At 40.1% G+C, this 72,089-nt stretch overlaps 2 protein-coding genes across 7 annotated transcripts in view; both read right to left on the reverse strand.

Moving 5' to 3' along the window:
- Window positions 1-2,769: 2,769 nt before the first annotated feature.
- fmnl2a (formin-like 2a) lies at window positions 2,770-52,339 on the reverse strand. 4 transcript variants are annotated; one of them, XM_083536701.1, is made up of 27 exons: window positions 51,656-52,339; window positions 32,583-32,666; window positions 30,898-30,978; window positions 28,284-28,360; window positions 23,452-23,535; window positions 22,773-22,925; window positions 18,186-18,294; window positions 17,923-17,999; window positions 17,395-17,488; window positions 17,067-17,141; window positions 15,654-15,764; window positions 15,338-15,487; window positions 14,500-14,601; window positions 14,015-14,342; window positions 12,965-13,144; window positions 9,641-9,765; window positions 9,277-9,479; window positions 8,290-8,524; window positions 8,022-8,090; window positions 7,853-7,933; window positions 7,647-7,776; window positions 7,347-7,510; window positions 7,141-7,242; window positions 6,933-7,028; window positions 6,169-6,292; window positions 3,849-3,948; window positions 2,770-3,427 (listed from the first exon to the last, which is right to left on the reverse strand). In XM_083536701.1, coding segments are annotated over exons 1-27 (3,249 nt in total). In that variant the 5' UTR covers window positions 51,770-52,339; the 3' UTR covers window positions 2,770-3,426. The 4 variants fall into 4 exon arrangements, 3 of the variants coding, with proteins under 3 accessions (XP_083392827.1, XP_083392828.1, XP_083392826.1); XM_083536702.1 differs by lacking the exon at window positions 3,849-3,948 and adding an exon at window positions 5,316-5,417 and having other exon boundaries at window positions 51,656-52,274; XR_014532710.1 differs by lacking the exon at window positions 3,849-3,948 and having other exon boundaries at window positions 6,169-6,579; window positions 6,661-7,028; window positions 51,656-52,233.
- Window positions 52,340-60,840: 8,501 nt separating this feature from the next.
- Window positions 60,841-72,089, reverse strand: part of mylka (myosin, light chain kinase a) — a 54,295-nt gene continuing 43,046 nt past the window's right edge. For all 3 annotated transcript variants that reach the window (XM_083536671.1, XM_083536673.1, XM_083536672.1), the window contains 12 exons: window positions 70,088-70,244; window positions 67,545-67,856; window positions 67,421-67,453; window positions 67,216-67,306; window positions 66,887-67,090; window positions 66,279-66,496; window positions 65,659-65,782; window positions 64,687-64,839; window positions 63,910-64,033; window positions 62,839-62,929; window positions 61,984-62,109; window positions 60,841-61,673 (listed from right to left, as the gene is read on the reverse strand). In XM_083536671.1, coding sequence (XP_083392797.1) covers window positions 61,426-61,673; window positions 61,984-62,109; window positions 62,839-62,929; window positions 63,910-64,033; window positions 64,687-64,839; window positions 65,659-65,782; window positions 66,279-66,496; window positions 66,887-67,090; window positions 67,216-67,306; window positions 67,421-67,453; window positions 67,545-67,856; window positions 70,088-70,244 — 1,881 coding nt within the window. In that variant the 3' untranslated portion in view covers window positions 60,841-61,425. The remainder of the gene's footprint in view (window positions 61,674-61,983; window positions 62,110-62,838; window positions 62,930-63,909; window positions 64,034-64,686; window positions 64,840-65,658; window positions 65,783-66,278; window positions 66,497-66,886; window positions 67,091-67,215; window positions 67,307-67,420; window positions 67,454-67,544; window positions 67,857-70,087; window positions 70,245-72,089) is intronic.

A 72,089-nucleotide genomic window follows, 5' to 3' on the forward strand; every position in this document is an offset into this window, starting at 1 on the left:
GGTTATTTATACACATTTTTGTTTACTTCCTAATACCACACATGTTCTTTCATAGTTGTCTTCAGTATTAATGCACAATAATAAAAAGAAAAAAACACAGAAGGAAAACATGTATCTACTTTTAACAGAATCTGTACCACTGTTTTTGGAACGGGGAAGAGAATGATCTCTGTGTCAGTTTAATTCTTCTCTGAAGTTTTTTTCTCAGGCAATTACCGTCTTTGTTTATTCCTGTTTGCAATATTTTCTGACGTGTTTTTTAATCATTCAGTTTCCCAAAATGTAAAGAAATTAGTGGGCTAATTGAAACCCTGACCTTCTTAAACACTAGTCTGGTTAAAGATAAATCATCCTACACGGAGCACAAAACCCCTGAAGAGCGACTGCATCAGCCACCAGCACAGTACAGTAACAGCTACAAACCACTGAACCTGTGTTTGGAACTGTATTATACAGTAGAATATGTTCTATAATAAAGATAATAATAATAATAATGTACGACGGTAGCTGAATTGTGAGTGAGAACTCATCTAATGACCAAATTCTTCAGAATAGAGGTTCACACTGCTTGAACTATCAGGGCTGTTATTACCCTCATCTCAGGGTCCGTTCTTCTGGCACTAGTCATCTGCACCACCACCTGCCTAAACACACTCAAGATCATTAGCACAGTCAGCAATATCTAAATGCTCAGGATCACAAATATCTGCTACTATTTGCCCTAAAAGCCAGTAGAAGGACTACTGTAATGATTATATTTTGAACTTCTATTAGATACATGTCCTGTCATATTTTTACATATCTGTTAATAACCACTCAATAAAAAATCTGTCTTTTTAGACACTTGTTTGTTTATTCTGTGTCCTTCTAAAGCACAAATATTTACTTTCGTTTATTTGATGCTCAGAATGAGAGTTAATTAACATTGTCTCCTATCTGATATGGTTTTATCCCTTGTGTTGCTGCACAAAGTGGTGGTCAGTTAAACGGTCATGAGCCGCACACCTCCAGTTAGTGGGAGTCACTTATACTGCATGATGTTCTTGCAAAGCAAAAGTCCTCCAGCATTTCCCACAGTTCCTCGTTCAGCTGTTTAGAATAAATGAGCTGTAATGCAGTGGTTATAGTTTTGGAAATAGTTTATTCAATCATTGACATTGAAAAACTTCGTCTCCCAAACATTGTGTTATAAAAATCAAACTGCGCTATAACGATACAACGCTCTGATTAGAGGACAAGAAGAGATGCCAGTTTAATCCAGTTTTACAGAAGGAATGGTATGTAGTAATGTCATGAGATGGCAGCAGAGAGAGAGAGAGAGAGAGAGAAAGAGTGTGAGAGAGTGTGTGTGAGAGAGAGAGAGAGAGAGAGAGAGAGAGAGAGAGAGAAAGAGTGTGAGAGAGTGTGTGTGAGAGAGAGAGAGCGAGAGAGAGAGAGAGAAAGAGTGTGAGAGAGTGTGTGTGAGAGAGAGAGAGAGAGAGAGAGAAAGAGTGTGAGAGAGTGTGTGTGAGAAAGAGAGAGAGAGAGAGAGAGAGAGAAAGAAAGAGTGTGAGAGTGTGTGTGTGTGAGAGAGAGAGAAAGAGAGTGTGAGAGAGTGTGTGTGTGTGAGAGAGAGAAAGAGAGAGAGAGAGAGAGAGAGAAAGTGTGTGAGAGAGAAAGAGAGAGAGAGAGAGAGAAAGAGATTGTGAGAGAGTGTGTGTGTGTGTGTGTGAGAGAGAGAAAGAGAGAGAGAGAGAGAGAGAGAGAGAGAGAGAGAGAGAGAGAGAAAGAGAGTGTGTGAGAGAGAAAGAGAGAGAGAGTGAGAGAGAGAGAGAAAGAGAGTGTGAGAGAGAGTGTGTGTGTGTGAGAGAGAAAGAGAGTGTGAGAGAGAGTGTGTGTGTGTGTGAGAGAGAGAGAGAGAGAGAGAGAGAGAGAGAGAGGTCAGTATTACTGGTGTTATACAGAGTGAGATTATTCTATGCTTTAATACTGCCTGGCACGTGTAAAATTGAAGCCTCTGCTACGCACTTAGACACAACAAATTCTTGTTTAATTAAATATACAAAAAAAACCTATAAGTTAAAATAACATTCAAATGGAGTAACAGGATGAAATCAATATGTACAATATTAACCTCATGCTAATGAAGGTTAAGGTGGTGGTTTTTTTTTTTGTTTTTTGTTTTTTTTAAATGCAACCTTTTGTAGCAAAATATCTTTACAATTAAAAAGCATTTCTGGGCTTATTTTTCTCACAGAGTTAGAAGCTGAAAAAAGAAGTGGTTTGCATAAAGCTACCTGGAGAAACACCGGCTTAAGTGGTTGAATAATCGAGTTGAAATGTGTAAGTGGAGACATGGCACGAGAGCCTCTGCATTATTTATCAGCACTTTTTGAAGAATGTTCACTAAAGTCGAAGCAGGTGTCTCATGTGCTGTTCTTTTTTTTTTTCTTCTTCTTTGGCTTGTACAGTAATTGAAATAAACAGGTGTGAATATTGGATCCAGTTGATCTGCTACAGCTTTTGTATCTTCCTACTGAAGGTGAGCTGCTCAGGAACAGATGTGTGGCTCTCGGCACAGCTGTATTACTCGCTTTACTGTCATATTGCTCAGAGTCCATCAATTGCAGGGCATGAAAAGGTATTTCTGAGCTGTAATTCTGAGCCGAGTGGATTTTGATCTGCTAACACTGATGTTTACGTTATATACATTTCACATTAAACTGGAACCATCTACTTTACACAACCTTTCACCGTTTCCATTAATACTTCTCCATAAACCCTCTAGCATTTTTCTTTTTTTAAACTAAGATCGGTTTTTATAAAACCTGCCATGCCCACATTCAAAAATGCTACATAGACTTTTCATTTTTTTTTGATTTGCTATAAGCTCAACATGCCTGTAATCTTTAGGGACACACCCAGCCCTTGTCCAAACCTAGGACAAAATGTGTTTTTGGACAACATTGTGCAGTAAAAGCGATGTGCTAATTACCAGTGGAATGTATGAGTTCATCAGGGATATTCATACTAGTGTATTTCTATTTGTATGGAAATGTTTATATCCAGTTTTACAAGGTGGTAAATGAGCAAATGGTCCTATTGCTTGATAAAAAATATATGATACATAATAAAAGTAAAAAAAAAAAAAAAAAAAACAACATCGCACAAATGTTAAATTCAGGCACTTGGTCAAAAAGTAGCTTCAGCTTTTGGCCTTTAATATGAACTTCTCCATTCCTTTCAATCCTTTATCAGTCCTTGTCACACAGAGAGGCTGGAAAAAAAAACCCTCTCATTCGCTCCCACCTCAACCAATCGCATCCGCTTTGCCTTCGTTACATCACCAGCTCTGAGTTGTTGATTGGCCGTAAGCTCTGATCATCAAAACGTCTCCGGACACTCCTCCTCACCGCATCAGCGCGCCTGTAAGGCTGGTTTCTTAGATCTGATGGAGAAAAAAGATGTGTCGGTAATCATGTCTGGATATTCTTATAAATGCTGGGTGTGCTGGCAATCAGACAAAGCAGCTTGAGTTTAACAGAAAATTCTTTTTAAACAATCAAGATCAATTAAGAACTGGGAGTGTCCTCTCACTAAAAGTCCTCTCTCTGTAATAAAAACACTGCTGATCACACTCTGTCCCTTAGCGCTTATTAACAGACCACACAAGGTTTATATCGACTCTATTCATATGTACATTAAAAGGTACTAGCAGGGCAGTTCACTGTATGTACTTTAATCTTGATTAGCCCTGAAATGTTTTAAACCTATCAACAGGATGAAATGATGGGAAAGAGAACACTGTAATCAGAACAGAGTGGTTGAGGTTAGGTAAAATAATGGGATAAATAGAAAGAGATGCTTGCCAGGTTGGAGTACCATCCATCACCACTGGGGTGCTAGTGGACGAGTTCCTTACCCTCGAGTGCACATTTGGAAATTTAGTAATATTATTCTTCTTTAAGGCTGAGAGAAGAAGGAGACAAAAACTGAGGTTAAAATAAAGAAGGGGTGACCGAAGAAAGAAAGGTCGCCAAGCACACCGAGTCAAGCTGCCCAGGGGTAAGAGAGCAGAGGGTAAAGTTGCAAGACAGTCTTTAGCTGTGTGAAGAAGCACTCTGTGCCTATAGAGAGAGCGCAAGCCATCACGGAGCATGAATTAGCAGAATTACTTTAACTGTCAACACTCAAACTGCTTTGCACGTTGACCTCCAGCAACACGCCATTGAGCAAATACCAAAATACGCATGAAAAGCCCTCTGATAAAGAAACATAAATAAATGCATAGTAGGGTTATTTGAGGTGCGTATCTGTATTTAAGATGAAAAAAAATGACCATGCAAACATAAAAAAAAAAACATTCAAAGAAAAGCAAACCACAGAGCAGTTAAGAGGCAAAGCATGAAAAGAATACAAATAAAAATATTCGTTTCATGCAGCAGGCAATGAACATGACACAGAAGGAGCTAGCTGGAACAGGAAATTACACAAGCACTTCCTGTTAGTCCAAGCTCAACTAGAATGTAAAGAAAAATGAGATGAAGCAAGTCAGTATCATGCAAACAATGCAAACACAACAACAATGATATAATACACACATTATGATGAACTGATGAAACAACTCAAGCAAGTCATAAAGCCACAGAAGAAGCCAAAATGCCTGGAGATGCATACAAACTTTTTTTTATTTATTTTTTTTTTTTTTACATATGTATTTAATTAATTTTTTTATAATAACTAGATTTGATTGCCTATAAAGCAGCCCATAGATGATAGCTGACAGCAGAGGGCGCTCTAAGCACAGCACTTTAACACACCCAAACTGAATCGAACCTTCTACTTAGAGTGCAAATGTCAAGGCAGAACGTGACATTCCAATCTTTTAAATCTCAAGCACAATATCGAGTTCTCCGGCATTATTGACTTATCGTGCCATTTGCTTTGCTCGGATTGGAGATGATGGTTTTGCCACAATGATGAATATGAATTTGTAATGAAACACTCCATGCAGAGGAAGTTGTGATGGGATCACTCTCACCCCCCCAAAACCACCCGCCTTCATGCAGGGTATTGGAGTGAAGAAAATGATTGACATGGTGATTACAGAAACACCCAGAAGACATAACACACACACACACACACACACACACACACATATATATAACCTTGGACCATATCCAAAAGAGTGAGGGAGTGAGAGTGAGTGAGTGAGTAAACCCAAATGGAGAACAAAAACCTGACCTCCCACCTTGAATGTAAAACGTGTGAGGTGTGAAAAGAGCACACAGTGGATTAAAAAGAGAAAGAGAAAAAAGCATGCTATTTCTAGCGACCTTGAAGAGAGAGAGAGTGTAAACTTTAACAATGGAGTTCCTCATTGAAGAAGCGTGAACCCCGTTTGGCCGTGCGCGCCGTAAACGGGACGGTCTTCAGCACTGCGTTTCGGACAAAACAGTCGCACGCACACACAATGACGCGCACACACACACACACACACACACACACACACACACACACACACACACAACAGAAACAGTTAACCAGCCAGCACAGCAGCTAGGATGTTAGCACAGCTACTGCATGTTCAGCAGCACGGCACAAATAACAATCTCATGGGTTAATAACAGGTTCTATCTGTCAGCTAATTCGAAAATAAAATAAGAAAGATATGAAAGATCTTATTGGACAGCATGAGAGCCAACATTCCACTTTGATTCATTAAATACACAAGCTTGTCAGGTCAAGCCCTGCTCCGCTATTGAGGAATGTTTCTAAGTGAAAGAGATCAATGACGGGGAAACCACCTAAAGTGACCTTCTACACATCTGATTTTTATTTATTTTTTTCTTTTATTGAATCTTTATCTGATCGGATTAGTTATCCAGCTATTGTGCAACAGGGCAGTGACACTAAGAGCTATAGCTCAGTTATTAAATGTTAGTGCTTTAAGGTTGCCATGTTAAGTTTGAACACTATTACAAAGCAAATCTTCAGCATGCACGCTTAACTAGAGCACTGCAGCCAATCCCAGCTCAGGCCAGAAGATAAGTAGTATGTGTACATGTTAAGGGGTTTGAGGAGTACTGATGTTAATCCTGTGAATGTGCGTGTATGTGTGTGTGTATGTGTGTGTGTGTGTGTGTGTGTGCGTGTGTGAATGTATGTAGAGAAAGCTGTGTGTGTTACCAGTGATAATATCCTCAATGGTCCCGTCCTTTCCCTCGTAAACATGCCGACTGTCCTTCACTTGCTTCTTCCTCAACTCAGCTATCAGCTCCTGCTGCTGACGTTTATTCTTATGAGAGGGAGACTGAAGATCAGAAGAAGAAAAGTGAATTGCAATGCGTTACAGTACATGACCCATTTTATACCTAATATATACTTATATATACTTGCCAGGAATGTGCCTTTAATTTTATTACACATTACACATTTTTTATGATTTTTTGGCACAATGGCACCATCATGGCTACCCATTCTTTAAAAAGAGTTAGTTTTTCCACAGAGAATACTCCACAAGATTTCTTGTAGCTTGTGCACATGATTATATTTCTTTTATCTGGGAATCTTTTTCTTTTGTTGATGCATGATTACTTTCTGAGAAGCTTGCTGTTCTTTTTCTTCCACAAACCCAAAATAGTTGTGTTTTTGACAAATAACTGCGCAAATATTGTCCACTTGTCCCTACTTCTGAAAGTTTATGGTCTATACGTGTAGTGTATTTTGGATTTATTCTCAAATTTGGAGCTCCAGTTGTGAACTATATAAAAGTAATCTAAAAAGAAATGTAGCATAAAAGCACCAACTTGGGTCCCACATGTAAAAAGGCAAAAACAAATCTATAAATAAAAAAAATTATTAAATAAAATGTCAAACAAGATTTAAATTCTAAAGTGTCTTGGCAGGAGTATATAAATATAGCATTAGTAAATACACCCTGCAAAATCTACCTTCTGATCTTCCTGCTCCATGGCCTCCTGCTCCAGCAGCTTTTCCATCAACATCTGCTCCTGCCTTTTCCTCTGCTCATTTTCCTCCTCCGCTTGCTAACAGAGGGAAAAAAAAAAACCAAGCAGTGAGTCTTGCGCACAAATTCTATCTTACATAACACGTTAAATGGCTTTTCTGAAATTCGTTTGGAGGGGGTCTGACATTTACCCTGTATGCTTTCACAAAGCGCACAAACACAGGGAAGAACACTGATGGAGGCATGGTTTTGGAACTCTCCCCAAAAAACTTTACTACCTCATCAAAAGCATCCTGAAAGAGAACAACAGTGTCACAACAGGTCTAAGTGACTATAATTACGTTACAAAAACAAACAAAAATAAATAAACCCTTTGACTAGATAATAAATAATAAACCTGTGCAATCTTGGCATCATCCTGTAATTTCTTCAGCTTGTTTTCATTATGATGTATGAAGTCTTTGAGAAGCGTGTTGTGGCCATGCATGCTGTACTCTCTCCTAGTTAGTTCCATTCCTCTCTGAAGCTCCTTCACATCCATCAGCACATTCTCTAAAGATACTACAACACAAACGGTACAAACTCAAAAAAATGTTCAAATAAAATAAAAAAAATATTCGACAATATTATCGAACGTATTAGAAAGACGCAACATTAGATGTGTCACATGAAACTTTTTCTTTTGTATATACTGTACCTGCTGCTGCTTTTTCCACATAATGGATCTCGTTATAGAAGAGTGCCACCTGCTGGTATTTCTCCCTCACTACATTTGCAATGTAATGCAACAGTGTTACCTTCCTGTCTGTTGATTTGGTGTCTATTAACTGAAAACACAAAAGCATGTTAATGTATTGAAAATGAGTCGGTGAGGCCAGAAAGCGCAGTGTAATGAAGTCTTACCAAGTCTAAACTTTGAAGTTTGAAACCATACACTGCCCCTCTTTTACTGCTGTTCATGTAGTTTCCAAGAGCTAATATAATCTACAAGTGAGGAAAAACAGGAATGTTTGAGCAAGAGTGTACAACCAGAAAAATAAAAGTTTTCTCTGGAAAAAAATAACTCACTAACCTCTAGAATTTTCTTAAGTTTCTGTGAAGACTTGATGGACACAGATGCTGCGATAATGGCATGCATTTGCTGTTGAATTAAAAAAATAAAATACATCAAACACACTTCTAACAAAGAACGCACAGCCAAAAGACAGTGAAATGAAAAAAAAAAAGCCTGATACTGACTGACAGAAATAGAAAGGAGTCATACAGTAAATACAGCCATAAAAATATATAACAGCAGATATTTATATCAAGGTAACAGGTGACGCGTGTTTAATACTAACTGGCGTAAGCATCTGCACACTTTCATTAAAGTTCCCCAGAAATGCCATAATAGTCATCTTCTGCAGGAGGCGCTCGATTTTGCTGAACTGCATCATGAATCGGTCCTCATCTGTAAGGTTTTCCAGTGGTTTTCTCTCTTTCTCGTACTGCCGGAACATTTTAACCTCGGCCTCTGTCGGGATAAAACGCAGCAGGCACTCCACAAAGTCCACCGGCAACATCCGCAGGTCAAACCTGAGAGAGGAAAGCAGAGAGCTCTTTAATGCATGTTTACCAGGCTGCTCCTTTAAATCAAAGTGTAGCTGCAGGTATGAAAATGCTCCACACGCAGGAAGAATAATAGCGCACAGTTCTAAGCAGAAGGATGAGAGGATGATTGTGATGCTTCTTGGCACACAGAAAACAGCAATATGAGAATGCAAGCTCTAGTTTTGGATAATTTGTAAAATGTACTAGATACAAACTCAGTTCTGTTAGAGTAAACAAAACGTAGGAAAAAGTATAACTGTTTTCTTTAAAACAGGGTTTCTGCAGGTTTCAACAAGTCAAATTTATGACTTTTTAAGAACTTTCAAAACTATTAAGAATAAAATATAAGACCTTTATTACCACATCGAACAACATACAAATTCATTTTCAAGCCAAATTTAGGTAAACTTGCACTTCCCCATAGCTGCAAAATAAAATCAGTTTGACGTCTGTGCTACAATCCAAGAGAGACTCGTGCCAATAATTATCTTTACACTAGAGAAGGTAAGAACTTCACCAAGAAAACAAAACGAAGCAACAAAAAAACATAACATAAGAAAACATGGACATATGAAAACTAAGACCTGTTTCAAATTATGTAAGACTTAAAACAGAGAATTTAAGACTTTTTAAATCATAATATTTTTGAGTTTATGATTTAAGACTTCTTTAGGCTTGTTAAGCCCCCAAGAAAAGCCTGTAAAAAAAAGTAATATTTCCACATGAATATTACTTACATCTGAATTGATTTGCAGATTTCCTCCGGCATCTTGCCCACTTTTCGGAGTGTGATGGCCAGATTTTTGGCTCTGTTAGAATCAAGCAGTGAAACTTTGTTAGGGACCTTCTGAATGGTCTTCTGCTTGTTAGAAGTGACATCAATTGCAGGCCCTTGAGCTCTTGTCTTGAAGATCTCCTCAAACTCATCTACATTCAGATCCTAAAAGAAACAAAAGGAGCAGAACGTTTTAATTCCTTATAGGTTTGATTTGTATATTATAAATATTAGTGCAGAACCATTTAATCGAAATTGGAAAACAAAGGTGTGCACATAACATATTCTGACTGTAGCATTATTTAGTGGAGTGTGAGATCTTTTACCTCCAGTATTCTCTCATCATCAATCTCATTGAAGACGGTGCCATTGATTTGGTTGGGTTTCAATGCCACCCAGTTAAACACTGGCAGTCTGAATTTTGTTTTAATTGGCTTCTTAATCTTCACAGCTGCACGACATCACAAAAAGCATACATATCTTATACAGAACCCAGCCACAAAACAGGTACTACATAAATAATGTTATTAGAATGAGTGCTGATTTAAAAGTGGTGACACACACAGGGTCATTGCAGGGAACGAAAGATATAAAAAGGATAAGTGTATCATAAGGACACTGAAGTTCCATGGCAACAATAAGAAACTCTTTGTATAGAGCTGCATTCAGTCATAGTGAGGTGACAGTGAGTGAATAAGAGTGACTCATGTTCTCGCCACTAACTCTTGGTAAAGCTTCTATTATTTGACTGAGAAGCCTTATTGAGGGGAGAATTCAGCAATGTTGAAACTATGTGCTATAGTACGGACAATAGAAGTCAATGTAACAGATGAGTAGCAACTAGCACAAATTAGTACAAACTAGTACAAACTAGCACAAACTAGTACAAACTAGCACAAACTAGTAGCAACTAGCACAAACTAGTACAAACTAGCACAAACTAGTAGAAACTAGCACAAACTAGTAGCAACTAGCACAAACTAGCAAACGAGTAGAAACTAGCACAAACTAGTAGAAAACATCTTAGGAAGCTAAAATTAATTTCCAAAAGGTTTTCTCTCAGTGATTATGGTGGAAAACTGGTAGATTTTGTACGACTGACTTCTAACAGAGATGTTCAAGTGGCATTGAAATCCACTGAAAGTTACTCCCTAATTTTAATCCTCATCAAACCATGCAGTAGGGCACCATGCCCTGTGGATAAAGGATTATCATAATGGAAAACACCATATCTATCAGGACAGACATGTTTTTTTCACATGGTAACAGAAATCATTCATCTACCAGTACTACCAGTACATCTACTGTACTGTTCACTTGGTGTGCACCAGACATGCACTAACCCACTTGCTTGGAATAGATTCAAGGTGGGATGATTTATCTGAAACTAGCACGTTTCTTTTTTCTTTTTTCCCGCAAGAAAATGTTTGTAGTTTTGTAACACTAAATCCTCAAATGACCAGTTAACAGTTTTTTCCCAGTTTTTTTGTCACTGGCCTGTGAATGTAGTCTCATGCTCATAAGGGGGAGAGATGGCCACATGTTTGTATGGATGGATAGAGTAGAATAAGTAATCAGCCCACTTCCTGTACATTATATGCAGGTATATCAGTTGTGCATCAGCTGCAATTTTATATTTGCACAACAGCTCACATGTAGTAGCATGCCGGTATATTCTACCATGCAGCACACAGCACACACTTTAAACAAACACACGGAGTCGTATCTTCATTTACATGAATGCCATTTGCCAGATGCCCCTTGTTTAGAGTGACTTACAATTATCTCAATTATACAACTGAGCAGCTGAAGGTTAAAGGCCTTGCTCAGGGTCCCAGCAGCTTGGTGGTGTTGGAATTTGAACTCATGACCTTCCGATCAGAAATCCATTGTCTAAACCACTGAGCTACCACTTCCTTCTTTGCTGTTAAAAGTAAAAAATAAATAAAAAAAATAAAAAAAAACGTTTTCTAGCTGGGGATGCACAATTCTCCATCCAAATCTGACAGTGTAATGAAGAGAGTGCGAATCCCTCAATTTCCAACTGCAATGGACGAGTATAGAAAGAAAAGCAGCAGGTCTAATGCAATATGTGGTTTCAAACTCTGGCGTTTGCATACTGTGATTTGCTGAGGTCTAGAAAACGTTCCATTTTTGAACAGTGATCAGACTGAAGGGAAAGTCTTCAGCAAAGCATCTAATTTAATGCCTGGTTTTAAGTGGAACAGTTTCACATAAGCTGCCTTGGAGCACCAAAAACTGACAGGAACTATGTGGACTTTTGGGACTACAAATGCCATCTAAACAAATTTTACATATAAGGATGAATTAGAAAGAACAAAAACACAACACAGAAAACCTACAGAACAGCTTTATGGGTCCCTCTATGTTGGCAAAAAGATAGAAAAGAAACAAAAAGCGAGAGATCAGTAAGAACAATGGAAAAAAAACGACTATCAAAATATGTATACTGTCCCTCATTTGACCATAATCATAAGGTTGTAAAATGTTGAACAAGTTTAGTTCATCTTTGCTCCATAAAATAAAAAATAAAAAATGAAAAGTTCACAAAGAATGAAAAGTTTTCTGACAGGACCGGCAGTACAGTCTCACTTGTTACACTACACAGCGAGAGCTCAGCATTTAAGAGCTTAACCATTAAACCTACATGTGCTACTCAGTGTAACAATGCATTACATTGCAATTTACATTGTAGAGACAGATCTTATCAGACAGGGAAATGATTTCAGGTAGATCAAGTATGAATATTAGCAAATTGCATAATAGGAAATAAGGTGCTTTCATAAATTCCTTTCAGTGATCCTTTAATCCTTTCAAAGGTTAAAAAAGATTACTGTTACTGTTACAAAATAGTCTGAGAATTCACACGTCATTATTGATGCTTATAAAATCTTTGTTCTAGACTGGGAATGCTGGCATTTTCCCTCATACAAAAAAAACTCTGTCAGTGGGATTAGGTCTCTATATGTGAGTCAGTTATGTCTGACCAAACAGCCGAACTGGGAAATAAAACATTGCTGAGGAGTAGTGAATAAACACCCACAGCTTTAGTGATCTTTATCGTGCTCTGCTGAGAAGAGCAGCAAAGCCCAACTTACGTACAATACCTTGTACAGTACGTGTCAGATAAAATCCTGATAGTGAAGCATCTTATAAAACACATACAGTCAGACCAACACCGATTGGCTGATAAAATCCAAAGTTATAATATTATGGTTACCCAGGAGCAGTGACATCAGTGTAAATAATTCTAACAATGCACCTATTATGTCTCTTCTAGTAAGGCACCAATAGATGACTTACTGTCAAATGAACCCAATTCCATGTGACCATCAGAACAACAGCCATTTGTGCCTTGAGTCAAGTGTAACCACCATAACAATATTTGGTTTTATATATATATATTTTGATTATTTCTAGACACTGTGGCTATTGCTGCTATAGTAAGTTACTATTTTTGGATATTATTGTTGTTGGATATTTCACAAAAAAGATGTCTCCTTTCACTATCACATCAATATTTTTAAAATGATAAATTGAATGCACCATTAAAAATACTGGTTATTAGGACTATTCTTAATGAGGTAAAGGGGGATGATGTGGCATGATGCCTGCTTTTAGGGTCTTACCTGCAAGACCAGAATTAAAGATTACCGTGGGCGACCCACAGCCTGGTAGCGGTGGTGCCATCGGTGGTGGAGGTGGAATCATAGCCTCCACAGCGCTCATAGAGCCCGGAAGAGGAGGAGGTGGTGGTGGAGGAGGAGGAGGCGGGGGTGGGTCATGGGCAGCCGATGGACCGTTTTGTACTGAAACAGTAAAAGACAGAGGAAAAAAAAGCCAGTGAGTGAATTAAAAAAGAAAAAGAAAAGAAAAAACAACACAAAATGTAAAAGCACAACAGAGAGAGAGAGAGATATGCTATGAGCCTGCCAGAAGATATTTCCCCTACAGAGAGTCAATTAGCAAAACCAAATATAAAGTCATTTGCTTTTGCTAATCCGCTGTGTTCCACAAAGAAGAACTACTGGAGCTGAAAGCAACCATGCTGCTGTTATCATTTCCATTTAAAAGCATGCAAAATGCTGGAGTGCACTAACACACACTGAATTATTCAAACAGGTTTTTACTACAGTTTAAACATTTGTGCACTGGTCAGGATAACAGAGTATTGATGAACTAGTATTGGATCAAACTCTCAAACACAGAAAGACTTCTAATAGCTTTTTCCTGTAGCTGTTACTGCACTGAACAGCTGATTCAATACTGCATTGCCACTTTCTGTGTATTTTGCACTGCTTATGCACTACTGTACAGTCCACCCATATTTATACTGTATATACTGTATCATACATATGCTCATACTTGTACATAACTATATCATGTCATTTGACTAGATTATCTTCTGACATGTCTGTCTATGCATAATCTTTGTACAGTATATTGTATATTACTATATATACACCATATATTATTACCTACTGTACCTTCTGTACATTAATCACCCTCATCTCAGTATATATGGTCCTCATACCTTATTTACCTACTATTATCTATTGTAAATAGGCCACTTATGCACAGCTGGTTAGATGCTAACTGCATTTCATTGGCTCTGTACATGTACCTTGCACAATGACAACAAAGCTAAATCTAATCTAATCTAATCTGAAACCACTCACGTGATGCAGGCATAGGTGGGGGAGGAGGGGGAGGTGGTGGCATGGACATTCCCAGATCTAGACCGTTACTTGGTCCCACAGGACCCAGCATGGTACCCCCGGGTACCCCCATCACACCCTCAATGCCTGCCAGCAGGCCGTTAGTGGGTGGAGCAGAGGCCAAGATGGCAATATCCCCATCTCCTTTCTTCTGGATCTTGATGGTTCCTTGCTTTTCCAATTCATGAATCTTCTTTTCCAGATTGCACTGCCTCTGAATGGCCTCATCCTTCTCCTTCACCATCCTCCTCAGTGTGTGTACCTGTGAGTTGGCATCCTTGTAGACTTCCTAAATCCAAATGCAAAGAAATCTGATCATTTATACTGATATACTATATACAGTGTATATATATATATATATATATATATATATATATATATATATATAGTAATAAAGAATAAAGAAATAAACAGATGGACAGAAAAGGCAACAGTGAAACCCTCACCAGTATAGAGCCCAGTTCCTTGTTCTTATGCATTAGCTGCTTCTCCAGTTCTACAATCTTTGCCATGGCTTCATTTTCTGTGTCCTGTAACTTCTCTGTCATCTGCATTGAAAGGTTAGGGACATGCTCACAAACAAAAAGTAATATTTTGTATCTTCATGTTTAATTGTCTAAATTCAAATAGCCTTAGATCAAGATCATTTGATAATATATTAGAATTTATGGCTGACAAATTTGCATTTACAGTAGAAAACTGACAACAATCAAGGTAATGTGACTAATATTCTTGTGGAAAATTGGTACATCAACAGCAAAGATACACACCAAAGAGCACACTGCTACTGTTAATCTAATCATGGTTATGACTATTAGATCAAATAGCTAAAATTCGGAAAATTACTACCAACCACATTTCTACATGAGCAAAGTCAGGAACAATAGGAAGAGGGCAACAAAGATATGCCTACTATGAAATGGCTTCTCTTCAAATCTGTAAAAAAATAGATTATGACTGTACTTTAATTCAGATAATGGAATATTAAAGTAAATCCCAACAATAATGTCCCACGATACTTGATGGTATCGTGGGACATTATTGTTAGGATTTACTTTAATGTTCCATTATCTGAATCAAAGTAAAGTCATAATCTATTTTCTTAATAAAGTATATTGATGTTTTCTGAAAACATAAGGGACTTTTTAACATCAGGCTAAACGCTCCACAGGCCTGCGAGTTACCAGGTTTTCCTAACACAATGTGTTAAACTTTTAAGATTTGGATTTGTTTTTATGGTCTCAGGGAAAAAATATTGAACCAGTGTCTGAAAATGGCACTTACATGCGAGATACTCTCCTCCAACTCTTCAACTCGCTCCAGTGCTGCATTCTTTGTCTCCGCATCCTCCAACAGAGCTCCCACATCAAACACATTATCCAGGTAGGCCTGGATTTGAACCTGCAATTTATCGCTCTCGGTGTGCTTCAGTTTCTACTCAAGGCACAGAGAAAATAAATACAAAAATGAAACAACTAGAGACGAGTGTATCTACAGAATCGAGAGAATCGAGAAAAGCTTTAATGCGTTACATTTTTTTCCCTTCAGACAAAACAGCTAAAAAACTCGGCTTTATAATACTGCACTTATGTATACTCACATCCAGGTACTCATCCAAACACAGTTTAGTGAAGTCATACTGTAGGTGCACTCTGAAATTCATATCTTCTACTGAGTGGACCACAATGTTTATGAACTGCATACACGCCACCTGGAAGGTAGTGGAAAGCTGAACATTAATATGTTGAATTGTATAGAATGAAATGCAGACACTAAATGTTGACCAGATACAGTGAGCCAAATAAAATAAATAAAATATTTGTATTTAAATTGACTTTTTTTCCCTTTTTTTCCCCCCATAACAATAATGAATAACAACGAAGAAAAACAAAATCCTTGTCTGCACAATCTCTGATGAAATGCAATGACAAAAATACCAGTATTATGTTCACCTGACAAACATGATTACGCAAACAAATCAGCTACTTCCTATTCTCATGCTTTGTACTTACTATTAGACAAATTTTGGGCCTTACGTCACTGGTTTGCATATAAGGTAAATATTTGTGTAGCAGAAATATAATACTGTATAGTAAATCTGTAATGCTCACTATTATGTGTTTTGTATGTTACCAATATAAAGAGGTTGAAATAAAAAAAGAAGAAGAATGTTTTTAGGTAGCCTTTCACTGATAGCAATGTAGATTTAGACAGTCTTCACACACATGTACATTTCACACAGATATGTGGGCCTTCCCCCACTGTCACTTATTTCTTGGCATGATAGAGCATTACAATTTTCCTTCACTGGGCCTAATCAAAACCTGTTCCAGCATGACATTGCCCCATGCAGAAAGAAGAGATTGGAGTGGAAGAACATGAATGGCCTACGCAGTGTCCTAACCTCAACCATTAACCATCAACCTTAACTAAACTCCTGCCTGACTTCACTAATGCCCTGGCTGAATGAGAAATCTTCACAAGCAAAGTCTAGGGCAAAACCTTTCCAGAATAGTCTGTTATAGCTACAAAGGGAAGACCAACTACATATTGATGTCCATGGTTTTAAAATAGGATTTTCAGAAACCACAAATGTCAGATGTTCACATGCTTTTAATGCCAAATCTGACATGGAGAAAATACAAGTAGGTTTCATCCCCATATTGCTCGGTGAGTAGAACGATGTATTTATTCATAAAATAAAGACTAGACTTAAATAATCATTTGACTGCAACAGAGCTAAAGCTAAAGATGTTTTTTCATAAAGTCTAAATAAACAGTTCAAACTAAATACAAACTGCAAATGTACTGCTTCTTGCTTTTAAAGGATAGAGATTTCTCATACATGAACAGCTACATGACAGTAAGCTGACACAGGCTCGTGAATTACACACACACGAACAAAATACGTACAGGCGTGTGGTCCGCTGTCCCCCAAGTTGAGCTAACTTGTAACTTATGACTTATTAAAGTGAATTTATTTATTAAATGGTAATAAATGGTTGATAAGTACCATGAAGTCAATGTTATTGTCCTCATTCTTGAAGTGCTCCATCAGCTTCTCAAAGCGCTGATTTTCTGAACAAACCTTTGAAACAAATCATACGTTTCCATATTCTTTAGTTAATGCACATAAATTTGTCTGTGGCAAGATAGCAAAAAAACTTTTTTGTTTATTTATTTTATTTATTTAGTTATTTTTTGCAGAAAAGACAAATGACAGAACATGTGACATGCGGAACATAAATGTTCAAATAGAAAAAGTATAGAATAGAATGACAGGACTTTCTATAGTGCAATGTCATAAATAATGGTGATATATAAACAACGTAGCATTGTACCTCTTTAAAGTGATCAAAAGCAGCAAGAATAATCTCATGCCCCCCTCTGACTAGACATACAGCAGCCAGCAGTTCCAGTACTAGCGCTTTTGTCCTGGAAAACACACACACACACACACACACACACACACACACACACACACACACACACACACACACACACACACACACACACACACACACACACACACACACACACACAGGTTTATTTCTGAACTTAAAGCACATCAAACACAATAGGATTTCAGGAGTTCTTGATTGGCATGACTGCTATTGTGGTATCAATGTGAGGCTAGACGCATGCAAAAATGGCCACACCCACATACAGCAGATCGTCTTGTTACAGCTGCTGATATTAATGACCCTTGTGAGAGGACTTGCATCCTGCCTGAATGAGAAGCGTGGCACATGCTGGGAAAAATCGCCGTTACGAAGCAGGTGTTTTCAATCACCCTGTCAAATAGCACTTTCTCCCTTCCTCCATTCAGCAAAGACACACAACCACACACAACATTTATAATGCTTTACCTGGGATTCTTGTTGTTCAGACTTAGTGCAATTTCATTCACAGCATGAGGGTGGGACATAACCATGTTGAAGCCATACTAACGACAAAAAAAAAAAAAAAAACAAATTGAAAGGAAAGTGAGTGGTGCATTAATGAGCACAGGAGGATGCCTAAAATTAAACACCACAATTGAAAAATGAAAAATGGCCTGTCGAAGTATAAAGAAAAAAAAGCAAAGCATTTGTCTGCATACTAAATGCATTTTCCTGTGTGCGGCGTTCACCTGATAGTTCATGATCGCTCGAAGGCACATAATGCAGACGTGAACGTCATCTTTCTTACACAGCAGTCTCGAATTCTTCAACGTTCGTCTGCTGGGCAACGTATTACATCTGAGAAAAGAGTTACAAGTAGAGTAAAGAACGTTTACAAACGCAGTAGAAGGATAAATCAGTTCTCCACTAATAATAGATGCAATTTGAAAAAGAAAAATTTCAAAGCAAAATGATTATAATGTCAAAAAGAAAGAAGGCCAGGGAAAACCAAAAAAATATCGCAGTCTAATGTTAAAGTGGTGAATGGTAGTGGACTGACAAATGTTCCCATGGTGACAGCAGTGGAATCTTAAGTAAAATATCATGGTTATTATGCTCTGGAGTCTGCCAACCCACTGGCCATAACTTAAATAACAGCAAGAACATTAAACACAGAAGTCTACTAACAGTTGGTCCTGTGCTGTGTAGAGGGTATTGTCTTAACTCGAGCAGCTTCACACACATATCACTGCGCTGTGCACAATGGCAGCATCATTGACATGCATGGCAGAGGTCTGTGGTGCTTTGTGAAGGCAGATTGAGCTCAAGGCTTTTATGTGCAATACAGGGGTACGCTAACAAAAATAATACATGCAAACACACACACACACACACACACACACACACACACACAAAGACAGAACATTCACACGCATCCATTCAGACTTAATGTATATTAACTGTTCAGCACTCTATTGTACTATTTTCTTTAAAACAGTGAAATATGTTATATCTAAATCTAATCTGAAACTTAACCCCAGTAGATAAAAAGCAGTTTTCCTCAAGTTCCAGCAAGGTGAAAACTGGCAAATATTCCAATCCTTGAGGGATATAAATATAGACACACAGACAGATATAAATATAGGTACACATACACGGGTTATTTCGATCTTGTCACAAGGCACACACACACGCACACACACACGCAGACGCACACACACACACACACACACACACACACACACAAACTGAGTCATCCGCACCAGCATTGGTGCCTTTTTGGAACAGACAGAAAAAGGTTTCCGAAATGTTGTCCTGAAAGCACTCATGCGGTATGAGTGAGACATGGCCTGCATTGTGATCCTGAGTGTTCCTCACATTCTTAAATCTTATCATGCCATTGTCTTCATTATATGTGTTTCACTTAACTTTCCAAATTAAAGGTCCCTATAAACAGTTCTGGACATGAAAGGTTTGAGTTGGCTGAGTTGGGTTTTTTTAATGAACGTACTGAGAAATTTGTATTAGATGGACAAAAACAGGTGTTTAACGAACTTGGCTCAAACCAAAATGTGCATAATCTGGCACCAAGCATCCAGAAGGAGTGAACCAAACTCAACATGTCTTTGTGTTAAAGGTTTCTAAAGATTTTTGAGCCAACTGCAACTATGCTTTTTCACTTTGGCCCTTTTACCACATATATTCAACTCATCTTCATGACTATTTCAAATCATTCCTATGAGGAAACAGAAGCTACATACATACGTGTGTATACTTCTGGAACAAAGTGTTCTGCAAAGTAATGAGTAATTCATTCATCATAGGAATGGAAGTTTGATAATGTTCTCTTTGAATTCTGGAAGGCTGTTATTCATAGTCTGTGTTTATACCTCATACTGTGTCAACTTGTTTTGACAAGTTTGTGCTAAGGCTGTAAGAAATGCAAGTAATGCTCTCTTTTTGTCACACTAGAAAGCTGTAGGGTGACATAAAACTCTTTCCTGGATGTTCCAGGAACTATGTTCCTGGAATTTATACATATATATATATATATATATATATATATATATATATATATATATATATATATATATATATATATATAAACTTATATATAAATACATATATATATATATATATATATATATATAAACTTTTTGTGTTCTTGTTTAATAGTAATTTGAAAACAATTATATATTTTTTACTTACTGAACACCTTCCAGTACCTTTTATATATAAGCATATGTATATTTATATATAAGCATTTTATATATAAGCATAAGCATATGTATGCTTATGCTTAATTTTGTGAAAACCATGAAACAAATTTGTTCCTGCTGTAGCAGCTATAAACAGCAGTTCCCTAATCAGCTTCTTTTTTTCACTTTCTCTTTCATCCGCTTGTTGTTACCCAGGAACTGCAAAGCGCTATGTGTTAAATATGTGTTAAATATTTGTTAATATGTTGATGTATTTTATAATTTATGTTGTAAAATAAAGATACACACATACATACATACATACATACACACACATATATATATATATATATATATATATATATATATATATATATATATATATATATATATATATACATACAGTACAGACCAAAAGTTTATATATATATATATATATATATATATATATATATATATATATATATATATATATATATATATATATATATATATATATACAGTACAGACCAAAAGTTTATATATATATATATATATATATATATATATATATATATATATATATATATATATATATATATATATACAGTACAGACCAAAAGTTTGGACACACCTGTTCATTCAAAGAGTTTTCTTTATTTTCATGACTATGAAAATTGTAGATTCACACTGAAGGCATCAAAACTATGAATTAACACATGTGGAATTATATACATAACAAAAAAATGTGAAACAACTGAAAATATGTCATATTGTAGGTTCTTCAAAGTAGCCACCTTTTGCTTAGATTACTGCTTTGCACACTCTTGGCATTCTCTTGATGCCTACTTTGAAGAACCTACAATATGACATATTTTCAGTTCACTTTTTTGTTATGTATATAATTCCACATGTGTTAATTCATAGTTTTGATGCCTTCAGTGTGACTCTGCAATTTTCATAGTCATGAAAATAAAGAAAACTCTTTGAATGAGCAGGTGTGTCCAAACTTTTGGTCTGTACTGCATATATATATATATATATATATATATATATATATATATATATATATATATATATATATATATATATATATATATATATATATATACAGATGCATCTCAATAAATTAGAATATCATTAAAAAGTTGATTTATTTTAGTAATTTAATACAAAAAGTGAAACTCGTATATTATATAGACTCCTCACACAGAGACTGATATATTTCAAGAGTTTATTTCTTAGAATCTTGATGATTATTGCTTACAGCTAATGCAAACCCCAAATTCAGTATCTCAGAAAAGTAGAATATTGTGAAAAAGTTCAATATTGGAGACTCGCGGTGTCACACTCTAATCAGCTTATTAAATAAAACACTTTCCTGAGCCTTTAAATGGTGTCTCAGTCTGGTTCAGGCTTCACAATCATGGAGGAACACTGCTGACTTGACAGTTGTCCAGAAGACGATCATTGACACCCTGCACATGGAGGGTAAGACACAAAAGGTCTAAGGCTAAAGAAGCTGCTGTTCACAGAGTGCTGTATCCAAGCACATTAGTTTAAAGTTGAATGCAAGGAAATAATGTGGTAGAAAAAAGTGAAATGAAGAATTTGGGGGAAATTCACAAAGAGTAGACTGCAGCTGGAGTCAGTGCTTCAAAAACCACCATGCACAGACGTATCCATGGGCTACAACTGACGCATTCCTTGTGTCAAGCCACTCCTGGACCAGAGACAACATCAGAGTTGTCTTACCTGGGCAAAGGACAAAAAGGACTGGAGTGTTGCTCAGTGGGCCAAAGTCATCCTTTCAGATTAAAAGAAAAAACAATTTTGCATTTCATTTGGAAATCAAGGTCCCAAAGTCTGGAGGAACAGAAGAGAGGCACAGAATCCAAGTTGCTTGAGGTCCAGTGTAAAGTTTGCACAGTCAGTGGTGGTTTGAGAGGTCATGTCATCTGCTGGTGTTGGTCCACAGCCGTCTAACCAGGAGGTTTTAGAGCACTTCATGCTTCCTTCTGCTGATCAGCTTTACGGAGATGCTGATTTCATTTTCCAGCAGGATTTGGCGCCAGCCCACACTGCCAAAAGCACCAAAAGTTGGTTAAATGACCATGATGTTGGTGTGCTTGACTGACCAGCAAACTCACCAGACCTGAAACCCATAGAGAATCTATGGCATATTGTCAGGAGAAAAATTAGAAACAAGAGACCAAAAAATGCAAATGAGCTAAAAGCCACTGTCAAAGAAACCTGGGCTTCCATACCACCTCAGCAATGCCACAGACTGATCACCTCCATGTCATGCTGAAATAAGGCAGTAATTGAAGCAAAATCAGCCCCTACCAAGTATTGAGTACATGCACAGTAAATGAACATACTTTCCAGAAGTCCAACAATTATTTTTTTATTGGTTTAATGAAGTATTTTTGAGATAGTGAATTGTTGGGTTTTTATTAATTGTGAGCCAAAATCCTTCAAAATTAAAATGAATAAACTCTTGAAATATATCAGTATCAATATATATTTTTTTAATGATATTCTAATTTATTCAGATGCACATGTATATATACATATATACACACACACACACACACACACACACACACACACACACACACACACACACACACACACACATATATATATAAATGTCACCGTAATGTAGAGTGTCTTCCAGTTCTGCTGATGCTTCCTGGAATTGGAGAAGACAGGCTGCTCCCTCCATGCAGATCTTCGATTGAGCGACTCCAAGATCTTGACTTGTCCATAGCATAGTCTGTGCCATTCTCAAAACTGTCACCATCAAACCTACACACATCAGCACACAGCACTCAGAATACACACACATGATCTAAAATAGCTGGGATCAATGTACCACATATCCAGAATTTCTTTTATATTTATCCCCCTCCAACGCACATTTACATCAAAACTCATAAGGTGTCCCTATGTACTTATATTAATCACTAAAATGAAATATCAGTTTTTAGGACATTTGGGTTGTTTGTCTTTACATTAAACGAAACAGTGAATATAAAAAGAATAAACACACATTCCAATAAAAATAAACATTTTAATCACTCACTGGGATCAAAAATTTCTCTGGGCTCAACAGTACAACCTTGTGAATGTGTCTATCTCTGTGAATGGACAGTGTACATTATGCAAGCTAATTCACGGTGCAGTCAAAGAGAGAGATCTCGAGCGCGAGAGTGATGAGTCAGTGTACCACAGCATATGTGGCAATGTGAATGTGAATACAACTGTAGTTCTGGGACCTGAGAAAGGATCCATTGTGTTCATTGTGCATTGAGTATAAGCATGAGGGACTTACGTGACAGCATACTGTGCAAAAGAAAGATACTCCACCAACACGTCCAGGCCCTTATTCTCCTCGTTTAAAAACTCACGCACCCATCTGCACAAAAAAACCAGACAGAGAGATAAGGTATAGAAAAAGGCAATGACAGCTGCAAAAAGGTATTTTCAAACATTAAAAAAAGCTAAATCTGTAGATTATAAATTATGAAGTACTGTGTCAAACAAGATCTTCCAGAAGGATTTCGTTGGTTTGTTTCATTGAATTAAAATTCCAAGTGTTTCCTCTCATCATTCGCTGGGAAGAATGACAAATCTTTGTACAGTTCTCTACGCTGTGTGTGCACTCTCTTGCTTTCATTTGTAATGCCGAATGGAAAGAAGCTCTGTTCGTTTCACAGCTTATCGCTGATTCACAGGCGTTCTATGGCAACTCTGTTGACTCTAACTTTGCAAACAATTCTTAAAGAGTAATCATTATATAATTTATCACTTGAATTAGATTTAATTATTACTTCCAATAAGGGCTGAAATGATTCCGTGAGCAACTCGAGTAATTCGATAACAAAAAAAATCATTCAGGCAAATTATTAACCGCAAACGGAGCACTTTGTTTCCCCCACGGAAAATTATTGCTGATGCAACACCCACTAAACTCTGGACCGCTCTGGGGTCTCTTTTATAAACGTGGCCTACGTACAAAACAGGGCTGGAAAAGCAACTTTCTGTGGAAAGGTGTCGCCAATTCCCCTTCACGTCTTTACTTACAGGTGCACACTTTCTCCTGTCCCGTACGCATGATTACGCCACTTTCCACGCAAAGGTTGTGAATTTTCAATTATTGCTTTTATAAATGAGACCCCTGGACAGGTAAACACAGAAGACGCTGCAGTGAGAAATCAGCGAGGGGCGAGGAGAAGATTCAGGTGAAAGAACACAACAAAAAGTTTCCAAAACTTCGAATGAAGTGAATCAAATTTATTTTCCTTTATTTCTCGCAATTCCAATTTAATTTCTCGCAATTTTAACTTTATTTCTGGCAATTCAGAATTTTTTTTTGCAATTCCGACTTTATTTCTGCCAATTCTAAAACTTTTTTTTGCAAACCAGGCAGCGTCACCCCTCTGTAGTGCCAGAAAACTTCACACATTGAGAATAAAATGGGCTACAATCAATAGAATTGCATGAATCACACTACGCCTCCGATCCCTGGAGAGAACTCTGTCTAACAATCGGCTCTGGAGGAGACAGAACAAAACAGATGAAGCAGAGGACAACAACAGGCCAACAACATGGTTACCGGTGAATGTACCAGAAATGTTGAATAATGAGAAATAAAGTCATAATTGTGAGGAAAAAAGTCAGAATTGCTAAAACAAAAAGTCGGAATTAGGCAAAGTATTTTTTTGTGTGCCGGAAAAGGGCTTCCATAGGATTCAAGCCAAAAAAAAATAATAATTAAGAAGTTTTTAAAATTTGGAATCATTTCAGACTAAAACATAAACACCATACAGTGTGTTTTCTTTTTTTTTCCTTTTGTTTTTTCTTGAGTAATCTAAAAAAAAATTTTTCTATTTTTATTTATTACATTTTTATTTTTTATTTAGATATTTCAATTTGCATTTTGATGTAATGTGGCAATTAAATGCATTAAATGGGTTTAGTTTTCACCGATTGCAAATTCAGCAATAAAATGCAAATGTTTCTAAAGGGGAAACAAATTGCTTGTTCATTTTAATTATATTTAGTACTCTGTTTAATAGGTCCCCTGGTGGTTTAGTCGTTAGGATGCGGCGCTCTCACCGCTGCTGCCCGGGTTCGATTCCCGGTCAGGGAACCGACCCCAGCCACTCTTAGTGCCGGTCCCAAGCCTGGATAAATTGGGGAGGGTTGCATTAGGGAGGGCATCCAGCGTAAAAACATGTGCCAAATCAAACATGCGGATGATTCGCTGTGGCGACCCCTAATGGGAGAAGCCGAAAGAAAGTTAGTATTGAGCTTTAATAAAGAAAAAGCACTTCTTATCCGATTAACCGATAGACTAATCGGTACAATATTCGATTACTGCAGCTCTACTTTCAATCCATATCAGAAGTCTTAAATCACATTCCCCGAGAGCTGTGAAGCACATACATTTCAGCACAGCCATATTGTGGCTGATTCGTCTCGCTCCTCATGTGACTAACCAAATGCTGCCGTGTTACACAGATAACATATAATTTAGTTCAGCAGCATAAGGTTTGCTCAAACTACTAATGCTGCTGGTAGTGAGAGTAAACAAAGCACTATGCTGTGTAAATGAGCTTTGTGTGATTATATGGAATGTGTTGACATTTGTTTTGCTTGGTTATGGTAAAGCTTCCACCCTGTGTGTAAAATCATGTATATTTAGGTGTGTGAATAGTTGGAACAGCAGGACTTCCTGCTTTTCTGCGACAGTGACCTCATCCAAATCTGTCAGTTTTTCCACTTCTGATGCAGATTCCAGCGTGGTTTTAGACTTGTTGTGGCAGTTCCAGCCTTATCAAATGATCTCAGTTTCTCATTCTCTCACACTGTCAGCCTGAATATCCCAAGAACCGTACCAGCAACCATAATACAATAACCTCCATAAACAACCACAATTCTAAACAAAAAAAAGTAGGATGCAGAGAAAAATGCAACTATAAACACAGTGCAATGGTTTGCAAGTCTCTTAAAACCCATATTTGATTCACAACAGAACATAGAACCAGTGGTGGAGAGCAACAAAGTTAATGTAATTTGTTACTGTGCTTAAGTAGCTTTTTCATGTATCTGTACTCTACTGAAGTATTTCCATTTGGGGAGACTTTAACTTTCACTTCACTACATTACAAAGTCAAATATCGTACTTTTTACTCAACTACATTTCGTGAAATCAGTCGTTCTTTTTTAATTATAAGTGGATAAAAAACGTCACTGGTCAATCCCGCATTAAGTCACCAATCACCAAAGCAGTCGCTCTTTTGTGCTCTTTTGAACTTGTTTTGATTGCCGGTGGCTATCTACTTAGCATCAACATACAGTTCAGCGTCAATTCAATAGCAAGCAGAACATTTTGAAAGGAGTAAATGATGAAAGAAACTCCTGACTCTAACTCATTAATATCTCTCAAATAGATTGCTGTGCGAAGAGTCACATTAGAGTCTTTTCACATAAACTGAGTTGATTAAGCAGAGTCTTGTGACAAAAACAATAATAGAAACATTATAGCCATAATAAATCATAGTACTTTGGATACTTAAGTACATTTTAAGGCAAATACTTTTGTACTTTTACTCAAGTGAAAGCTTTAAAAGGAGCACTTTTACTTTTACCGGAGTGTATTTTTTTATTTTAACGAGTGTATCTCTACACTAACTCAACTACATGGTTTGTGTACTTCGTCCACCACTGCATAGAACAAATATCAAATGTGTATATTGGTGAATAGTTCTGTACTGCAGGCAGGCCAGTTTAGTTTCTACTATGAAGCCATGCTGTTGTAATAGATTCAGCATGTGCTTTGCTATTGTTTTGCCAAGATATGCAAGGCCTTCCCTGCAAAAGACATTGTCTGGATGGAAGCATATGTTGCTCTAAAACCTGTATGTACCTTTCAGCATTGATGGCCCTTTAAAGATTTGCATGCCATAGGCACTAATGCACCCCCATGTCATCAGAAATGCAATCTTTTCAACTGAGCGCTGATAACAAGCCCTCTCCATTTAAGCTCAGAATACGCACCAGTCATGGTTTCCAAAAAGATTTTAAAACAGTTTACCGATTTGACTCGGCCCTTTTTAAATGACCTTCGGCCCAGAGAAGACGGCTGTGTTTTGGTGGCTGTTGGCTGTGTTTCTGCATCATGTTAACATATGGCTTATTATTTACACGATGAAGATGGCAGAGCAAACTTTGTTCACAAACAATGATTTATGAATGTGTTCCTGAGCCCATGCAGGAACATTAGTCTAAAATTGTTTCACAATTTGCAGACACCGTTTTTTTGGCGGATTGGTGAACCTCAGCGAACCCCATCTTTACTTCTCAGAGACTCTCCCTTGCACAGATACTATTTTTATACCCAATCATGCTACTGACCTACTGCCATTTCAATCTAATTAGTTGCAAAATGTTTCTCCAGCTGTTTTTTAGTAACAGTTACTTTTCCAGCCTTCTGTTGCACCATTAAAATGTTCATTTCCTAAATGTAAACATTTGATATGTTTTCTATGTTCTGTTGTGAATAAAATATCTGCAACATCGGCAAATCATTTTGTTCTGTTTTTATTCACATTTTACGCATCCCAAACCTTTTTTTTTTTTTTTGGGAAATGGTATTACAAATATTTTACTTGTTATGAACTACATTTTACACTGTTATTGCAGTGTCCAATTTGTTTGTTATAAAATATGTGTCAGTTTTCTGCAGTTCTCGTGCACTATGCACCAACTCTACACCACGTTCTGTTTTCCTGAATGACGTGTGTAGCAGCCTGCACCATATGCATAGTGGAAAATGAACATTATTATATATTTATAATGTTCCATTACATTCGTTATACCCCCACCTCTGTGTGCTGCTGTAATACTTGAATTTTACTCTGGGATAAATAAATTAATCTATGTATCTATCTTTCTATCCGTCTGTCACTCTTTCTGTCTAATAAAAAAAAAGCTCGTATTTGGGTACATCAACAAATAAATCACTGAAATTAACATTATTACAGGAAATGGCTCATGTGTATATTCTGAACACCAAAATAGTTATTAATGTTTGTTAGGGGCTATTTATTCCCTATTCCCTACATAAACACATATCCACATACAGTCTTGATCACTCACCCGATGTGATTAGTCCTTAATGAAATTTCTAGTTCCCTCAGCACCTGAGTGGATTCTTGAACTCTGCGGCGGAATTTCTGCATACGGGATAAAAGAAAAATAAGCATGAGAATGAATGGGAACAGGGGAATGTAAAAATGAAAAATAATATATTGTACATCATAATGCACACGTGCTCTGATAAAACAAGAAAGTCACTATTGCATTTGCCTGATCAATATTTAATCACACATAAGTGGAGAGTTCACTCGTTGGGTTACAAAAACACAAAAAAAAAATGCTAATTAGTGAACAGTGAAAGAGCAGTCTTGCTGGTTGCTGTTTTGGTTCAGAGGTGACAACTATGCCTTGAGTAATCATATCATCTTATTAAAGTGCGAGCTCGTTTCGTGTGCGAGCCCTTTCTGTGCTGAAGCGAAACTGTGGACCCATTCTTGTCCCTCGTGCTGTTTCCAAGGTTACAGCCCCTGTGTGCGAGCCCCATGACCCAGTCTTGTGTCAGGTGAAATGCATGTGAACAAACCACCCAACACAGCAGAGCAGACAGGGGCGTGCTAGACTAGCCTTCAGCTACAGACAAAAAGCTCAAGCTAAGTCATGCACATACACGACAGCCATTGGAAGAAATGCTGATACAAATAGAGTGAGGATGGCAAACTGACGAATCAGGCATGAATATCTGTTTAACAAAATCCCTGATTCGTCAAGTATTGACGTCCAAAATATATGAACAGTATACACAAATATAAATACAGAGACATAATAAAGAGAAAAGCTATGGGAAAGAGTGATATTTAACAAAAAAACAGGCTGAGGGGAAAATATAAAGCATGTGCTTCATGACAGCTCCCTGTGTGAAGACACATGTGGAGAAGAACTCTGGGTTTTTACAGGGGTGCATGTGTGTGTGTGCGTGTCGGTTGAAAAACCTTTGAATGTTTGCATGTCATACAGGTCCACAGACACATGACTGCATTCTTTTTTTAAATTTTACCCAAAACAGCCCTTGTATTCATAGCAAGGGCTTATGCATAATCCTCTACACATTAGCAAGCGTCCATAAATGACAAGCTCAGCGTTCATATGTCTGTTGGGTTCGTGCATGTGTTGGAACATCGGCTAAATGTATTCATTTATTGAGTTTAACTATCTGGTCTTATTGGGTTTCAAGATCGTAGGGAAGCATCTTCATCCGACTTGTACTGAAGACTTACTATTTTAATTTGCATTTACTATACAGCATAATGCAATATGTAGCACAATTCAAATATATGGCTTTTTATATTTAAATTTGATCTACCCCTTTAAACTTGTAAGTGTGTGGATTACAGACTCCTCACTCTTCACTAAACATTCCCAGCTGTGAGAGAAAGTAAGACTGAGACTGAGACTGAGACTGAGAGAGAGAGAGAGAGAGAGAGAGAGAGAGAGAGAGAGAGAGAGAGAGAAGAGAGAGAGAGAAAGAGAGAGAGAGAGAGAGAAGGACAGTCAGAGAGAGAGAGAGAAAGGAAGGGGGTGGGGTGTTCTCCCACAGGGGTCATCCTTGAAACTGGAAACAAATCTAAGGCTCAGACATTCTTCAGGACCTTATGCAATGGCCTTCTTCCTGCTGCTGGCTGATTGGCCGAGGAGAGGTTGTGGAATGCCTCCTATGTAAAAAAAAAAAAAAGAGAGAGAGAAGGTCCGCTGCAGCTCTCCAAGCTCACCACCACACAAAGTAGCGATTGTTCAGCTGTAAAAATGGGGCGAGCCAGGATGTAAAACCATAACTCTCCCTGGCTCTTTCTCCACGGCCCTCCTTCTTTTCACTGTCTGTCTCTCATCTCCCTTTATCTCTAGCACTTCTGCCCCTATAAGTGTAACTGGGCCCCAACATTCTCGTACAACTATTTTCTCCAGTAACTCTGTCTCTCTTTTGTTCCACTTGTGTTTGCTTACGCCTCTTTCTCCCTCATCCTCTTTCACTCTCGTTTTAACTGTACTTTCTGTACTTTTCTGCTGTTCTCAGGAAGGGCAAGAAGATCAGAGTGGGATCAGAATACCCAGGAGGTGGGCTTGTGTATGATGGCTGGGTGTTTGCTCACAGCCTCACATGTAGTAGCACCTGATTTTATGGGCCCTCCCACACTCGGGGAGAAAAAAAAAAAAAAAGAAAAAAATAGACTTTACGCTCTTTTTCGCAGAACGAAAGTGTTTTCACCTTTCCATGACAGAGGCAGCAGGTAGAGCATATCACAGTAGATGTAATGTGTTAGATAAATACTCGTGCTAACTCTTGTAGACATACCAGTGCTGTTAACCCTTTCCCATTGCTCCTGTACACACTGTTCTATCACCATTCTGACGTCTTTTCCTTGCTCTTCACTCACTCATCATTCTCTTGTTTCCCCTGTCAAGTCCTTCATAAAAATGTCACCTTGTGCTAATATAACCTCAAAACTCCTTATAGGAGACAACTTTTCACACAGTACACGTACAAGTATACCATATACCATACACTGCTTTCAGACACAACGATGATACAACTTCATGATACGACTGAGAAGAATGAGAATGTCGTAGCAGTAATATTCAGCGTGAAACACATGAAGTGCTGTAGCAAATCAGAACTGACCTTCCTGGTGACTGCTGGGTCCAGATAACCCTTCAACTTCTGGATATATGTGTGAGGAGGGTTCTTCACTTGAAATCGTTCCTGATAGAGAGAGAGAGAAAAAAAAGATACTATAAATTTATGAAATGTAACTTAATTAGACATCGTTGTTAAAAAAGGTCAGAAACAAGGTGTTACATAAAAACACACAGCTGATGTACACAACTCATCACCTGATACGACTTCATGGAGAGACCAATGTAACTTAAAAGCATATTACTGCATTGATCTCTCTTTTACTACAACCATACAGACATTCCAGTCAACCAGAAAGGAACAAAAACGTATTCCTATGATAAAGTTATGCTGTAGTATTCCTATAATACTATACATCATATACAACCCTACTCCAGCTTACAGTTGTTATGGCATGATATTTTCGATATATTATCGAATGAACCAAAAATCATGAAAGACTAAAGCCTTAATCTGTCTCCCTCTTGTTCATCATGGAGCTCTCGTTTTGATCGCTTCACATGGTCTTGGCTTTTCTTTATTTGGTGCCTTTCTGTGAACCTGGTCGGTCCTGCCGCAGGGTTATTATCACATCATTCCTGATGGACTGTCACAGGAAAAACAACTCGCTCATCAACGGCACATATATTTGAAAGTATCGTTTGGGTGGTCGTGTGAACGTTTATATGAATTTGGATCTTTTGTTTTGGGTTGCTGGGTCGCGTTTGATTTCATTCGCAGACAATTCTACATGAATGCCATGAAACTGCAAGTGTTATGGAAACAAGAAGAAAAAGATTGTTTTGTCCTCTTCTGAGAATTAAAATTCTGATCTTTGGGGGAAAAAAACATTCCTTTTGTTTGGCCTTGGTAAGGACACTCCACAGATAACAATGGTGTTCCATGCACAATAACAGGAAAAAGGACAGTCCCCAGGAAACCCCAAACCAAGGACCTAGCAGACCAAAGCTGCTAAACAGACATTACTGGCATGAAGATTATTATACATGACCTGTTTTCTATTTCATTCGTTCTTGCAAACACATTAATTCCAAAAAGGTAGCATACAGTCAATAAATCAAGTTATCTGACTGACAAGGAACAAAACATACAATGCTGAGTAAAAAACAAACATAATCACTTCAGACTAACTATAAACATACACAAGCTAGTAGGAGAGCCAGATAAAAGCTAAATAAAAGCTAAAACTGTTTATCTGGTATAGTCAGAGCAGCAGAGGATCAAGCACAGATCCCTGAGGTACACCACAGTATATATATAACCTGATACAATTAGATATAGATATTTTACATGAGATTAGGCTCATACTTCTTGAAATATTCTTCACTAACACTACCTTCTTATAAATGTATCCAAAGTCAACAGACTGAGGCAAAATGACATCAGTATTCATTTATGCAAATGTCAATAACTGACCTAAAATAACTTGAAGCAACCTGGTGATTTGGGAAGGAGAAAGCATGAGAAAATGTGGGTGGCTTTGTCTAAAGGCCTCTGGCCAAGGTTAAACAGAGGTTTAGTGGTGCATAAATTTAGATGGGATTATAACTGCTGCTATAGCTGTGCACTTTTTTCATAATGACATCCATGCATAGTCTATACTTGCAGTCAGGTGGGCTAGAAAAGAACTGTATTAGAAGCACGAATATGATGTGCCAAATACTACTCACCTGGTCACAGATGAGCTCCCACTTCTTCTCGTTGTCATACTGGCGCAGTAGCCGAGCTTTGTCTGGAGGCAAATTCATAGAATTCTGGAAACAAAAACAAAAATAATTAAGGAAACTGTTTTTCTAGAAAAGTGTGCAGGATTTCAGAATATTAAGCGGCATTATAATATCTAAAACCAAAAATAATTTAAGTTACTACACTAGCAAATACAGAATTTTTCAAGTACACACAAATGATGTGGTAAAGCAACACATGCAAAGAATTGGCTCTTATGAAATCCTTGAACCAGTTCATCAGCGATCTGGTCTGTTGACCAGGAACACTTCAGCTCTTACAACATCGGTTCTTACCAGTGTTTAGCCACAATTTAACCACATTTGCCATTTAATTCTGCAATTGAAATGGAAGGGAAAAAAAAAAAGTGGCTCATATTTTCCAGGGATTAACTACAATTGGAATGCCTTTACTGCCAACAAGCCTAGTCTTTCTGTTTACAAACATGTGTGCTTGCAGTAAACGTAAATATATTTCAAATCGAAAGGAAAAACAATTTTAGATATTTAGCTTGGCTATGACCTTAATCCTGATTGGATCGAGTCTAAAATCTAATCCGTTCATCTGTTCCCCACGATGATCATTTCCTATAAACCCCCGCAAACATTTAAGATTTCAAGCTAATGAGAATCTTCGACAGGTGCACAAAAAGTTGGATTTACATGCAACCTGAAATCATAAGAGCCTAAGCTACCAAAGTCAGCAGCATACAGTGGATGAACGATACTGTAGACTGCATACCTTTTGTCTTTTACCATCTCATACCAGAACTCCAGACAGCGCATGCTAAATTTCTCTCACATATGCCTTTTTCAGTTCATAATAAAAAACATAAACAAATGTAATAAGCACATTTACAAACACACACTTTTGCACTAAGCTGTGTATCAGGATAATTGCACTTCTTAGCTCAGCAGAGATTTGTATGTTTACCATTAACTTCCTTCTGCTGTTCCAATATACCACTGGAAAGTTGTACACTGAGATGGAGGTCTTATTTAAAGCGCTAACTAGGGTAATTGCACAGAAACAACATGAAAACATAAATGTTTCCTATGTTTTGCATTTGGATTTAATGCCATGGGTTTTTATTAATTGTCTATTTTATAAGCTTTGAAGTATAAGCTTTATTGTTTGCTGTATTCATCCTGGAAGCACTTGGGATTAGTGCAGATTTTTACATGACAAATTAAACTCTTAAAATGTCAAGTATCCACACAGATGTTTGTTCCAAACTTGGATGAAAAAAAAGAAAGAAAATCAAGCACTCCTTCCTTTTCCGCTCTTACGCAAGCCCCCTTTTCCCTTCTGCCCTACTTTTAAACATCTGCTTTATGGAACTCCCCAGAAATACTGCAGTCAACATCAGCATTTGGCTCGAAATCTCCTCCTGTGCCTTCCCTTCTTCTCCATCCTCCCTTCTCTTTCAGACTTTCCCCTCCCTCACTCTGCTCTCCTCCAACCTCTACTATGCTCTCGCTCTCTATTCTCTTTCGCTTTGCACCCCACCCTCCAGAGCATGAGGTGAGCCTGAAACAATTAACTATAATCAAAACCTCCCGCCCTGACACATAGTCACTCAATCTGACAAAAACACGACTCTGAGAAACAAGAGCTGTAAACGCTGCTGCTTTAAAGTGCAATGCAATCTCCTCTCTGGCCCCGCCCAATGACCAAAGCACTTTATAACGCGGTTTCTTTTTATGGAAAAATCTTTTTTTGTGTGTGTGTGTGTGTGTGTGTGTGTGTGTGTGTGTTTTCAGTTATAAACCTCCACTGATTTCCATTGTAGTGCATGGGAACATTAGAGAAGAGATCAGAATGTTGTCTTTTTCACACACATCACTTGGGCCCTGTTGGAGTAAAAACTCTGCATGGCTTTTAAACAGAAGCAGATGATCTTGCCTTGAGCAGGGCTACACCAACAACATGCCTGGTGCGTCGTGAATATAGGGCTGTGTTTGTGTCCCACTATTTAAAATTCGGTCATCAAAAAACAGAAGCATATCGATAAAAGCTGAGTGTTTATTCAATTAACAAAGACTTTATTTCACTTCTGGAACACAAAGCCTCATCTACAACATGTTTTATCAGAATTTTTCTGCGGTCCTTATCAGTGTCATCCGATGTAACACTGTACCAAGGGCATAATAATAACCACGTCGTCTGAAAGACCTCCTTATCTTGGCAGTGTGGGTTTAACAGAGACAATGCTGAGACTGGAGGTGTGTGAATCCAGCAGATGTGGACAGGATCACAAACACACGCCAGATATGCAACCCGTACATCACTATTTATCCTGGAATGGCCAAATCATGCCTATTAGTAAACCATTGGTTCAGACAAATAACCAGCCAATTCTACAAGCATGTATAGTAACCGTAAACCGGATGTTAGACACGGGACATTAACTGGGAATTATTATGTTTGGAAATCAGGCAAAAGATCAATATCCATAATGTAGTTGCAAAAGAAGAGATTAACTCTGGAACACTACTTCAAGGTAAATCTGACCTTGGTTCAGTACTAAGCCGAGATGGTGAAATGAATTTTAATTACCACAAATTAGATTGAAAGTAGAGAAGCTGAACTTCTGACCCGGTTTTCAACCCAGGACGTGTTGAAAAAAAAAGAAGTGGGAGAAAGGAAAATGAAAAGGAGAGAATGAGAAGACTGCTAGTCCTTACACAAACCAGAAGGACTAATGAGCCTGAATATGAATTACACAAACAATAAAAAAGGGAACATTTTAGCATAACCTACAGTTTTGGTCAGGCTTTTTTCTTCACACCAGCACATCAATCTGTCAAGTCTGTGTTACCTGTATTTGAACTGGCTCCTAGCGACCAGTAGCAACCTGCCTGAACTCTCAGTGGCTACAAATTATATCATTCCTATTTAATTACAGCACAGAATCCAGGCCCAAAACAACTACACAGCGGCCATACAAGGGGTATTGAATAAAAACGATCGCTCCAAAGCTGTTCGTATGAGCCGTGCTAATCTGACCAGCAATAAATTCAATGGCGTGCTATGGAATTTACGGTTTAGCGAAAATCATCTGAATATGCACTGACGTGTTTTTTCAACTATACTACTACAACAGTTATGGAAAACTCAGTAATGTTCTACAAGCTCCAAAGCACACACATACCTCTCATTTCAATGTGCTCCAAACCAAGCCAAAAAAAGGCTGCAAGGGTGTTTTAATCTATTTGTGTGTGTCTCCCAAAGTAGGAAGGAAATTACAGTACAAACTCCAAGACTAACCATTTAGTGCTGATATCAGGCTTAACATGCTACAGTTCCGTATGGATGTACGCTTGGAGAGAAACTACCGCTCTGAAGCTGAAACCTGACGAGGAATCTTGCTAGATGAATAAAAATTCCTAATCTCTCAAACAATCACCTGCAAAATGAATAATACCTGAATCACCTATTTTACACTGACAGTCACAAAATATAGAGAGAGATCTGATTAAGGTTCCTGATAGACTTGGCCATGGATATTTAAGCATTGCCCACACCACTAGCAATGAAAAGTTGACTTAGTTTGCATCACACAGCCATTATTTATGCCTTTTTTAACTACAGGTAGTCGTCGACTTACGACTATTCGACTTTACGACCACAATCGCTAGCCGCGGCGTACGACAGTGCGTACCAGCTTCCGGCATCATTTCACAGCACTGTACGTATAGCCTACTCTACTCTACGACCAAATCGTGTTATGACCGGTCTGTCGGTCCCAATCGTGGTCGTAAGTCGATGACTACCTGTATTCACTTGATCACCAAAGTGCCTGTTGCATCATAACCTGACTGACAAGACACATTTTCGTTCTAATTCATCCTCAATGTCCTGACATTGACTAAAGAACTCCAGTAAAAAGCTCCAGTGTGCTGCCCAGTCCCATGTTGCCTGGGAACCGAGTCGGCTTAAAAGTTGGTAGCTAATGTAATATAGTAATGTATGACGAGCAGGTTTGCTAGCTAAGTGGATTATTATGGACTACAGAAAGCGAAATTTGATCTTCATCCTCTTGTGTTTGCAAGCAGTGTTTCAGCCATGAGCTGCAGAGTTCTCACATTACAAACAGTCCTGCTATAGTCCTCACATTACAAACAGAAGATAACATTCGCGTTTGGTTTGTGTCTTTATTTTCGGTCACTGTGATTAACGGTGAAGTGACTGCACTGCAGAAACCAGAAGAGCTCCACTGTGAGTTTGTAATGAACCCCTTTGATTTCGCTTGATGTAATTCTGGGTTCCCACAAACCTGTGTACGTCCATGCAAAAACTGTTGCACACACAGCTTCATTGTGTCTCAGCAGGTGTGTGTAGTGAAGCAAAAGTCGGGATTCAGAAGCGCGAGCTATAGTTACGGCAGCGAGAGACGGCGCAGCGTTATGGTGTGCGTTACGTTTAAACATACGCGTCTAAAGAAACCTACTGTGTCTGGGTACTGAACAACTACAATTAAGTTCAAACCCCTTTTATACATCCATGCTTTTCTCTGTAGAATCAAAACTAATCAAAACCTCTCTCCTAAATGAAACACTTGGTTGTACTTTCTCACATTATTATATTTCCTTAGTGTTTCATGAGTCTGATAGAGAGAGAGAGAGAGAGAGAGAGAGAGAGAGAGAGAGAGAGAGAGAGAGAGAGAGAGAGAGAGAGAGAGAAGCAGCCAGACACCGTCTGTCCCACGGCTGAAGAAAAGACTCCTCTCTACTGGCCAGACAGGGCGAGATGAGAAAACCACCAGGCAAACAAAAGAGATGACGTGGGTTTGTTTAATTAAACACTAAAACGCTGAACCAAATGTGGCCTGCCTTCATTCTTGGCTTAAAAAATGTGCATATCTGAATGTAAAGCGAGATCAGTTATTTGGTTCTGGAGTTTTACAAACTTCAATAAAACTCTTATTAGATTGCAAACGGTTTCTCACTCAGCCTGAAAGAAAAGAGAGAGAGAGAGAGAGAGAGAGAGAGAGAGAGAGAGAGAGAGCTGTCCACATATGCCCTATACTGGAAAGTTATCCCCAATTACCCACAATCCTGTGCAGATGTGACTGGTCAGACTGAGTTGGTTTTATCCCCTAATTTGTGCCGTGTGTTTCTGTAAGCTGGTGAATGTCTGTGGGTGTGCAGATGCCCTCCGTCTGATTTAGGATAACTGTAATCCTCCCTTCATCACCCACTGTAAGCTCATTAGATCATTAGATAAAAGCACATGATGTTTTATTTTTTTATCGAGTTGAACGTTTTAAAGACAAATGATGGTCTAAGTATAAATATTTACCTTTAATGAATATTTACCTGCAAAACAACAACAAAACTTTTTCTTAATCCCCAAAGAGGAGAAATGAAAACAGTCCAAATCCTGATGAAGTTTATGGAGGTCTTTACTATGTGTAATACTTTGATCCACTGTAGAGTAAATCCTATTGGCTGTATTTTTCTGAAGGTGCTGAAATGTCATGTCCACTCCTGTCAGTCTGACAGAAAACCTTAATAGAAAGCGATGAGGTCACTATTAGCCAAATGTCTTTTTCACCTATAGCATCTGCTAGTCCCATTCATCTCTTCAATGATCTCTACAACCACTTTGTTAACGCTATGAAACTTGAGCTATTATGGGGTTGTTGTTCTGCAATTCCAGTGGCTTTCATGTCTCTCTATCTGCCACTGGATCTGTCCTACTCGTTCGGTCGCTCATAAACCCTAATTACTCGGTCTTTTATTGTCCAAATCCTAAAACAGAACCATATCTACAACTTTATCGTGGACGTCTAGACTACCAGTTCTTTTAAAGGTGTGGGCAGAACCGTTTTCAATTCCTCACAGTGCAGTGTTAAGAACTGATACCATGTATTTCTGCTTTTCATTTATAGTACTGTGACGTCAATCAGCGTGCAGGAAATCAATCAACAGCCAACAGAAATTTGTGAAAAAAACAGTCCTAGAAACAATCCCCTTTCGCTGTTATAATAAACTTAACTCTTCTGGGAAGGATTCCTGCTAGATTTGAGTGTGACTGTGGGAATTTGATCTATAACACTTACCAGCTTGTGTGACATTTTTTCACACTTTGAAAACAGTACAATGAATAGCTGTATTCCAACCAAATTATTTCTACACAAGAAGGTGGATTGATTGAATTATTGTTGGTTATCACTGTAATTTATTCATGTCTAAATCCGTTTCAAGTCAAAGGACCTTTAGAAACCCTGAGTAAAACACACCCCATCTAAATGAACATAGTAGTAAAGATTTGGTGCGAGCGCTCGAGTAGGCTAACAATCGCACACTCGACAGAACACAGGCCCTAAAACAAGCAGCCATAATAAATGTTCAAATATTCAGTTTGCATTAATGTGAGGTGTAGCGTACGTAGCACACTTGTGATGTGACAAGTATGTGTACATCCTGGAGACACTCCTATTGACCGTAATTACTTAAGATGACCTCCGGCAACGTTATTTACAGACAAATGTACTGAAATCTTGTTCGGCCTGAACAGCCCTTCGTGGCTTCCTAATAATGAAGGAGAGGCCTGTTATGACATGACAGATGTTTTGTGTGAGGTGTAACGCTACTCTGAGTAGGTCCGAGCACTGATTACACTCTATCTGTCTACAGCTGATAGCTGCAGACTGACAACCTGGCACAGAGTCACCCTGAGGACATAATGAAGACATCCACAATGAGCTACTGTCAGTGCGAATGAAGTGTCACTGACAGACCTATTCAGTCTTTCAGGAGGCAGGCTGCTAAGTGGTACAGTAAAAAATAATAATAATAAAGCTATTAATAATAACTGCTATCCTCTAATGGTTTGGTGAATCTGGCTTACTCTTCCTTGCCAAAGTTCACGTGCACTCAAACTCTTTTGATTCCTTCGACACAATTATCATCAATTATCAACAGAAAATAGCTTTCCCTAGAGAACTGGGATCACGAGCTGAAATCCGGGCCGCAAAAGCGTTAATTGAAAGTTTTAAAAAGTGTACACAGGATGATAATGCAATTTTTACAGCCACTTTCTTTCTTTACATCTGGCCGTAGATGGGTGTGGCTTTGTTGGGTTTCAATTCATTTTAATAAAATATGACGAATGTATCTGAGTAAAGTGTCCACAAACACAGTTTAACAGCATTTTATGCAGAACAAATAAAAAAAACTGACTTCTGATTATAAAAAGAGAATTGGGCTACTGTGCCGGGGGATTCTGAAGACAAAGACAGACAGTGTCGCTTCCTGATAATCGGCACCTGTCTGACCTTTACTGCGCATAATCACTGTTTTTCTAGAGGCTTTCACTTTCATTCATGCCGAGCTTCATTTGTGTACAAAAGACAAAAATAGGTGAGGCTTGGAAAAAGGTCAGAGGTATGGAACAAGTTCAAACTCTCCACTAAATACACACACAGGAGCATCTGGGACTGATTTAGGTGGTGAGGAAAGACAACATTATCACTGTAGTTGTCCTGTTAATGAGTATTTAATGATGTTTAGAGAAGGATTCAAGCCGGGACAGACCTCCGCAGCTTCGGTTCATGTAGCCGTGTAATATCATTGACTGAAAGAGATATTTATCAGCCTAAACATTTAATTCTACATTTAAGAACATATGAAAAAAATAATAAAGTGTTTGTGAAAAACTCAAAGTGCAAACTCTGTTGGTTCTCCGTGTTTTGGAAGAGGAAGTCGTGTATGCTGTAGAGAGGGTACAGAGATATCAGATAGACATAGTTATATATATTCCACAGGACAGAGCATGAGGAAGACAATTCAATCGCAAACATGTTTTTAGTACTGCTAGGGTCCCATAACTTTTCTATTCTCATCCTGGACTCTGAAAATGACCTGTGCACCCGTTCTAGTGCTAAATCTGAAACGCCACTCTAAGAAAGAAAGTGGATTACTAATAAAGTCCTCTGACTTATTAACCCTGAGTCTCCTGACTGCTGATCACATGACCTGCACTAAGTGAAAGAAATCCGTTACGTGGGTTTATGGTCCAAACTTCAGATAAGCTAAACCGGATTTAACAGAACACAAGCCCAAATGCTGAAGTCCCCAAACGTCAAAATATTAAAAAAGTTTTTATTAAGAAGCTACTTTATTTAAAAGGTTGTTGTTTTAAAAGAAGGATCAAGTGCTTATTTACTTGTACTAAAAACAGCTTGAGAAGACCTTCCCGAGAAAAAGAAAAAGTGAAGTGATTTCAAGTATTTAGAAACGTTCTTGGGTTCCTTCTACTTGGAAAGACCTAAGAAGCATAAAGCTTTCGATACCCTGTTAGTTAACAATATAACATTAATAATGCAACTTATATAAAGCGACTAATATAAAGTAAAGCTTAAACCTCAATAAAATAATTATAGCTAAATCACATACACTCGGTACACTCTTATAGAATTAAGAACATTTTCTTTCAAATATGATTACTGATTGAACAGGTATTGAAAAATCTCATACATTTGAGTAAACTGTATTTCCTCTTTTTTATTCAATTAAATCCAGAAAATTGGAACGAAAATGATTTTTTTTCATCCCAAGCTTTTTATTATTATAATTTTTTTTGTTAATTATATATATTTTGGGTAGTGAATAGTAGTCTACGCTGTCAAAAACATCTTTAATAAAAACATATTCATGTGGTATTTCTTTATTATGAGACTATTTTAAATATGACATTATTTAGTCAAGATTATTTACAGCTTGAAATCAGTAAACAAGGTCTAAATATAGGTTTAATGCTAAAATGTTTGGTGTGTTGAAAAAGCACAAAATATATCTAGGATTTATTATAATCAAGACACTCACTTGCTAAAAGAAGATGACAAGATCTAATAACAGAACCCATGCTTTGAGGATGACTCTCTAGAGAAGTCTATTCTGCTTCTGCATAACAACAAACATGAATTATATGACGGTTGAAGTCGACGTGTCAGCGCTGTAAGGATAAAGCCGTCCTGACAGATTGCCGTATTGTTCTCTCTCTCTACATGCAGCACATTCAGATACAGTTGAAGCTCCCATTCACATAGCAGATGTTGCCCCTGGCAAGCGCTGAGGCTACAAACAAGTCCTTTCACCCACACACCTTCAAAAGACAAGCCTCTCCAGGGACACACACAGCCACAGTGCATCTGTCTGCGCTCGGCAGAACTGTTTGCTTGGGTCTCGTCCAATAGCCAAAGTGTTTCAGCATCACTGAAGCCCGAATACAAACATCACACGCACAAAGGCGAAGTCCATTCAATACAGGAGTGTATTAGGAGAAGTGCTTAGACGATGACTCTCTTCAGATGGTTAGAGGGCCACGAGGCAAACTTTCTTTAGCGAGGAGAGAATAAAGTGCGGAGTGCAGAGATGAAAACGCGTCCAGTAACCCAACAGGCCGAGGAGAAAAGCATTGTGGATAAATGAAATTTGAAGGTTGTGTTTCAAATAGAGCGTTAAGTATTTTTAAAAGATGATTTCAACAAAATTTCTGTACTTACGAATACATTTATGAAATAAAGTAAACAACAAATAAATGTAATTAATAAATAGAGAAATGAGCAAAAAGAATTACAAAGAGATATCGATTTCACACAGAGGTGTGATCTGAAACGAAGCAAAAATGCTTTGGAACTCGGTACAAACACAATCTTGTGACGAAACTGGCCTGTGTTGCTCTGTTTTCTTTTTCTCTGAGAATCGTTCTCTTTGTTTCAGAGTACAGATGCAGGTCTCTGTGTTTACAACGAATAACAGCTGGATTGGGTAATGGCTCGATTTGTCAAAGCAAACGCCCACGCACGCTTTTACGCCCTCGAAGTGTCTGGCCACGTCCTCGCTACACTTTCGAGCAGCCGTCATCTTGGCCAGCACAATGAAACCTACTCCCATAATGCTCTGCATGACAATGAGGCACAGTGCCCAGGAGTGACGCTTTGGCTACTGTATGGCGCCGCTGGCAAATCTGAGCAGCGATTCTGTGCTGTTAATGAAGCCAATAGCAGACCATTACATCATCCCACAACCTGTGCCATAGAGCACACAAAAGAGCTGCAACGTTCAGGCTGGTGTGCGTAAGACTGGAACACGTGGGGCATTATCGCACACGCAACAGCGATTGTTAATCAGTGTTAAGACTGTCACCTGATCTTAGCAGTAACCTCTTGACATCTTCAATGCTACCATTCAAGAACGTGGATGATAAGGGTTTATGAATGTTATCTGTAGTATAATTTGTGTTGTGTTCTAATCACCCAGCATGAGTCATATCAAAAACACTAACTTCTGTTTTATTGTGGAACAAGCGGACAGCTGACTGAAAATGTGCGCATGCCGCGTGGAACAGAAATCGCACTGTGGTAGAAAACAGAATATACGTGTTATGGTTAAAGACATTAAGAGATGAGTTGGTAAAGGAAACGGGCCGAGGAGTGAGAGAGATCCCGAAAACTATCTAAATTTAAAAAAGGAAGAAAAAAGAACACCTCAGGAGAACTCAAAGAAGTCAAACTACAAACTGCTATTAAGGTCCGAGCCAAGAATCAGTTTCCCACACGGCAGGCTGCCACGCTGTCCACCGCATACAAGATCTCCGCTTTAGCTTTTCCCAACCGGCACTTTCATACACCACAGGCCCTGACTTCACAAAGCTCTTAAAGTGCACAGCACTGACTCTTCCCTTTTCTCTCTCCTGCTCTTCTTGCATCACACTGGTGTGGATCATTAGATAAGGAAACGATCCTGGCACCTGGACAACATGCCACTAGTTGCCTTTCAATCAGGGACTGAACAGCCCAGTACCCCGAAGCTGCTCATGGTTGGATGCATGGCTAGAGTCGTACAGTACAGTCAGAGCAGGATCTTCGGCTCCAGTAAGGGAGCTCGTAGACGCTGCAGGGTTTGGGTGCGGTGCCAAGCTCCACGCCAGGACAGAATAAAGAATGGCTCTGTTCTGTTAGCTACATGTGTGGAATCTGATGCTCAAGTCTACTCTCTGCTGCACTGAGGATCAGCATTGTTCATTCGTCTTGATACAAATTCAGAGCAAAACTGACAGGAATGCTGTCAGTCGCTGTCCTGCTGATGTCATTACTCCGTTGTATTGGTGTGCTACAGGAGGCATGTGCATGTACTTTATTAGATTAGCTAGGGCACAACCTGATCGCAATCAAATCATAAATCCGCCTCCTCGAGGTAGAGATAAAATGGCACATATCTGTGAAATAGGCCTTCGGTACAAAGCAGTTCGGTTTGATAAACATGAACATATTCTGGTTTGTTGCATGGTGCTGCACAGGGAAAAGCACTACAATTTCATAACCACAGACTTCTGCTTCACATTCATAATAGAGATTTTAAGTGTAACCTCAGCGGAACACTGCCGCAGCACCCAAAGGAAAAGTCGAGCAGGCTGTGGGAAAGGAAAAGCTGGACAACAAATCTTCTCGCAAAACTGAGCCACGCACGTCCAAACCCATTTGTCTAAAGCACCAGCATGTTGTTTTATTCAAATAAAAATGAAGCACGGCCTCGTTTTCCTGTGTGTTTGTGTGTGGGATGCTCACATGAAGGTGTGTCTGAAGCACGGGGATTTTCCCATTTGCTCTAAGTTAGTTGTGCTGTTGAATCTGTTCGAATACGAGCACATTAGGTCAAAAACTATGTGATTTTTTATTTATTTTTTTAAAACCCCGTAGGCCTCTCTGGTTTTAGACAAGAAAGAAAGCTGGATTTTTTGAGAATGTAACATGACCTAGATGAAGTTTAAATGCTTATTTCAGTAGTAGTTGTAGTATTAGTATGAACTTATTTTTATTTGCCACTAAACCCACCCTTTTTCCACATTCAGCACACTATAACTGTTGTTTACTAAATTCAACATTCACTTATATTTTTAGCAAAATCAAAGGCGGGTCTGTTTGTAAATTCAACAGGAAACAAACCCTTTGGGGCTTTACAGGAAAGGCAGCAGAGGTGGTTAACAATAGCATGACACTGAAGTTCACCTCCGTGTCGGGTCTGTCACCGGCGAGTCTTTCACAGGATAACGCGCATTATGCTAAAGACAACAAATCATTTCCTTGAGCCATAATTTAGCGCTAAGGAAAGACGAACTTCTTTTTAGATTAATCCACTAGTTCGATGGATGCATGAATCTTGGAGTCTCATCTCAAAAGTAATAAACAGTCAGAAAGTAGAAACATGGATGCTTCTGAATAACTCATCGCCTATATATTGACAAAATACTAACGGCAGTGGGAAAACATGAAGCATGTTCTCTTAGTATTCGAGCAAACATAAAAGAAAAAGACAAAACAAAGAGCTCCACTTGCGACCTGCAATATAACCGTATGATGTGTGGTCTTTTAAGGTGAAAATGCTCTCAACTCTGTTTATATTAGCTTGGCAAACTTTTGTTGGGCTTTATTTTTAAGAAGGGAAAAAAAATGAAATAAAACAAAACAAAAAATAATTTGAACACTTGAACGTCACATGTACCGTAATTTCCGGACTGAAATATGTTGTGGCTCTTTTAAGAGCAAAGCGGTATTTTGGGAACAGGCTGCCACTGCATTTTTCCGGTATTACTGCATGTGTGCAAGACCGAGGAATATGTCCTTATTATTTTCTGATGCTCATTTCTAAGTTTCTTTGACTAACCCGTAACACTGTTGCCAAAAATAATAAAAAAGCACGAGTTTTGGAAACCTGTCTGTGCTTATATGATTTCTGTTGCAACTGGAGTTAGTAAACTCTCCCTTAACCATGACTCAACACGTTACAACGGCTTGTATCTAAACAGTAGCCTACCAAGTAAGTCATTGTTCACTGTCTTTCTCCTTTCTTTCCCAACTATTTCTCTCGGGAGTGTTTCTTTTGGCATCGTCAAGCTTATAAAAAAACCTTATGTCGCTCAGTTTTTTGGCTTGAAGTTTGTGAAACCGGCAAAAAAACCCAGGAAAAATTCATAAATTAGCCGCTTCGTTGTTTAAGCTGCGGGGTTCAAAATGTGGGGAAAAAGTAGCGGCTTATAGTCCGAAAAATACGATATACGTTTTGTACAAAACCTGCTTGAACATGAGGCTTTTGGGGGATAATGCATTCTCACATGTGAATGTTATCTTTTATTTCCTTTATGACTCACACCTGATAGGCATACTGAGCTTTTTCTCTATTGATATCACTGCAAACAAATTGGGTTTTTAACCACACTGCTTATCATGGCTAAATCTGAACTCATTTACAGGACTGATCCTCTCTAACTAGCATTTTAATTATTAGTCATAAACACAAAAACTGGATGTGTTGGGCGGTTTGCATCAACCTTGCCCTACTTGGCCTATGTTTATCCTTAACTACACAAGGAGCAAAACCCAAGCAAAAACTTTTCACTAGATCAGTAATACTCGGGTCTGCTCCGTGTTCCCTTTTAAACTGGAAGAGTTTCGTAACAAAACAATGTTTTCCTCTTAAATCTGATAAGCGTGCTCATGAGCCATGCTGAGAACCAGGGTCATGCTTCTTCTCCTCAGAGAAGCAGTTAACAGTAATGTTCCTGCAGCTATGACAACCTCGGCGCTGCTCGCAGATATGCTCTTGGCTGAATGATTAGCACGAATGCCACACGTTGTTGCCTCCTGGTCACCTGAACCTGTAATGGTCCCCATCAGAAAGTCGAATATATAAAGAAAATTAAATAAAATCAAGACCGATGAACATTACTACAATGTCATTTGTATCAAACTGATTTTGCAGATTGCAATATAACTGGAAAGTCCCTTAAATAAACCTGATGAACGAAGAAAAGGTTTCCATTTCGCAGTCCAGCGCATGTGAAACAGTTTGTCTTTAATCTTGGCAACAGCTGAACAATGTGAATGTGTCTGCTTAGAGAATCAGTAGCAGTTCCAGACATTCTTTAATTCCCATGAGTTTCAGGTCAAACACGGCATTGCAGCACTGAATGGCTTGCGCTTTTTTGTCTCAGGAGAGTGAAATAATCCAAGGGTGGATTTCAAGCGTCTACACGATATGTGCTTAAATCCTCCCGGTGGATCTCTGCAGTGGGTTTGTTACCACATATCACTCGCAGCTGAACACGTACGCAAGGTTTTACATCGCTTTAAAGAAGTGCTCGAGCTGCTGTGACACAGAGTAAACTTGTTTGAATTGAACTTCGAAAAGCAGAGTAAGAAAACGTCATGATGCATCGTTCAGTCCATTTAACTACCCACGGAGCACTGTGTTTCCCAACGGACCGTTATTACTGACGCATCACCCACTAAACTCTGGAGCTCCCTGGGGTCTCATTTATAAGCGTGCTGGAAATGTGCGTACGGGCGTTTACCTTTTGTTTTTATTAATTTGAAATTGATTTTAATACATTAATCCCCTGCTTTATCACGGTTCGAGTCTCGAGTCTCTGCCACATGAATAATTTGTTTGGCTGATTTTGCCGGTCTCTCGCGGATAGAGCGATAGATCAAAAAACTAATAGGGAATTGTTTTTATGGAGTTTTATGTTGCAATAATTAAATGTATTAATAGAAATATACTTATTTATTTTAAAATGCAATAAAATGTTAATACAGTACAGTACTGTATACATAAAATAGCATTTTTAAGGTGGTGTTTATCCCTGTTTTTCTTTTATCACGGGCGGTTTTGGAACGTAACCACCGCGATAAACGGGGGATTACTGTAATATTATTTTTCATTTATATATTTGTATTTGCATTTTAAAGTCCTATGGCGATTAAAGCATTAAATGAGCTTAGATTTCACAGAAATTCTGATATGACGTCAGCAATAAAAATTATTTTTTTTCTAAAAAGGAAACAAATTACATGCTCATTTTAAGAAAGCCGTTTTATTTTCTCTCTCTTATTTAGTAGTGCTCTTTAATAAAGAGAAAAGGCACCTTATCCGGTTACTCCATTACTAAAATAATCAATAGCTGCAGCTCTAATAACGAGCGCATGCCTCTTTGTGTTGTAGCACATGAATTTGATTGTCACCAAAATCTATTCCAACGGCAGGAAAAAAGCATGCAATATAGAAAAGCTCCTATACAAATACTACTTCATCACCAGCAGCCGCTCTGTGGTTTAGCAACACGGGGGGGTCATCAGTAAAGTAGCTACTCCCTCAGCCTGCCAAAGCTCCGAGCTTTAATAGCAGTAAAACTCTTTAAGAGCTGTGATTAAAACACGTAAGCCCTCCCAATGCCGGCCAAAAAGTGACGACATCACCACATGCACATCCTGCCATCACATTTAGTCTAGGTGTTCCAGTGTCACGTGAAAAAATATCCTACACCGTGTCTCGAATAGACTTTTTAGATCACAAACAAAATATATATGTTTTTGGCATTCAGCCGGCAAAAATTCATTTTTTAAACAGGAGATTTTCAGCAAAATTTCACAGATCATCGTTCCAAATAAAGTTTATTCTTGGCTACAGTAGCACTGTCCACAATGTTGACATTCTCTGTTAACATTACTATTTGAACTCTGGGAGAAAATGAGAAAACCACTAAAGGTGCTATAACTTCTTACAAGGAAATGACCTGCATTATCAATTCTTAGCACAAAAAAAGACATATAGTGTTAAACAATGGTGTAAAAAAACTGTAATCGATTACAAACTGACGTGGTAGAAGCAGAATCGATTGCTTTAGGATGCGTCATTTAACCAAAAATGATTCTCTTCTGAGTGGTAACAGCCATGCGTGGTTTTTTTTCCATAACGCCACGTCTAGCCGCGTTTTCGCTCGCTTATAGAACGCATAGAAACGTCACCAAAACAAACACCAAAAGTGACTCTGAGCATCAGGTCAAATTAAAACGGATGGTCATTAAAATACTGCATGACTGCATAATTACATGTTTTAAAAAATGATCATATGTTGTACAAGTACGAGAAGTCTCCTCAGGCTAGAGAAAAAGAAAGACGTGCAGCCGTAGGCCCCGTGCGAGGCTGAATGACTCATTAAACCCAAACCGGCTCCGTTTCCTCCAAAAGCGCTTTAACTTTCCAGCGTTCGTCTTTTAACTTTCCAGTAACGCTTTAACTTTTCCCACTTGCTTTCGCCCCAGGATACTCTGCTGTCACTCATCTCAACTGTGTTATTATTCGAGTTGTGTGCTTGTGTGTGTGTGTGTGTGTGTGTGTGTGTGTGTGTGTGTGTGTGTGTGCGTGCGTGCGTGTGTGTGTGTCTTAACTGCAGAAACCTGGGTCGAAGTGATGAGGGCTGCTCTAGAGGTAGTGAAGCATGAAGTCTGCCAATGTTTGACCTATAAAGCGAGACAAGCAGCCAGGCCTGTACCACCCAAACACACACACAAAACACATGCAAAATAGAAGAGCAGACATCAAATGCATTCCGTAGACACCCAGGTGCATCAACTGTTAAAGCCAAGCTAACAACAGATTTTAGGATCAAAAACAAAAAAAAAAAAATGTTTAGAATGAAGCTGAACTGATTTGGAACACTATTCTTATTTATAGGAACAGGAATCTGGCTCTCTAAAGGAAAAATGAATAGAAGCTGCAGGACACATTTATTACACAGTAATGCTTTAGTGAATGTGTTCTTTACAGGCAGGATGAGACACACCACAGGTGGACAGGTATGGGCTTGGAAATAGCGTAGGGTAGTAATGCAATCCTTTGTTTAAATATTGTTTCGGGTTCATCAGAGTCTGCTTTCCACTTAAAAAGCTTTTAAAAACAAGGCTACTAACGCTGCACGTGTGAAAATCCTAAAAAATACACATTTATAAACGGACCTGTGAATCTTGACTCACCTGGTGTGAGCAACCTATTATAGTGTGCCTAGAACTATAGATCAACATTCAGAATTTACTGTACACAGTCTTAACGGTTCATTCAGAAAAAGATTGTGTCGAGTCCGGTTTCGCTCAAGGTCTCTTTATTGAACTCAGGAAGTTTTCCCTCGCTGTTGTTGCTCATTAGGAAGCAAAATCTACATCCGGATTTTGGTAAAGCTGCTTTGCGACAACATCTATTGTTAAAGCTATTGCTCCAAACTGTATTGCCAATGCAACAATTATTTCCTGATCTGCCGATTCTCTAATGAGGTACAAAACTTCTGCCCAATAAATCACGTGCATCTTTAGGACACTTAACCTGGCCACTCCCACCACTGGCGCTTTGCATAACGTCAACAAAGAGTCACCTCGATTATTATCAAACGTCAGTATTGCAAAGAAGCAGATCACTGCCATAAGCATATTACCCCCCACCCTCCCACCACCCCCTAAAGGAAAAAAAAAAGAGGCACTGGTTCATTCCCCAGGGGTCATAAAGATATCCCATCACACTCTTGGCATTTCCGGGATAAAAGCAGTGTAGATGAAAGAACTGAGCAGGTGCTGTGTAAATCTGGGTGGTGAGGAACTGATTTGCAAGAAGCAGTGTGTGTGAGGCAAAATGCTCTCTCTCCTTCACACACACACTCACAAAATGAACCTCTAAACATTGGCTCTCTAGCCAACCAGACAACCATGTGAAATTAAATTAATGTCTGATCCTTAACCTAGAGGGAGAACTTTATAATATAATAATAAGCACTTTATATCAACAAGTAGATCAATGTGTAGTCAGGCACTGTCAGGAAACCGCACTGATAACTGTAGGATTCACCTTACTTTTACCTGCAAATCTGCTTATATATATATATATATATATATATATATATATATATATATATATATATATATATATATATATATATATATATATATATAACACACTATATTTCCAAAAGTCATACGTATCTCATGTGATTTTTGAGCATTGCATTCCACATTTAGTCCCAATTTGCTCTTAGAATTCCCTCCACTCTTCTGGGAAGATGTTCCACTAGATTGTGGAGTGTGCTTATGGATATTTGTGTTCATCAGCCACAAGGGTGTTATGAAAAACAGGTACTGATGTAGGTGAGGAGACCTGGGCTGCAGTCAACGTTCACATTCATCCCAAAGGTGTTCAGTAGGTATGAGATCAGAGCTGTACAGCAGGCCACTCAAGATCTTTCTCTCCAAAGCATGTACACCAGATCAGGAGCTCACTTTGTGCACAGGGGCATCGCCATGGAACAGGTTTGGGTTTCGAAGTTCAAGTGAATGCAAAATTTATAATAGCGCATCTGAAGTCCTGTATAATTGAGTGCCTCAAGATTTGTGTTAACAGTTTGGAAAAGAACAACATACTGCAGGAACGGTCAGGTGACCCAATACTTTTGGCAATATAGTGTGTGTACTGTATGTATAAAGCAGTATCACAATGAAATAGTCTGTTTGGTTGTTTTGTGTACTAGTACTATTGTGTGTGTGCACGTGTGTGTGTGTGTGTGTGTGTGTGTGTGTGTGTGTGTGTGTGTGTGTGTGTGTGTGTGTGTAAGAGAGAGAAAGACTGACTGAGAAGGTCGCCTTTATTCACACCCAACTAGTACACAAAACTAATACAATAACTTCCAATTTCTCTCAAGTGCAAGTTTAATGGAAACGAATGCAAGTTTGAGTTAAATGAGTTCAATATTTTCTTGCTGGAAAATAAAACAAACGTGGTGAAAGTTTTGTTGCACCACAAACACACGCTCCTGGGTTCAAATCAGTGGCAGGACAGAGAGCTGCTCCCATTACACTCCCAGAAACAAGGCTTGTGATGAATACCAGAGTGTAATAGATGTGTGAGAAGTGTGTAATAGCGGCTGGGAGAGTTTGTAAGGAGTATAAGTGATTGTGAGAGAGTGGAGTGTAGAGAGAGTTTGAGGCTAGTCCCGTTAGCTTAGCTCATAACCGCGGACAATAGCGGGGAGTAACCGAGCGGAGCTGCTCAGTGTCCCGGCAGCAGGAGTCTCCTCACCGCCGCCAGGATGTGCCACAATCAGCCGAACAAAGACTGATGTCTTTACTCGGACTTTTTAATGTTTCTTATTTTTTCAATATTAATATAAAAAGTTGTAAAACTTTACTTACCAAAACAACTGCAAAACGCTCTTCTAACTCCCCCGGCTCGGGCATGGGCAGTTTTAACGGCATATTGTGTCCCCTCGGGTCCGTGTGTTGGTCCATACTCCCCGCGTTCCCCATTTTTAAGACTTTTTTCTTCCTTTTCTTCTACGACTTACACTATTTCAACCAGCTTTCCAGTATTGTCCTTTAAAACGTTAACAAACTTAGCAGAAACAAGTGTCCCGAGAGTGAGCATTATATGTGTGTGTGTCCCGAGTGTGTGTGAGAAAGAGAGAGAGAGAGAGAGAGAGAGAGAGAGAGAGATACAGAAAAATCCAGAAAAAAACTTATCAGCAACAGCGCATCATTTGGTGGCAAAAAAAAGAAAGAAAAGAAACGTGTCTTATCCGTATCTTGCACAATTTCCACACCACTCCCAGTGAGTCGTACAGCTGACGAGGTGCATGATTCAGCCTGAGCGGTCTGCCCCGGTCTCAGCTAGCGGAGATGTTCAGCTCCAGCAGTGGAGCGCTTCAGTGTTTCCTCTCATCCTTCAGCTCCACTCCGTCTCTCACACTAAACACGCCCACTGCCCACTGCCCAGTGCGGAGACGCGGAACGTCGTCGTTAAACCTGGAAACCTAGTTCTGTACCGGTGCATGCTGGTACTTGGAGTTCTCGTGCAACTAGCATAAACCTATGGTATACACGATGGGCGTTCAAGTCAAACTCGTATATTTGAGTTTCGAAAATTAAAGAACAAATTTCAAACAGTGGCAACTGCATTTATTTGTCGACATCCTCCCCTGCTACATTTGTACAGCAGTGGTGGAAAGTAAAGTTAAAGTAATTCGTTACTGTGCTTAAGTAGCTTTTTCGCGTATCTGTACTTTACTGAAGTATTTCCGTTTAGGGAGACTTTGACTTCGCTACATTTCAAAGTCAAATATCGTACTTTCTAGTTAACTGGTCAATCACGCAGCAAGCCGACAATCAGGATAAAGCGTCCGCTCTTTTTGAACTCGTTTTGATTGCCGCTTGGTGGCATCTGCTTAGCATCAACATACAGTTCAGCGTCGGTTCACCAGCAAAGCAGAACATTTATAGAGAAATGATACAAATAAACCTTAAATCAAAACTGCCTGCTCTCAAATCTCTTTGGTTCTAAAGGAAATGGTTTAGTCTCAAAGTTTTGGCTTTTTGAATATTTTAATAAATCAGTGTTTGACTCAATAATATAATTCTATCAATAGATTGGTGTGCTAAGAGTAACAGAATCAACTCATCAAATCAAACGGAGTTGATTAAGCAAAGAGTCTAGTGACAGAGATTATAGTAAGAACATTATCGGCATAATAAACCATAGTACTTGGGATACTCAAATACATTTGAAGGTAAATACTTTTGTACTGTTACCCAAGTGAAAGTTTAAAGGGAGCACTTTTTCTTTTACTGCAGTAATATTTTAGAGTGTAGCTCTACTTTTACTCAAGCACATGTTTTGTGTACTTCATCCACCACTCCTGTACACTTATCCCAGCTTATAACTAATGCCTGGAAAGATTTGCATAGAAAGATTTGTCAGTATGCCTGAACCATCGTAGGACAACCTGCTTTACTTTGTCATCAGAAAACCACCCCAACCAGGATCGTCACTGACGGGTGTATGGCCACGTTTGAAATGGTCAAATCATTCAAATGTCTTACTGTGGATGAGCATCTCATCATCGTACTGTGCTTGAAGTCTTTTTTGGATATTCGCAGGTTATACGCTTTAGTTCACAAGAAACTTAAACACTCCCTGTTGCATGCACTGTTGTCTGCCATCCTATTAACAGTCACTGGACTGGTCAGCGACATCAGTACTACCGTGCTAGCTTCATACCTGTAAAATTAAAAGTCCCAGTTTAACTTGAACCTTCAAGTATTAGCTTTAACTGAGGCATGTAGAAAAAAAGAACACAGCTAATTACACAAAGCATAAAATAAATCCACCGTTACTATATATTCAGTAAAGCTTGTGTTTGGTGAGCCGTGATCTACAGATGGCTTCTTATCCAGCACTTTGTGACATCAGGGTTGGAGTGTTTGCTTTGTCCCAGCTGGACAGTTTCACTAAACTCACAGGGCGTTAGCTGTCTCAGACCATCTGGTAGAGAAGACCAAAAACAACATCTGATTCTCAAACTCTGAATACTGAAGACTTCCTTCGAATTATTTGCTAATGCCAAAAGTCCCTATAGAAATTTGGAGCACAGGAGTTCAACATTTTTCAGCCAGGCAGCCTTTCAGGGTCACACAAATCCTCTCAGGACAGATTTTTCCTTCTAAAAAAGTATTTATAATCCAACTATTTCAATTAAATGCTCTTTTAAGTGTTAATTATATTATGTTTTTTCTTTAAAGCCACTTTTCACTAACAGGACATGTTAGGCCCAGTTTGACATCATTTGAAGACCTACTTGTTTTTGAGATTGGATTAAATCCCATTCAATTCAAAGGACCAGTCAGACCATGCAAATTCAAATGTAGGTTAAATAAAGTGTCTTTGATATACTTTTCAAACCACTTCTCTGTCAAAGACCCCAATCATCAATGATAACCACCGAGATGATATTACAATTTAATATGGCCACAAAGCAAAATATTCAGTATTATAGCAGCCCATTACAAAAAAGCCCATGGATAAAGTGTTTTCTTTTGTCACCAGACCACAAGCTTTTTTTTTCTCTTTTTTCTTTTCTTTCTTTCTCTTGTCCTACTGAGTTTTGTTTTCATGCCATGTCATTCATTTGAGATCTAAATTGACCTTTGCATTTCTATGTTGCCTTGTGCAAATGTCCGTCATTAATATCGCAACGAAACATGATTTGGCTGCATGTCGGTCTTTCAAGATTCAGTCACTCATCTCATTTTGAACTTTTTAAGGTAAAAGAATGATGTCATGCCTTAGATTTGATGTGTTGAACATGAATTTCATAAGCGATAGGAGAAATAGGCAGTATTTGTACAGATGTAGCTACAGTGTAAATGGAGTAAAAAAGTTTCATGGTCTTATAATAAAATAAAGAAAAGGAATGTATTTCTAAGAAGAAGAAAGGTTTCACTGATGTGCCTCCATATTATAAAATGGTCAAAATTTGCATATACTGCATATAACTGTACATTCCTTTCTAACTTACATGTTACTTCCTCAAAGTATTATGAGGAAATAATATATTGAAACAAATTATTCAGTGAGATTAAATATGAAAGAAAGAAATGAATTTAGGACAGAATGGAATGTCCTGGTTGATTAATGGCTTAAAAAAACAAACAAACAAAAAAAAAGAATAAAAAAAGATACCAGGTCAGAAATTTCATTTCCATTATCGAATGTGATAAATTGTTGAATTACTTGTTTATGTTGTCTTCCTGTTAGCTACACTCATTCATTTTGTTAGTTTGCTTGTAATTTGTAAAAATAAATGTAAGTATTTCCCATTTTCAACTAGAAAGCATTTGTACTCAACTGTATTTTTGGAGCATTGATGCAAAAAAAAAAAAAAAAGGCGGCCACATATGTGTGGCACCTAAAGCTCCTGTATACAAAGGTATGCGTCATGTTGGATCATTTTACTTCAAATTAACAGTTTTACTTGCCAAGGACACGGTGAGACTTCGACATTTTTTTTTCAGTTCACACATAAGGGAAGTGAGCGTGGTAGTGAATAAGAACACAGTTGGTGAAACGTAAGTAGTCTAAAGAGACCCTCTGGGTTTAAGTGCACTACAAGGAAATGTAAAATGCCAGACAGATGCCAAAAATAAATTAGGAACAATAAAATCTCTATGTCAGCCGTAGTTCTTGAAGAGACTCCAATTCACGGACATTGCAAAATTAGTGTGCAACATTGCCAAAGGCAGTACTGTTCTTAAGCCTGGAGTGCACACTCACGAGAAAATACAGAAACAGAGCGCACATTGTGATGTTCGCCAGTGATGCCCTTCTCTTAAAGCATGCTCCTTCTTTAACAGTCAGGAGGGGGGCTTCCAGTTAGCCAAAAGATGCCTATTGAAAATTAAATGTTTAATAAAACAATAATGATAATTTTCATTCATTAATGTGTTTATTGAGTGGTTTGTAGGAAAATCTTTAAATCATATAATGTATTTTTGATTGTACTGTTGGGGGAGGGATTTGATTGGTCATGGGACAGTCTTATTCTTCCATACCAGTGGGTGGGCCTCCTAAATAAGACGCTACAACACAACATTGACATCTAGTGGAGGCAAGTCTGGTACTGGTAGATGCTAAAATCAACCATTTTTTGTGTATTTACTCTTCCCACTGTCTAAGGTCACCCCATAGTGTACGGAGGAGAACCATAAAGGTTCCCTTTAGGTCCAGTTTAAGTCTGAAAATTTCTTCCTTGGATGTTGGATCCTTGGATTCTTCCTTGGATCATCAAGTTTTCTTACCAATGCTGCTTAGTAGTTCCTTATTAGGGATCTAAATCTTTGTGACAATTTTTATTAGAGCAATAAATATATTAACATTTTGGTCAGCTGTCATTTTGTCAGGCTGCAGACGCGGAAGCCGATATAGTCCGATCATTGTCCTTTTATTTCAACAACCGTACAACACAAAAACACTCATAAGCCGTTGAAAACAACAAACAAAGACATCCGCTCGATACGCGTTGTCCGCTATGAGTTCGAATGTCCCAAGCATAATCCATAAAGCCTTCGGCAATGAGTAATTCAAGTCGGAAGTGGAATTCGCATATACAGCCAGCGGTCGAGCAGCCACGCGATTGTCCAGCTTGACAATATAACGACCGACAGCCTGTGACTCAAGAACATGAGTTTATGTAGTCTGATCTTTCATGAGCCACAGCTGTCGGTAATCTTGGGAAGCAGCGTGACTGCTATCGACGGGGGCGTGGCAGGGTGAATCCCTGACAGCTACAGACGGGGGCGTGGCAGGGTGAATCCCTGACAGCTACAGACGGGGGCGTGGCAGGGTGAATCCCTGACAGCTACAGACGGGGGCGTGGCAGGGTGAATCCCTGACAGTACCCCGCCCTCCAGGGGCGACACCTGACGCCCCAAAACCCACCTATGCCAGGCGGGCCAGGGCACTCCGAGGAAGGCCTCCTTAGACGCCTGGGAGCAACGGAGGCCTGGTGAGCATCCTCTGCGGAGAGCCGGCATGGGACAACACCTTGCAGGAGGATCCGGAACGGAGCCACGCCCTCGGTGCTGACGGGAAGCTGAGTAAAGCCCCTGGCGGGGATTGGAGCCGGAGCGACCTCCATGGCGGGGAACCGGAACTGGACGCCAACCATGACAATGACCGGGGAGTGGAGGACATCCCGGGCGGAGACCAGGAACGTCGTACCACCCTCTGAGGGACCTGGAGGACCGACGTCGCCATGCGGGGATCCTGGGGGCGATCCGTCGTCCTGAAGAGGACCTGGGGGCGAGACGTCGCCTTCTGTGGAGCCCGGGGGCGAGACGTCGCCTTCTGTGGAGCCCGGGGGCGAGACGTCGCCCTGCGTGGAGCTTGGATGCGATCCTTCGCCCTGCGTGGAGCTTGGATGCGATCCTTCGCCCTGCGTGGAGCTTGGATGCGATCCTTCGCCCTGCGTGGAGCTTGGATGCGATCCTTCGCCCTGCGTGGAGCTTGGATGCGATTCTTCGCCCTGCGTGGAGCTTGGATGCGATCCTTAGCCCTGCGTGGAGCTTGGATGCGATCCTTCGCCCTGCGTGGAGCCTGGATGCGATCCTTCGCCCTGAAGAGGACCCGGGGGCGAGACGTCGCCTTCTGTGGAGCCCGGGGGCGAAACGTCGCCTTTTGTGGAGCCCGGGGGCGAAACGTCGCCTTCTGCGGGCGCTGGGGACGAGCCGTCGCCTTCTGCGGGCGCTGGGGACGAGCCGTCGCCTTCTGCGGGCGCTGGGGACGAGCCGTCGCCTTCTGCGGGCGCTGGGGACGAGCCGTCGCCTTCTGCGGGCGCTGGAGACGAGCCGCCGCCTTCTGCGGGCGCTGGAGACGAGCCGCCGCCTTCTGCGGGCGCTGGAGACGAGCCGTCGCCTTCTGCGGGACTGTGGGGTGAGCCGTCGCCGTCGGTGGAACCCGGGGGCAGCGGTTCAACTTCCCTTTCGCAGTCCTGGAGCCGGAAACCACTGGGCGTAGGGGCGCTCCTTGGGACCCTTAGGAGCAGATCGGAGCCAACTGAGCAGCCTGGAAATGAGGTGAAGCCTGCCTGGAGATCCACGAGCGGAGAAGGGCTCGCCTGGAGGTCCACGACATCAGTGGAGCTCTCTTTGGGACACTGAAGCGGAGACGAGCTCGTGGGGTCGCTCGGAGGCGGAGACGAGCTCTCGGGAGGAGCCTGGAGCGGAGACGTGCTCTCGGGAGGAGCCTGGAGCGGAGTCGTGCCCTCTTGAGGAGCCAGGAGCTGGGCGGAGCGCTCTGGAGGGACCTGGAGCTGGGCGGAGCTCTCTGGAGGGACCTGGAGCTGGGCGGAGCTCTCTGGAGGGACCTGGAGCTGGGCGGAGCCTTCTTGGAGGTCCTGGGGCGGAGCCGAGCTTTCCGTGGGCGAGATGTCGCCTTGGAAGGGGCTCTGGGATTGGGCGTCGTCTGGAGAGGGACTCGGAGGAGTCACTTCGCCTTCTGTGACCGGAGGAGTCGGCGCGGCGCTCTCGTGACGACTCTGTGGCGGGAAAGCATGCTCCTGGAGACTCTGCGGCGGCGCGGCGCTCTCGTGACGACTCTGTGGCGGGAAAGCATGCTCCTGGAGACTCTGCGGCGGCGCGGCGCTCTCGTGACGACTCTGTGGCGGGAAAGCATGCTCCTGGAGACTCTGCGGCGGCGCGGCGCTCTCGTGACGACTCTGTGGCGGGAAAGCATGCTCCTGGAGACTCTGCGGCGGCGCGGCGCTCTCGTGACGACTCTGTGGCGGGAAAGCATGCTCCTGGAGACTCTGCGGCGGCGCGGCGCTCTCGTGACGACTCTGTGGCGGGAAAGCATGCTCCTGGAGACTCTGCGGCGGCGCGGCGCTCTCGTGACGACTCTGTGGCGGGAAAGCATGCTCCTGGAGACTCTGCGGCGGCGCGGCGCTCTCGTGACGACTCTGTGGCGGGAAAGCATGCTCCTGGAGACTCTGCGGCGGCGCGGCGCTCTCGTGACGACTCTGTGGCGGGAAAGCATGCTCCTGGAGACTCTGCGGCGGCGCGGCGCTCTCGTGACGACTCTGTGGCGGGAAAGCATGCTCCTGGAGACTCTGCGGCGGCGCGGCGCTCTCGTGACGACTCTGTGGCGGGAAAGCATGCTCCTGGAGACTCTGCGGCGGCGCGGCGCTCTCGTGACGACTCTGTGGCGGGAAAGCATGCTCCTGGAGACTCTGCGGCGGCGCGGCGCTCTCGTGACGACTCTGTGGCGGGAAAGCATGCTCCTGGAGACTCTGCGGCGGCGCGGCGCTCTCGTGACGACTCTGTGGCGGGAAAGCATGCTCCTGGAGACTCTGCGGCGGCGCGGCGCTCTCGTGACGACTCTGTGGCGGGAAAGCATGCTCCTGGAGACTCTGCGGCGGCGCGGCGCTCTCGTGACGACTCTGTGGCTGGAAAGCATGCTCCTGGAGACTCTGCGGCGGCGCGGCGCTCTCGTGACGACTCTGTGGCGGGAAAGCATGCTCCTGGAGACTCTGCGGCGGCGCGGCGCTCTCGTGACGACTCTGTGGCGGGAAAGCATGCTCCTGGAGACTCTGCGGCGGCGCGGCGCTCTCGTGACGACTCTGTGGCGGGAAAGCATGCTCCTGGAGACTCTGCGGCGGCGCGGCGCTCTCGTGACGACTCTGTGGCGGGAAAGCATGCTCCTGGAGACTCTGCGGCGGCGCGGCGCTCTCGTGACGACTCTGTGGCGGGAAAGCATGCTCCTGGAGACTCTGCGGCGGCGCGGCGCTCTCGTGACGACTCTGTGGCGGGAAAGCATGCTCCTGGAGACTCTGTGGCGGCGTGGCACGCCCACGGGAACCTCGGAACAGAGCGGCACGCCTGTAGAAACTCTGTGACGGCATGGTGTGCTCGCCGACGCTCGGAGATGGTGTGGTGCGTCCACGAGAACCCCGGAACACAGCAGCACGCTGGTATAGACCCTGAGATGAAGCAGCCCTCTCATCAAAACATTGGGGCTGAGCTGCAGGCTCATGGGAGATCCGGCACGGAGCCGCGTGCTCTTGAGAACCTTGGAATAGTGCACCTTCCTCCTCAAGGGGACTGTAGTGGAGATCCACCACCTCTATCCCCAACTTCCCCAGAAGCAGCCCGCTGAATTCGGCGAGTGAGCCGAATTTGCCCCCTTTGGCGCTCCATAGTGAGCTGGCTTTGGCAAGAACTTCTCCAGACAGGAGGGAAATACAGAGGGCAATCTTGGCTCGTTCGGAAGGAAACCGGGAAATGTTAACAGCCACATACTCGCCGATGCCTTGCAGAAATCCGCCCAATTCGTCTTTTTTCCCCGAGTAACGAGCCGGTAATCCCCTCGCGCTCTCTGAGGGGCGTGGCGCAGCCGCGCTCTCATGATCCGGCTTCTGTGGATCTGAACCGCGAGAAGCGGCACTGAGCTTCCGGAGGAAATCCGAAGCCGGGTTCAGCTGCCGATCCGTTGCGGTCGGAATCGCGGAATGGCGAATCCGCGTTCGGTATAGGTCGGTCGTTCTGTCAGGCTGCAGACGCGGAAGCCGATATAGTCCGATCATTGTCCTTTTATTTCAACAACCGTACAACACAAAAACACTCATAAGCCGTTGAAAACAACAAACAAAGACATCCACTCGATACGCGTTGTCCGCTATGAGTTCGAATGTCCCAAGCATAATCCATAAAGCCTTCGGCAATGAGTAATCCAAGTCGGAAGTGGAATTCGCATATACAGCCGGCGGTCGAGCAGCCACGCGATTGTCCAGCTTGACAATATAACGACCGACAGCCTGTGACTCAAGAACGTGAGTTTATGTAGTCTGATCTTTCATGAGCCACAGCTGTCGGTAATCTTGGGAAGCAGCGTGACTGCTATCGAGGGGGGCGTGGCAGGGTGGATCTCTGACAGCTACAGACGGGGGCGTGGCAGGGTGAATCCCTGACAGCTACAGAGGGGGGCGTGGCAGGGTGAATCCCTGACACATTTAGTAATAAACACTAGAGAGGAATATTATCATAGAAACACCTTTTGTGATTAAAAAGAAAAACTATTTATTCAGTAACAGTGAGTTACTACAGTTGTAGTGTTCTCATTGTATTCTACAATCAGTCAAAATTAGGATCATAAAAATAAAGAAATATAATATACTTACATATCTGATGTAAAACTTTTAAGACGTGTTTTCAGTTATTTTTAACAATTAAGTGCAGTTTTAAAATACAATGAGGAGTGGAAACAATGCATTAAAGCTAACTTGTCCATGATTAAATAGTTCTTACATACAGTCTTTGTAATAGAGAAATGGCACACAAACACACTTGTGAGTTTGGGATTGTTTGGTTATGAAGCAAAACAAAATTGAACACAATTAAATACGGTGTATGTCTTATCACATAAGAATGTCTGGAATGTAAGTTTATAAATACTTTAAACACCTGCCACTGCATTCGGTATTTAAAAAGAGAAAATAAAAAAAAAATAAAAGTGCAATCACAGGGAAATGTAAGCCCGCCTTCAATGTACCGCCTTCAGTCCATGTGGGTTAAAACAAAACCAGTAAATGGAGGAATTAAAGGTGAAAACCAAAGATCATCCTCTCCGCTTTTACCATTTATTCCTCTTCTTCTTCCTCCTCCTCCTCCTCCACTCCTCCCATGACTTCTACAATGAGCTCAGCTGTACAGATGGCTTCTCCAAGGTTGTTAACTGCCTTGCAGGTATATTTGGCGTCATCGTGCCCGCTAACCTCAGATATGACAAGACTGCATTTTCCTTCCTCGTCATAATCAATCTGGAAATGGCGTGTTTCTTTAATAGGCTGGTCATCTTTATACCACACCACCTCAGGATCAGGATAACCTGAAAAAAAATTAAACAGGAAAAAGTAATTAAATACAATTTTACACATAAAAACCATCTGATATGTAAATATAAAAAAAATAAAAAATACATGACAATACTAAATACCCATTATATTCTTTTTTTTTTTTTTTTGTAAATAAGTGTTGCCAGGGACCGGCAGTAGGATAGACAAATGTATAACTAAAACGAACATCTAAATAAAACTGGAGGACTGAAAAAGTGCATTTCTGAAGGATACCATTAATTAATGAGGGTTTGCAACAAAGTAAAAAAAAATCTGAATTTGAAGAAGTCTGCATTCACATACCCTCAATCTTGCAGTCAAAACGTGCAGCACTGCCCTCCACCACCTCCACGTCCTTAATCACGGAACTAAATGAGGGCTTCATCTGACTCCTCCGCTCACTCTCTTCTGCATACTTCTGGTTCTCCTCTGAAGGAAACCCGAATCGTTTATTATGATGAAAAATACAGTCCAGGTTTTTTTTTTTTTTTTTTTTTTTTTTTTAAGACTAGAGTAAAATTTTTTAATTTTTCAAGACCGTGTGAAAGACAGTTCACTTCAGAAACATGTTGAGAAAAACTAGCCAAAAAATTTTTACTTTGGTTCATTTTTGTTTGAAATATTCCCCCCTTTTCTCCCAAATTGATCACCTGACAATCCTCCACCCACTAGGTAACACTCCCTTTTCAACAGTTTAATGACAACACGTGTTTTCTCTGCGACATGTGAATTCTTTCCACAGCACACGTCATGACACTCAGAGAAAACAGCTAACTAGCCTTTACTACACACATGACCTTACAGATGTCTACAATAGGCTAGTTTTGCTCTGACTGACAGGAGAAAGAATTTGCCATCTCTCCACCAATACAGTACATTGCACCCAATTCTACTCTCCTGAACACCAGGTCACAAAAATATTTGCCGTCGTCAGGATTTAACCTCTTGATGAAAGAGTAAATGCTGTTCTGTTGTTCCACTCTGAGGCATTCTGGACCTCCAATAATGATGAGGCTGATGACCGACAATGACAATAATGCTGATTAGCTTTTACTGCGTCAGAAAGTGGGCATAAGACGGGGTAAATTTTGTACCAACTGGCAATAATAAAAACAAAAGCGCCAAGTACAAATAAAACAAACACTGTCTCCATTGTACCTTCAACTGAGAGGCTCTTCTTGGCATGGACACCAGCCATCATGGCCATGGAGGAGAGTCGACCTATGGCACGCACTGCATGACCTGTTTTCTGTGGAGACGGTTAATGTGTATGTTATGAGTATAACAAAGTGGTAAAATTTGTTTCCTATATGCAGACAGATGAAAAATTTAAGAGAAAAAAAAACCCACTTTAATTATGCCTGGTATTTAATAATGTGTTAAAGACACTAGAACAGTTTCAATGCACCTTGGCATGGGTTATACAAGTGCAGGAAACTACTAATTTCCAAAAGAAGTCCTCTCAGATGGTTTGATGATGGTGGAGAGAGCAGTCTAACACAATGGACCAGAATCTGTTATAAACCTTGAAGGTCATAGCTTATGATTAAGTTTTATGATTTTAAATCAAATCATTCAGTGAGCTCTCGTGCCTTATGGATGGAGGCTTTCATCATGAAGGAGACCATTCACATCAGCAAAGAAATGCTAGATAAAAATGATAGAATTAATAAAGAGCATAAATATGCCCAGCCAGTATAACTTTGCACTGATTTCCTGAGTTCTTAGAGGACAAGTGGACACTAACCAGACTAGCACAATTCCCCTAACAGAACAATAATCACGTTTTCCTATAATTTGTCACCTTTGTACATGCCCAACTAGATAAACATTCGATTAAGAGATAAGAAAATAAGAGATATTTGAGAATAAAAGAAATGATATTAACCCTAATAAAAACCCTGTATGAGGCCTTATGGTCTGTAAGACTACTTCTATAAAATAAAAATAAAAACCCTTCTGCTCCAATTAATCTATACATGAAAATGAATGTCAATATTTCCATTACTTAGAGAAGTATATTGTACATATAGTACATAGAACATCTATAAATAGCAGTGATAATGCACGTTCTTTAGTTTCCTGCCTGCAGATTTGCCCTTAAAGTAAAAAACTTCTTTTTGTTTGTAAACAGTGGTATATACAGACACACCCCTGTGAAATCATCGACTCCAATACTGATCTTTTTCAGAGCAACAGGCATTTGATTTATACACAGTCTCAACTCACCTGCCACCTCCTCCTCAAGATGTATTTCTTCATCCTTTCCTTAGAAAGCTTCTTGGCTTCCATGTTCTTGGTGTCCTGTTTAAGCCAAGGGTGCTGAAAACACTGCTCACAGGTAAGACGAGCCCTAAGAAAACACAGTTACTCAGTTTCATATAGAAACCACTTCTTTTCCTCTGATGTTTTACACTGAACTATAATAAATGGTTTATATCATTTCTTGAGCCAATTTTACATTTAAACAGTATTTTCTCATACCATGAATGATTTAGTATAATAAGTTAAGTCAATCAAACAACACCTAATAATTAGATTGTCACTTAAAGGAATGTAAATGTAACTAAGTAACCTCACTTGGTTCTTGTGTAGATCAACACGTTCGTCGGAGTTGGTTCCAAATAATTAAATATCACCCTTTCTAAACTCACACAAAACTGAATATTCCCATGCTTTCGTGTAAAACTTATAACAGACTGTAGTCATTACAGATGCACAGTGAATACTAAATGTTTGACAGATGGGAAAATCATTTATACTTACAGCTGAAAAAGGTTTGAAACTTAAAACTGCCCAAAACAGAGATAGAAAAAGCCGCAGTCTCTGTATCTCAGAAATCTAAGGTAAGTCAGAATAACTGATGAATGTAACTGTGTAGCATTGATATATGTATTCCTTCTGTGCATTTACTTTTTATCTCTATAATTTCACTTTTTCAATGAATATCTATTGTATAGAGATGTGACACCATTAAAAATAAAACAACAATGATACACAGCCTACTTCATGTCTTTCTTCAGCAGATTGCTGATGAAGTCTTTAGCCGCGTCTGAAATTTCATCGAACGCCTCGTCCTCAAAATCCCAAGTTGCCGACGTAACGTTCGACAGCGTTTCGTTTTCATTATCCCCCATGAACGGAGATAATCCACTCACACTGAAAGAGAGAGAGAGAGAAGACGAGAGCGAGAAGGTCAGACTAAAGACAGAAGACAAACATTAGCGAGATGAAACGCGAGTGAATTTTTCCGGGGATGGGGGCGACAGCTGGCAGTGGTCACACTGAGTAATTCAATCATTCTGTACTCAAAGCAGTAGTGGTGAGTGATTATAATTTGGCTCTAATTAAGCAGCTCGCTATCAGATTATTATTAAACACCCACCCCGAACAGATGGAAACAGAACACAACACATACGCTTCTCTTTACCACTGTTACTTCATCGGTTTTCATCTGCCTTAAATACCTCATGGATGCATCTAAAGTGCTTTGTTATCAAACAGCAGGAGGATATTTTCTTTCTGCTCAGCTCAACTATGTGAAGTTTAGAGCAGAGCTGCAATTTAACTTTAACCCTCACAAACATTGTCGTAATAAACCAGCTCTTTTATAGCTAAACCACTTGTGCTGGCCTGACTGCAGGCTGAAATCCCAGGACTAGCATTAAGGGGAAAGATCAGAGAGAGGCCACAGCGCTACCACAAAGAGACAGACTTCAGCAAACACTGCTAAGGTCACATGAGCGCCGCTTCAGTAGTATAAACACAGGGGGTGACCAAGTCCACACATATTTTTCCTCTACATGCACATGGATTCTCCTTAGATCAACTGCCCACAGTCAGGGATGTATAACCTCAGTATGACTACCACCTGCTCATACACACACATACTAAAGCCAAAAGAGCCAACTGATCATACTAAGGAATCTGTAACTTAGACGACTGCAACCAAAACCCAAACAATTGTTAGATACTCACAGTATGTAGCAGATTACACCGATACTCCACATGTCTGTAGTGTAGCTGATGGCTTCATAGTTGATCACCTCTGGAGCTACAAACTCTGGCGTTCCAAACAGGACCTTTAGTGAGCCAGCATTTTCTGTTTTTACGACAGATTTACATTTCAGCAGTTAGCACAGACTGTATTATTGTATTATATCTTCTCAAGGGACAATAACACGATAGAAATAAAAATTTTTTTATGGGGACTAATGTATAATATAATAATTTAATTTAGTTTGATAAACACATTCTAAACAACAGATTTACACTGTGATTCATTAAACACATTACTCAGGTTTCAAAAGTGTGCATTCCCTTGGGACAAAATTAGGAACATGATTATGAGGTCTCAGGTTTAAAAAGAAATAAATACTAATGAACCGCATTAGAAACTGCAGTCAAATCAGGTCTAGACAGCAAAAGTGCATTATTTTACTGTCAATTTTATAGTATATTTTGAATTGTTCTATTACTGCAAGATACATCAATTTAAAACATTCTAGAATTTGTGTCTGCTTATGTAAATATTTTGTATTTTGTAGCCATAGAGGATGTGAACGTTTGGACTAAAAACTGTCCCCAAAAGGACATACCCAGCCTGCGAGCAAGTCCGAAGTCGATGAGTTTGATCTTGCTTCCTGTTTTGTTGACACACATGATGTTCTCCGGTTTGAGGTCGAGATGAACAATGCCTTTCTTGTGAATATATCCGACCCCATCTATAATCTGCAGCATGTATTTAATCACCTCTCTCTCAGACAGTTCAAAATCCTCATCAATGATCCGCTCAAACAGCTCTCCTCCAGAGACCCTGCACGACATTAAACAGAAACCATACTGTTTTGTGGCTAATAAAGTTAGCAAGGCCATGATGCAGCTTTATGCACCAGGATCACCGTGATAATAATGAAATTATAATGAAATGTTCTCCAGGAAATGTGAGAAGACATTCAAATAAATAACAGTGTAGGTTAATCGTGAGATATTTTAAAGTGAGATTGATTTATTTCTGCAAAATTTCTGAATCAGCAAGATCGAGTGGCTCATCTACATCTAAATAGCAATGAAATTTAAAGAAAATACACATCACCCAAGACTCCAAAAAAAATTCTGTCTAAATTATACTGTACTATAAAATAAAAGAGAAAAGATTTAATTAGAAGGAAACCAGAATGGAGACAGTTTTAAAATACATACTTACATTTCCAGTACCATGACCATGTCTGACTTGCCTTCAAATGCATCAACACACTGCACAAGTTTTGGGTGACGCAAGTCATTCATGATTTTAATCTCTTGTCTGACATTCTCCTTCTCTTTTCCAGAGTATGCTTTTATAAATTTCCCAGCCCAGACCTTTTTGCTTGTTTTATCTACCAATTTAAACACGGTCCCAAATTTGCCCCTAGAACAAGCAAAAAGCAAAAAACAAACAAACATACTGAGACACTGCACATAATACAAACAGGAAAAAAAAAGTCTATAGTTGTTTTATAAACCTGAAGTAGAAATCACAGTACTGAAACTCACGATCCAAGCCGGTCACCCACTTCATACAGGTCTTTAACCTTGACATCAGTTTTAATAGAGACGTCTGTGTATTCGCGTTGCTTCTCTGATTCTGCCGGTAAAACAGTGTAACTTTTTGGTAAAGGCTTTTTCAGTACTATAATCAATTACATACAACTGAAAAGAAAAACCCCAACCAAAAAATAGGCTGAGGTTTGAAACATACCATCATCTGAAGGCTCAGCGTCATCTTTATTCTCTGTTAAATTACAATTAAACAGCATGTTAAGATGCCACTGCTGAACTATAAAAAGAACAAGTTTACTATTCAAGCACTAGGTGGAGCTCACCATCTTCTTCCACTTCCTCCACCCCTACTTCGACAGGAACACTCTCTGCGCTAGGCTCCCCAACACCGTAGATATTCCCAGCTCTTACACGAAACTTGTACTTCCTATCAGCCAGCAGGTTCTGAACATTGTATGAGGTGCTGTTACAGGATGCCAAGGCATTCCAATCCTTATCCACAGAATTCCAGACTTCCAGCTTATAAGACTGAACAGCACTTCCGCCATCGTATGTGGGGCCATACCACGAGAGGGTCAGACTGGATTTGCGGATGTCTGTGACGGCTGGGATTCGAGCAGGAGGATCGGGTTTATCTGAAATGCAAAGGTTAAAAGGTCATGATCAAACCTGAGGAGGAAGAGGAGTAAAAAGACCTAATATAAGCAGACCTATAATATAAGGGAATCCAGAACATATTCAGAGGAAAGACTGGACATGAGGTGGGAACCAGTTAAGTGCACTTGTTTTGGGAAATCCTAGAGTAATGGAATTAGTGTATTGCTATATATACTTTGCCAAGTATACTTTATGCTGTACCTCACAGTTCATTAACCCCTGACAAAAAATAACCTGAAAGGAAGAATAAGTTTGACAGACACCAGTCCATCGCTGGAGAACAAGCGGACACATTCACACTCATACACAATTTAGATCAGCTAATCCATCTACCGGTGTGTTTCTGAAAGGTCAAAATAATTATGGCTTGTAATATTTTCTATGTCGGTGCATTAGTTAGCATTTATACTTCACAATTCCAAGGTTTTCTCCAAAATCCTGATTCAGTTGGAGAACTCATGGAAGTATTTGGAGTGTATGGGTTTTCTCTGGATTCTCTAGCGTCCTCCCATTGCCCAAAAACATGTAACCGGCTAAAAAGAAATAACCTCTATTTGAAAATGATTGCGTGAATGAGTGTGTGAATAAGTGCACAGTGCTGTGTGATAGATTTTCTTCCCACACAGGGTGCTGTTCCAGTATGACCCCACTGCAGCCCTGAAAATTATTAAACACTTAATAAAGAGGATTTAATTAATTAAATCAATCAACCAATAAAATCAACACGACTGCTAATAAAAATCTAAATGATTTATTACACCAAAACTAATACTGTGACACTTCTCTCTAAAGAAAAGAAACTTTTATGCTAAATCAACAAATACATTCATGTTTTACCACAGAAGTTTCTACATTACAGTAAAAAGTTCAAATTATTTAAACTTTTTAGTTGGTTTTTTTTTCCCTTTAAGTTTTTTTGTCTCAGTGGTTAAAGAACTGTGAAGTACAGAATTAAGTATACTTGGCAATCATATTGGAGCAGGACAGGCAATTCCATTACTCTGGGCTTTCGAAAAATGCAATGATAGTTATAGTTGGTCACACTTGTGGGTTTAACACTTACCAATCTGATTAATTACGATCAATAATTAATGGGATTAAATTAATTTTTTTTTTTTTAAGCAAATCATAAACGCATCTATTATTAATCTGTTCATTATGCAAGATCATAAATCAATACAAATTTGGTTTGAAAAAGGCAGATGTACGGGACAGGGGGGTATGGAGATGGATGATCTGCTGTGGTGACCCCTAATGGGAGAAGCCGAAAGAAAAGAAGAAGAAGATGATGAATCGATACAAATTAAGATATTTTACTTTATCAATAATTATTTTATTAACATTAACAATTATACTGCTAAATCTAAATACAAGGGGTGACCCTGACTGGATTTACATTAGTCAAATCAGTCTAAAGTCTTGGGTATAGCCGACTGATAGTCAGGTCGTGCGTATGTGTGCGTGTGTTTGGGGGAAAAGTTACAATTCCTCATAATATTTTAAAGCCATAATATACAGTATATCACACAAAGATATAGAAAAAAATTATAAAAACATTTTGGATCAATAAAACAAAAAAAAAAAAAAAAACCATAAGTAACTGCAGTAACACTTTTAAGTACAGTGCAACACTGATGCAATCAATTTAATTTACAGAATAAAACTAGAACAAAATATACCTTTACAGAATATCCCAGATATAAATCCCTGCCAAAAAGATGCTACTGTGTCAGTCATGGATCATGGAAAATAAAACTTAAATCTTTCACAGTGTTGGTTGGATTGATTTTTACAGACATTAAACATTTATTTAAAAAAATGGTAGTTCTATGTGAAAACAGACATTATACACCATATATAACAAAAATGGCCTGATCCTTATTTCATAAAACCTCTGTAGCCGGAATCAGGCTAATCCTAGAGTCAAATCTTCGAGGTCACCCCTACTGAATACTGTACATGTACCACCTCTTTATAAAACTCATGCAATACATTACTGGTTTACTTTTTGTGTGTTAACAAATGGGTCTAGAGAATTTTAGACACAATTTTAAAACAGTTTTTACACATTTGCTGAGGTCCTGCCCCCCTAACCCCACAAAGGTGAAGTGGAAAAGGCTGCTTCACCGTACACATGGCAGTGTAGCCAGGACACTAGCAGTGTAGCCAGCCACAATATTAGCATTGGCACATTCTGAAGAAGTCTTACCTACTATGGTGAGGTTAAGTGCAGCTTGCTTCAAGCCATAGCTGTTCCTGATCTCAATGGAGTAGCAACCGCAGTGCTCCTGCTTACCGTGTGCGATTGTCAACTGACTGCTGGAGTTTGTGCTCTCAATGCTGATGTCTCCAGTCCCACATTCAATCTATCACGGAAATAAATAATTGAGACAGGAAATCTGTTTTTAATTGACCAGGAAAAGCTTTTTTATTTACTAACTAGGAGATCAGAATGCCCATGTTCACAAAGTGAGCTCAATAAAGATATGGTTTACATGGGTAGGAATGGAAGCTCTTGAGTGGCCTGCTATAGAGCTCTGATTGGAATGCTGACAAAAGTCCAGGCCTCCTCATCCTACATCAGTTGTGGGATTCATCGCGAAACTAGCTGATGATACAGTGCAGAAAACCACTATCAGAACGTTACCCAACCAGAAGCCGTGGGTGGATAAAACTATCCGCGACGCTCTGAGATCCCGCTCCGCTGCCTACAACACGGGGCTCACCACCGGGGACATGGACGAGTACAAGGCTGCGTCTTACAGTGTTCGCAGAGCGGTGAAGGAAGCAAAGCGGCGCTACGGGAGGAAACTAGAGTCACAGTTTCAACATGGTGGCTCTAGGAACCTGTGGCAGGGACTAAGAACAATAACGGACTATAAAACACCATCTTCTAAAATGCCGAATGCGGACGCTTCTCTGGCAGACGAGCTAAACACCTTTTACGCTCGTTTCAAGGCTGCAGCTAACCACGCTAGCGACACAACCAGCGTGCACGCCGAGAGAGCCGGAGAGGTAAACACGTTCACCATCTCGGAGCATGACGTGAGGAGGGCTTTCAAGAGAGTGAATACCAGGAAGGCAGCAGGACCAGATGGCATCACAGGCCGGGTTCTGAAAGCCTGCGCTGACCAGTTAGCACCGGTGTTCACTGAGATATTCAACCTCTCACTGGAACAGTCTGTTGTCCCCTCATGTTTCAAACAGTCCACCATTGTTCCTGTCCCGAAGAAACCCCAGCCCGCCTGCCTTAACGACTACCGCCCTGTAGCCTTGACCTCAGTAGTGATGAAGTGCTTCGAGAGACTGGTCAGAGACTTCATCACTGCATCACTACCAGACACACTGGACCCACTACAGTTTGCGTACCGTCAGAACCGCTCTACTGAGGACGCCATTGCTCATCTTCTCCACACTACGATGAGCCACCTGGACCAAAGAAATGGGAACTATGCAAAAATGTTGTTCGTGGACTACAGTTCAGCGTTTAACACAATAATTCCCTCCACACTCACCTCTAAGTTGGAGGTCCTGGGACTCAGCCAGCCCCTGTGTCAATGGATCTCTAACTTCCTGACAGACAGACCACAAGCCGTACGGGTGGGAAAACACACCTCATCCACCCTCACCCTCAGCACTGGCACCCCCCAGGGTTGTGTTCTGAGCCCCCTGCTTTACTCAATGTACACACATGACTGTGTGGCCACATCCAACTCCACCACCATCATCAAGTTTGCTGACGACACTGTTGTGGTGGGTCTGATCTCCAACAACGACGAGACGGCCTAACTACAGGAGGTTAAAAACCTGGAGAGATGGTGCCAGGAGAACAACCTTCTCCTGAACGTCAGCAAGACTAAGGAGTTAATCGTGGACTTCAGCACAAAGCGGGAGCGGGCATACCAACCTATAAACATCAGCGGGACCCCAGTGGAGAGAGTGGACAGTTTCCGGTACCTTGGTGTTAACATCACACAGGATCTGTCTTGGTCCTGTCACACCAACACCCTGGTGAAGAAGGCCCGGCAGCGTCTGTACCATCTGAGACGCTTAAGGGACTTTAAACTACCCTCTCAGGTGCTTAAGACTTTCTACACTTGCACCATTGAGAGCGACCTGACGGGCAGCATCACTTCCTGGTTCGGGAACAGCACCATGCAGGACAGACGAGCCCTCCAGAGGGTGGTGCGTTCAGCTGAACGTACCATCCA

Source organism: Silurus aristotelis (genome assembly GCF_946808225.1).
Source record: "Silurus aristotelis genome assembly, chromosome: 3".
Taxonomy (NCBI): domain Eukaryota; kingdom Metazoa; phylum Chordata; class Actinopteri; order Siluriformes; family Siluridae; genus Silurus; species Silurus aristotelis.

Bases quoted from the DNA above. Each gene is read 5' to 3' on its own strand.
- fmnl2a (XM_083536700.1), bottom strand. From the start codon at position 51,769: ATGGGGAACGCGGGGAGTATGGACCAACACACGGACCCGAGGGGACAC. The intron at 13,145-14,014 runs GTGAGTGGTTTC...TTACTGTTTCAG, and splicing joins CCCACCTATGCCTGCATCAC to TACAAAACGGTCCATCGGCT. The intron at 3,428-6,168 runs GTAACACACACA...TTTCTCCATCAG, and splicing joins CATTGAGGATATTATCACTG to ATCTAAGAAACCAGCCTTAC.